A 55,912-nucleotide genomic window follows, 5' to 3' on the forward strand; every position below is an offset into this window, starting at 1 on the left:
TGGCATCGCATCGCCGATGTTAATAATTGTGTTAAACACCTTTTGAAAGTTTAAACTCCAAAGTTTTCATTCTGCACGCACAACACATAATATTATTATACACCATTAGCATTATAAGTTTAATGCATAGTTCTGGTACCTATTATAATTTACAATATTATACACATATAGATATAATAACATCAAAGGGTAATCCATCAACGCAACAACAACCAAAAAGTCTACCAATAGCCGCTAAGCGTAGGTCATTTTTAGAAAAATTCTAAGCATTATATCAGCTAAGTGTCTAACAACAATTAGTAAGAATGATTGCAAGTTTAATTTCATAGAACAACATTTTCATAGTTAAATGTTTAATTTAATGTCCACCTCCAACAACATAAATATTACATTACATGTACGTTGATCCTTTGATTTTAACATATTCAGAGAGTATAGTAGGTAGTACTTTTATTTTCAATTTTGTACACATTAAATTATAGAATAGAAGATTATAGTGGATAGAAACTTTGTGTGTTAATGTAGGTTTGTTATTTTAGACTTTTTAACACAGTGTGTTTATTTTTTTTTGTTTGACTTATAAGTGTAATCAATGAATTACAATAATATATCATCGATGTTGACAAATACTATATATATATACATATAAATATGTATATTTGTATGATGATGCGTCCTTACTATATTGTTAGGTCTCCTGAGCCCAGGGACAGTCTGACCTGTATTTGTTAATAAATTTAGTATATTATTATAAACAATGATTGATGTAGTGTAATAAAAAACAGTAAACTTTTAAGTTTTATAATTGAAAATGATTTGGGCCTTGATGTCCCTGAACTTCTAAAATAGAAAGTGATCCATTTACAATTTTTTTTTCAAACCAAATAGGAAATTAGTGATTACTTATGAAATAATTTTGCTGCACAGTGTTATTAGTTATACGTAAAAAATCTGGTAGGTAGCCTCTTTTTGTTTATGTAAAATAAACAAAATTGAATGTAAAATTCAAAATAATTATTTTTTTGATGTCGAGTCATCAATAAATAAATTGTTTTCGGCCGTTTGGGTTCTACACGATGTGCGATGTGTCAACAACTAAGCGACCCTTGGAAAGTACGGTCATTGTATCGGTCGAGTAAGTATACTATATGTTATCGGCGAGCTTGATTACTTATACTTAATGGAGGTAGGTTTTACCCCGAGGGGAAAAAAAATGTACGGAGTCCACCTGTTATTTGTGTTTTTCGCCTCCCTATCGTACCATAACAGTAATACTGTTATTATTATATCATACTGTCGACAATCCGAATTAATACTATCAGTAATAACAATAATAATAAAACATTACTATGGTAACCCGTTTTTCCTTCATTTTTTTTTCGTTCGCTTCCCTTCGTTTACCCTACTCACATTAAATAAACACACAATACATTAGCATACCCAATGGTAACAATAACAACGGGCAAGGTCCTATATACGTACATAATATTATAATATAAATATGTAAAATAAAAAAAAACGTCATTGCGGTGCTCGTGATTTTGTTTACACTTATTTAAATGGATTTTTCTACCGCAGTAGACTGGCGCACAGTGTACAATATGAATCCAATCTGCTTTCAAATTTTATAAAAAAAAAGGCGAATCCCGATTGGCTTACAACATGTCCCTATTCATACATATATGTATTGTATATGAGGTTTACTAATGACTTTTTACACGTCACAGTCGGCCACAGTGGGGTATTATTATTATTTTTTGTTGACAAATATCGCATAGCACGGCGAAGTTTCGACGATCAATCAATCCCGTTATATTGTTGTTTTCCTGGTATCCAGATTCAACCTGGATGTTTTTTATAGATCCGACAAGTTCTATCTACAGAGTGATCAATTTAACGTAACAAAATCATTTTTTCGGAAAGCAATAACTATTTTGTTTTGTAGTTTTATCTTTTTGAAAACATTTTTATTTTTGTCATTTTAAAATGTATGACAATATTTATAATTAAACATTTTTTTCCAGTGCTTACCGACTTTTAAAACTTGAATAGTAACATATATTATATGCTTAGTTTATTTTTTTAATTTTAAAGAATTTGTTGAAAATGTTGTCCCGTCGATAACAAATTTTGAGTTTTGAGAAGGTAATTCATTTTAAAGTTACTGTTAAGTTTAAAATTTAGGACGGGAGGTGGGGTGCGGTAGAGTATTGCTCGCAAATAAAAATATTATAATACTCAACCCTCTTCTATCCTAATTTTTTAAACTTTAATACCTACATTTAAAAGTAATATTCCAAAACTGGTTATCGACCAGTCAAAATGTTCAGAAAATCATTCTTAATTTAAAAAGTTATTTAATTATATAAGTTTTATAATTATCTTTTATTTTATTTGTAAGTATTAATTTGATTTATAATTATATTTTTTATCGACAGTTTATTCTAATATTGTTTTTTTATTAATTCATTTTCTTAAAAAATAGGTATCTATTTTTCTTGAATTTTTTCTGTGATTTCTTTTACTTTATGTTTTTGTGTGTGTGTTTATTTTACAGATTACTATTAAACACAGTTATTGGCTGTTCGGTGATATTTTTTTTATGGGTATTTTCCGATTGTTTTTGACAACTTCAGATTTGAGTCGAGGCGTCTTGTTAGTGATATTTTATCACTCTCGGTTATAACGAAGTATATATAGCGTTATAAATGTTCAAAGTCGTTTTTGTATAACGATGAGAAAAAAAAAACTAACACGTGTACGCTTGTCATCGTTATAGTGTTCTACATAGTATAGACGTGCACTATTTAAAAGAATAAAAAAACAGAATCTTTGTTTCCTCGGAAGTTGTTTTTTGTAATTTAATAAACCCTTATAGGACGCGGTCTATGTATATTTCTTAGTATATTATTTCAATGAAGACGGTTCGCCTGCAGTGTTTCTCACACAGTGCTCACTGCAGCGTTTTTTTAAAAATATATTAAGCAAAAACAATATTCGCAGTTTCCTCTACAACCTATGTTCGCCGGAGTCGGTTCGCGGAAACATCTATTCCCGATAAAGGGACTTTATAATAACATGTTGTTTTGAAGGCAAGAATATTATTTAATGTATTTTTTTTTGTTTCACGGGAAATGCAGTGGCGTCACTTCCGGCAAAGTGCGATTGCCAGGTACTATATACATACCGACATCAATTGGGATTACGTTTATTGCACAGTGGATTTATTCTTGCAGGTTATTTGTTACAAGGTTTTCAGACGAAATTGAATAACCGAGACACTGCAATATTATTATACAGTCGAATGTAATAAAACCATTGCTATCGGTTCCATCTATCTGTGCGTGGTGCGTACCCGAAACAACGTTATTAATTTGTATATACCTATACACAAACACGGGCTTTTGTTCTGAACCGAATAAACGGGGCTAAGTGTATTCCGAAACATAACCGTCTTACAGCGTTTCCCTGGTAATCCCATTGTCCGTTATTTGTCCGACCTTTTTGGCAGGCGCGAGATCAAGAAACGACATTATAATGGGCGCTGGGCTAATCCAGACCGAGTATACACCTAGGGATAAATAATTGCTCTCTCCGTCAGATCCGATGCCCTTTCTTTATTTTGCGTTATTTTAATAGAACTAATTAAATTACAACAACGTTGGAGAAAGACAGCGATGCAAAAGGAATCCCCGGATTCCTGGAACGAGCTATTATCAGGAAATGCGAATCTGCGAGCTGCTTCCTTTTGACGAGGAATGTATTTTAAAGTCAACGAGTTCCTCTTTTCGAGAAATACAAGTGAAATGTGTAGTATGTTTTTGATAATCAAAGCGGATATTCTTTTGATTGCGTATAACTTTATAAAACACTGAGAAACAATTAAAAAAACAAGGAGATCAAAGTGTTTTTTGTTTCAAGCGTAGTACTTTTATTTAGAATTAAAAACAATTTGTTTCCACTATTTATTTGGGGGGTTTTTATAATGAATACGAATTTTCAATGATTAGTAAAAATTGTTGACCCTAATCACCACCTTGATGGCGAACAACGATACAGCTAAACAATAGATAATAAATTAAAAAGGTACAAATGCCTAATTAATTATTTACATAAAAAAAACTTATGCAATTTTGTAATATTATCTTAATAGCTAAACTCTATTGAGTTATTAATCAATGTTTTTAGAACAAGTTTTTTTTTTTTCCAAAAATAATTGCATTATACGACTTTATTTGATTATTAAAAGCATTTAATTAAACAAATATATAAAAATATATATTTACAAAACAACGAATAGATTTTATGGTATGTAATAAAACCATAAAATTATTTTTCAAACATTTTTTATACGTTATTTGTTTCAACTGTGTCATATTATTTATTTGCTTCTGTAAAAAAAGTTATAGAATATTTAAAATGTTAAACTTTTAAATACTTGTTGGGAGGGAATAGCTAAGGTTTTTTTTTTACTAAACGTCATTTTTCCTGAACGTCATCTAAATAAAATGTTGTAAGAACTATTCAATACCTCCCTAAACTGAAATACCGTATTGTAATCAGTAATAATGAATAAACTAGTGTAAACCAGTCATCCAGTTAGACCCGTGTATAATTCTCAAAACCGCTTATTTATTAATAGTTCCCTTGCAATGTTAAAATAGTGTAATTTGAGTTTTAAAATTTGAATTGTGTTTTTTTTAATTTTTTAGCTAAGTAATTTCGATACTCTATCAAAGGGCGAGTTGTTTGTTTTTGGGTGTACACTGTACATATTATATTAGACAGATAAAACACCTTTGACAAGGTAAAACCGATTAACACCGTTATGTATATAAAGCCGCTTATATGTATACAATTTGGATTAGAGACAATAAATAACATTTCGGGAGAGCTGAGACGTATTCAGGGGGGGGGGCTGGAGGGGGCGATCGCCCTGGGCGGCATCAGATTTTTACATAACCCATCTTCTGTTAATGAACAATAATAAAAATTGGTTAATATTTTTTTTTTATCAATAATATTCTAAGATTATAACACCTGGCACCACAGCTATAGAGTATAGACAAGATTTATAGATAATAGAGCTATATATTATCTTTAGCATTGTCCGAACTCTGGAATCGTGCTCTTACCAGTTACCATACAAAGGAGCATGCTCTACAGGAAAATAATTCAGAAATCAGTTGTATTCACAGTATTATGGCGACACTGTTTATACAGTTATCACTTATGAGTGACAGTTATCAAAATATAGTAAACAATGAAGTTTGGTAAGATATATTGCAACGCTTTAATAAAGTAAACAAAGTACTTCAAAAGGTTACAATTGATTTAGAAACTATTATATCAATGTATAACTCTCTTATCCAATACATCAATGATCTAAGAGACTGTAAGAATTGTAAATATTTATTGCTTTGTATTTAGTGGATAATAACTAAACGTACTTTATATTAATTGTGACCAATTAATAAAGATAACATAATGTTTTAAGTTTTAAATCTGCTTTCTTTTTTCTCTAAATTTTGTCTCCTTGTGGTCACCGAAAAGTAAGCTCGGACACGAGTAAGTGGAAAAGGTCAAATAATTGTTTTTTTTTGGTGGGGGGAGGGTAGAAAAAATTAGCACCCGGACGCCAAATTTCTGAATACGTCTCTGCGGGAGAGTACAGATCAAGTTAGCTAATCGAAAAATATGCACAATGGTATAACATTGCAAAATGTTTTTACTGTTCAAACATGGTGTGATAAGTGATTGAACTTTTCTTTATACTCGTAAGACCTTTGTTTATGAGACAAAGTAAAGGTTATGAGGTTATACTATGCACGTTAATTTTTTAACTTGTTTACATTAAAATAAAATAAAACATTGCAAAATCGATATACCGTATCACACAGAGGTCTGGAGTGAATCTAGCAAAAAAAAAAAACGAATAAACGAAAAGTATTTTGTTGTACGGGCTGATCAATTTAATTTGTCACTCGTATTTTCTTAAAGCAATTGCAATTTTGTAGTTTTTCTTTTTTAAAACACTTTAGTTTATGGTATTTTACAATATTAAATAATATTAAATTTTTTTCCCCAAAATCGCATTAATTTTTTTCGAGAAACGTTTATCTTGCGTTAAATCGATCACTCTGTAATAAGCAAAGCCTAAAAAATGTTCATTTTTTGAAAAAAACCTCCCTTTCTCGATGTAATTACGACCCTAAAGTGGACCCCCTTGGAAGGCGTCGAGTGCGCAATAAGGGTCTTAAAGTATTTCGTATTCACTAAAGCTTTATTTCTGTCACCTTAATTACCTCGCAGTATACAGGGAAAGTTATGCTTTTAAGTCTTATCAAATGCTACATAAAGTCATTTTCGAAAGCCAGCAGTCTCCTCGGTCGATGGACTGTATTGTTTGCTTTAGTCTGACCGCGTTACCGTCAATTTAACGTAAACCGCTTTTGCAGCTAATGTTTCTTTTTTTATGTACTTTTGCGACACTCACGCTTTCTTCTCCCCACGAATGCATTGTCGCAGGTGCCGTCTTTAGGCGCTCTCTTCGTAATAATGCTGACTTCCCTGCAATGTAGTTTATTTATATTATTTATAACGCTTCACTTAAGGGCTCGATCGATGCTGGCGTACACGCCATCGTTTGAACAAACAACCATTCAGTCTTGTAGCCATTTCCATTTTACCTACTATATTCATAAATAAATATATTCATATTTACCACTGTACTAGTGCAGTTTAAGTACACGCCATGTATGGTACATTGTTATCGCTTTTGAATTTACCCGTTCAGGCGTTAATACAAAATATTTACCTACATACCTCCACGTTAATAGACGGGTACGGCTCAAAGTTGATTTCGATAAATAAATAACAAAACGTTTAACAATATAATATTTGATCAAATAGAATTCGTTAAAACAAATTATTAAAGAGTTATCAAAAATAATCAAAATTAACACTGATAGAAGCAGTTTGAGCTAATATATTCGAGATTAATATTATTTAAATGTCGAGGTATACATTTTTTAAGTAGAACAGTTTAAGTAGTGGCAAAGATTACTACTATAAGTACATCAGACATCGGTGAAGTCATTGGAAACAGCAGTAATAACTGGGCGACATTGACTTTTTTAATTAATATAAATCTAAAACGTGGAATAAAACCATGAAATGCCTTTTCAAACTATTATTCATCATAATATTATCTACGAAGATAGAAGTAACAAAGAACAAAGGTATTCAACGAAAATATAAAAATAAGTCACTCACGTACGTGCCCGCCAGTTCGGCAACACTATGGAAAGTTTTCTGTCTAGTTTAAATATGATCACTTACAAACAGATCCTTATCGATGGAGTTTGCACTAGAATATAGACAACAATATTCCCCAAACCATTTTATAATATTAAAAATAATAAAAATTAGATTATTTTGTATGACGCGTCCCGCGTCATACAAAATACTCGTAAGAGATTTTTCACGACAAAAATTACTCCTGAAAATTATTATTATTATTATTATTAATCCTGGCTGTACGTTAAAAATGATACCTAATTATTATTTATTAATATTTATAGCCTATAGGTACATTATAAAATTAAAGCCAAAAGTGCCCATGGTTTGTGTCTGTTATATTCAGCGCGGCAAGTTATACTACAAGACGCCCACGCCTATGTTTTTTTTAATAAATATTATCATTTTGCTTTTACCATCTTCAATATGCTAAAAAACCTACAAGTACACAATAAGGAATTACTGTATTTTAATGTTGTAGTTTTTTCTGTTGCCAAAACTTGTCATGTATGAATATTTTTTATTTGTTTGACTATAAAATATGCTGTTTTTTTTTTTGTATGTGCGATTGAAGTATGTCTTGTAAGTTTAGTACGCTGTTTAAATTATTTTTCCTCGTGCGGTTTAAAATTGTATTAAAAAATGTAATCAAGTTAATAATAATAATTTATTTATTCTTATAATAAAGTTCTAAAGAAACGTAAAAAAGAAATGTGAAAAATTATAAAATAGAACGTAGGATTTTATTTAAACTTGAAAATATAATTTACATTGAGTTTATTTTTACAATATTAAGTAAAAATAAGTTTTGTTACAAAATATTAACTTTTGGCTGACTTTTTAAGTTTTTGTCCGTTTGAAATAGTTGCTAAAATGGGACACTAAACGTACCTTACAAGACCAAGTATCCACTTTGATGCCATACTAGACCAACTTATGAAGTCTATAGAGACACACAAAAAACAAGGAGTACAATGCAGTCTGCCAAACAGCCATGTGTTATGGCAGTAATCTAGTCCTTTTTGTTAAAAATCACTAAAACTTAATTATAAAAATAAACGTGGCATGGGCCATGGCTCAGACATACTTTATGTATTTAGTGTTTTCGCAATTCTATGTCTACCAATCTAAAACCTTTATTTGTTCAGTTAATTAAATTACAACAAAATAAAAATATTTTTTCAAGCGAATTCGTTAATATAAAAGGAACATTGTTTCCTGCAAATCTTCTGTTTTAAATTTTTATCATTGTGCTTTGTCTCTTGTTATTCCGAAGGGTAGACCGCTTGATTAAATTAAATTGTATTTTTCCAACGATTACACAATTAAAAGGTTCTCTGTTGAACTCTTAATCTCGCATACAATTTTACATTCGTTAATAAATAATTGCTTTTATTTACGGGTGTTTAAAGTTAATTATAAGACTTTTGGCAACAATAATGTTATTTATGAATTAACGGGAAATTATTAGTTATTCTTTCCTGAGAGTTTTCAGTAATTTGATTTAAATTAATCTTTATTCTATGAGTTTTATAGTGGGTACTAGGTAGTTATTTTTGTATAGTTCTTGATTTTTTTTTTCATTGAACATATTTATATTAAAAATGTTTTTCTGGGCGGTTATCGGAAAAAGCACAGCTGCAATATTGTCATGACTATCGCGTGTTGATAATTCCCAGAATTTATAATATAATCCAATAAACTCCATTATCCGTACAAGCGTCAAAATTCAACCGAATATCAAATAAAGTATCGCCTATGGCGTAGGTATATATTTTACCTAACCGTATCCTTTTCGTTTTATTGATCATGGAATTTATTTATACACGACCAGCAGAACGATTTTCCATATTATTACAAATCCGATAATCCTACTAAATCAGACTCGGTGTCGAATATCGTTGAAAATTTCAGGTTTTTTTTTTTTGTTGCTTTTTCCACCCGTTTGACAACGCGTCCTGGCTTAACCGGCACCGACCAAAGCCCGGAGGTGTCCGACACACATATACCATATTTATATATTATATTAACATTCGATAGATTTAAAATTATATTTAATATAGATACATACAAACGACAGTATAATGATATTAAACTTGTCCTCGGACAGTGTTGCCTGTATATTAATACTCTTGGGGAATTCATTTTTCGTTGATTTACCCGGCTGGCGTGTGCCCCCTTTGCCGAATTCTACTTACCAGCATGTCTTATATTATAGTACCTACTTGCACAGCTTTTATCGCACTTGCCAACAATATCATACCGACAGCTATAGCGATTCCCGCGGGTTATTGTTATTATTACTATTATTATTATTACTATTTTTTTCTTCAGCTTACATTGGCTATGTTATTAGAAACAATCTAATTGAAAGCTCCCGGCGACTTTATAAATAAGAAATCCTTTACGTCAACCGGGGTCCGACCGTGCTGGCGGCAGGGGCGGCCTCAGAGACTTGGTTGGAAAGGGTGGGGGGCTAAGTCATAATTTTCAGAAAAGTTAATAACAAAAAAAAAACAACAAACAATTTTTACAACACAAATTCAAGCCGTCTATTTTTAGTTTTACCAAAAATATCAATAACATGATAAATATGATCTAAAATAAATATGATCTAAAACATCCACTTTATTATACACTTTGATTAAGACCAAATGCTGATAGTCATTAAGGCTTCAGTCATCCTTGAACGAAGCCAGGTTTTAACTCTCCCAAGTGTAGAGAAACTCCTTTCTAGCAGAGGCATGCTTATACTGGTAGAGTTGCTAATACATGTATTCTAATTATTTCTAATGGTCAAGAAACATTTCTTCATCACAGAGCATGTATAATTTCAAAGCTTTCGGAATTGTAATTTCACTTGAAAATAACAATATTAATAAACAGCATCTAATTCTCAAAGAAAACTTAAGACTTCTTTACGTTACCACTTACCTTATTATTTTCCATATCCCACAGTGTCGTGTATGTATATTGGGGGATATAATCAGGGTCGTGGTACGTGAGGGTTAGGGGGCAGAACATTGGCTAAGCCCAACAGTGAAAAAAAGGACGCAAAATTAAAAATTTTAAAAATTTACCTACCTACTAAAAAAACACGTTTTCTTTAGTTTTCCATTAAGCGCAAATCATTTATATCTAGCTCCTGGAAAAATAATTTGATATTTTTTTAAATAGTTGAAACAATATTCGAAACTGGAATCGTAATTAATAAATTATAACCACGGAAAATAAGAAATTAGAAAATAAGGAGTTGGGAGAGAATATAATATATTATGGAAATGGTTTAGCCATGTTAAAAGAATAGGGGAGTCGCGATAGTGAAATGGATAAGACTTAAAAAACCAAATATACGTGGGTAGATAAATAAGACATGATGGTGTAGAGATACCAGAGGAGAGAATTTCGCTGGCTTACTTCATCTCGATGGAATGAGGCGAGAAGGACAAAACAACTAATTAGAAATACTCTTTGTCGACGATAATAAAAAAAATCAAATTACAGCCCCATTACTGACTGCTGACTTATGTTGAATTTATTTTACTGACATTAGCGTACATTCCAAATTGTAGAATGTGTTCAAGTTGCTTAATATACTGCTGTATTTTTCAGTCACCTATACTTAAGCGCTAGTTTAAGGAGGGTAATAAAGGTTGTGGTTAAATATCGGGTTTAATGGCAATGACTGAAATAACAAAGCTCAAATGGACGCTTGGACGTGTGGCTAAATGTAATCTAGATAGAATCAATAAACGATCATATAAAAGGGCATTGTGAGTGGAGAAATGGTGAAGGATAATTTTGTCTGGCCGACGTCGTCGGCACAGAATAAGGTGAGCTATAACTCCTTTAACCGTTTTCATAAATCAAAAAAAGCAACAATTAATTCAAGTCAAATATCAACCAACCATCTATTTTGAGTAGTGAAAATGTACAATTTCCCATAAAAAACATAGTACCTAAACACGAGTGTACTCACACTAAAAATCAAACAGGTATACATATATACATATACATATACACCTATAAATATATATATTATAAATGTGTTAATATATGATTAAACTATTAACAATAATAATAATAATAAATATACCATAGTGTATTATTTACGCGACAAAACATTAATTATTATGAAAAAAAGTAGAGAAAGAGAAAAAACGATTTTATAAAACACTCTTTGGAACAATTAAATTTACAAAAACACTATAAGTACCTAGTTATTAAAATAATTAATAATATGACATTAATATATATATAGATATATATATAAATATAATGTAAAGAATACATTAGAAAAAAACAACGAACATATTTTCAATTAAAACGATAATAATAATTTACTGAATAATATAATTAATTATAAATATTTACTACGGGTGTGAAGCATAGCGTTATAGTATAATATTAAAAACTAAAAACAAATAAAAATATGAATTAAAAACTATTGACAAAAAAAAATGTAAATTATCCGTCTAACTAACCGTCTATATTCTCCTATAGAGCTATACATAAAAAATAAAGACTAAAACTTAAAACTAATTCATTCGTTTCTTTAGATCGGTTCACCTGCAAATAAAAAAGATAATAATTACTAATATATTGTCAACTATTAGCAGATTAAATAGACAAATACAAAAAAAATTCTACTAAGTTCTTAAAGTCGAGAATCGAGATAGTATTTGAATTTCAACGCAATTTTAAAATATCGGCAACGGTTCGTATCTTAACTAACACTGTAGTGGCATTGCTTGATTGAGTTGTTTAATAACCTGTACTTGGGTACAGGTTGTCCTATGAAAATTTACCCATTGCAATATCGTCATTATTAAATCAGGTACATTTTAAAGTTTTAAATATATATGTTTTGCAATTTTTTCAATTGATATTTTATATTTTTTTTACATTAGCTAATATCAAGTTTTTTAAAAAATACGAAAATGATCACCTAAAAAATAATTAATTTGTAAGTTGAGAACGAAATAACTCATCGATAGGCGGCGATAAATATAAATCTAATTTTAGAAAATAATCACTTGTTTTGGATTCACGGGAAAACATCAAATTTAAAACAGTTAAAACGTAGTTTTTGCTATAATTAGGATTAACCATAAAATTGACCGAAGAACTATTAAATAAAGCGTGTCCAGTTGACCATTCTCTAATAAATAAGTTTAGAAATTAACAACAAAAAAAAATTGATATTTTTTATAATTATTGTTATTTATTTATTAATTTTTTTTTTTTTTGAAAAAACTAAATCGAAAATTATTATTTAAAAGGTTAAGAGATATTGCAATGAGTAAGCCCCCGTGGTACACCTTGTACAACATATTTAATCTATAATAATATTATAAATGTACAATATGCTATAAAACCTGTTAAAAATTCACGAACACGAGCGTCGTATCATTAAAATCATGTATTAACATACGCTTGGGAAGTCTCAAAGGCACGGAATAGATAACCACGTTAAAACACGAAACAAGAGGGGAACCGAGGGTGGGGGGGGGGGGTGGGGGGGACCGACACGAGTACTGATAAAGCACTATAGGTGTACCCGTGTGCCTTATCTATCACCGGTAGTATCGTCGAGGGCCGAATAAAGGTCTCGACGACGGTCGCGCTTACAGATTTTATTCACACTTCGGTGGTTTCGGTTTTGCATGCAAAACTGCAGTTGATCATCGATCCTCCTCGGTCGTCGTTCAACGAGTTATACCTTGGTTGTGCGTTCCTCGGGTCGTTTAATGGACTCTTGTCCGAAATGGTCCGCGGACGTTTTTTTTTTTTCTTCAAAACCCCAAAAAAAGTTATCGTGATGACGGCCTGAAAAAAACCGACCGACCGTTAATATAGTTTGGCACCGAAATGTCGTCTGAGCAACAATTGAAAGTCCTTTTTATGTACTCACGACTACTAAGCACAACAGCCCCATCGTGGTCATGCAAACGGAGAAACCAAAATGTTGCAGCAAAACGCCTCCCAACGATGGACCGGTCATGTCGCTAAAATAAACCAACAGCAAAATATGACGTGTCAATTAAATTAAAACATGCACGCGATTCACGTGGGAATAACGCGATCAAACGATATAGGTATTATAAATGGTAGGTGTCTAACCCGAGCGAGTAAGCCGACGACCAAAACCCTGCGACCGTGCCGAACGTGGAAACGCTTTCTTGAAATCCGTTATCACTGTGAAAAAAAAGAAACGAGCAGTTTTAATATATTTTTAGATACTTGAAAACATTATGGCGCCGATTTTGTGACGGACTAACCGCACTTACATTGCACTGGACAAGATGAAATTAAACGCCGGCATCATCGTCAACGACGCGGACACACCTAGTATTCCAAGGCCAACCAAATTCAACCACAGAACGCTAGAAATATAATATAACACTGTTAGTTTAAACTGAATAACAAATTAAAGAGCACTGTTTGATTTATGGTGCAACTTTATGTGCACGATGCCCGGAAAATAGCTGCATAATAGGCACAATAGTAAAATATTACTGTCCAACTTTGGTCCATATGGTTTCACGCTTTTTGATTTGCTAATACCAACGTAAAAAGAGTTCAGTTTTATCAAGTGACGATAAGGTTCTTGATAGTTAAAGAAAATGCAGAGAAAGAAAAACTAATCGTGTATGATACAAAATTGCCAATTATTTTTAATGACGTGGAATGGACAGTGGATTAAACAGTCAACGTTCACAATAGTCATAAAAGCACGATAAACGTTTTACTAGTTTAGGGCACCTAATAGAAAATGTATGCAAGGAAATATACTATGAATGATACTTACTGAAAATATATTGACATAATGAACATTATTTATTAGGTACTATAATGGCCAGGTACTTACTCTTCGGTCACTCCCAACCAGGTGAAAGGAGCCAAGATGAATAGCCCGACAGCCGACGCTAACAGTCCGGCTGCCATCATTGACCAGTGGTTGTTGTATTTATCGGCCAAGTAACCCCAACACGGACTGGATACGCCGTACAGTATTGAACAGAATAGAAATACGAGTCCAACTTCGTCGGTGGACAGACCCATCTAGTACACGAAGTCATAAGCTATATATTAGAATAATTTCGCGTGGGTACATTCATGCGAGATATCAGATGTATCTCATACCGTCAAGTAGAGACATTTAAATATAATTATTAAGTTAATAGTTATAAGTCACAGCCGGACAGCCGTTTTGTAAGTATAAATTGTACGTATAATATCATTCATATCATTCGTTGTATAAAATAATTAGGTGTATCGACTTCGATGACAGTGTCCAAATCTATACTATGTATCACTTCACTGCATCGATCAAATTATTAGGCATGAAAATTGATTTTGTTTTTAAATTTATCTAAGATCGTTCAGTAGTATTAGCGATCTGGTTTTACATCAAACATGTACATAGGCAATTATCTGATTGCACAGACAACTGCAGTGTCCTTCTGTGCCAAATTGTTCATCCTTGTTAAATGCCAAAATTTAAAATTATGAAACTTCCTCCCCTCTTAAGATCCGCTAATGAACCATGATCTCTGTGTATCAAGAATCGAGATAGAGCTATCCCAAATTTACAAGTTGACGAGATTACCTTCACTGCCCAACGTTTTAACATGTCTGCGTTTTGGTTGTACAAAACGATACATTTCTCACGTGTATGTATAAAACCATTTACCACAGTACGTCATAGCAATTCGCTACTGTTTACCGACATTTCCTAATAAAAAAACCAATAACTATAGCAATATAAATGGTCAGACTGATCGTAGTTTTTCACTGCTTATAGATGGCCGTATAAGTTAGGTTTGGAGTTTAGAATCGTTCGCGGTTAGCACTAATCGCTATCACGACAGCGGCAAGCTCGAATCGTATGGCCCGACGACTCGGCAACAGAACAGATAAACACATGTTGTCAATTACAACTCAGCAGAAGTTAGGTATTAATCGTTGGCATAATATTTAATGATGCGGTAATTAACGAAAGTAGCCTAAGAGGTTTACAAAGGCACTCACCTCTCTTAAATGTGGCTCTAGCGTCGGGTCGAGAGACGCCCAAAAGTTGGATGTGACCGTTATAATGGCGCCGACTACAAAAGCTGACGGGATGATCAGCAGCTTGACAATACCTTTTGATCGGCTGCCGACAGCTTGAGATGCTTTTGTGCCGTCTGTAAATCATATATAACATTAATAAATTACCAGATAGACACATGGTTAACGTCGCGGTTTTTTTTGTCATTACCTTTAATGGGAGGCATCAAGTAAATATGCAGAGGAACTGTGGCGATCATCAAAAAACCTACGACGAAAAATGGCATAGCGTATCCGCCCACCTACAACATAAAAATACACACCGGAAGAACAGCCGGTTGATAAAAATGATAAAATAAAACACAACAATTTTTGTATTTCAGTAAACTTACCGACGACAACAAACCTCCTATGGCTGGTCCGACGCTCATTCCTAATCCCACGAAAGTTTCTAATATACCCTAGACAAAATGAGCAAATAAATTCGTTATTATTACATTTATTTTATTGCCTGTTAAAACGGCGATAGTGGCAGTGACACAAAACATATTTGATAGGTGTAGCTCAAAAGGTGTTTGAAAAGCCTAAATTCTACAAAATTCTTTTAGACTATTCCTATGAAATGACTTAATAATATGCGGATTACTCATCACTTACTAAAACGCTACTGACGTTATCCGGAAATAGTTGTATAACGTAGACGAAACTCGACGTAGAAAAAGCACTGGCTCCAATTGCTTCCAATCCTCGTACCAAGAAACACAGTACTTTAAATTGGAAATTGTCTTCGACCATTGGCAACAGACTAAAACGTGTAACAATAATATTATTATTTTATATATTTTTAAACGTTATTCGACTGCGAACCTAATCACGCGATGGTTATTTTTTATGACATTGAAATGGAATACATACCCGAAGAGCGTATTGCACACACCCGATATAAATACTCCTGATATAAACAAACACTTGGTACCGAAAATTGGCATCTATAGAAAAAAAAGAAAAGAAACACGTATGTTAGTAGTCAACTCGACGATATAGATAAACGCTAGTTACACAATATAAATTACCAGGGATCCCATGGCAGGCGACAGAAGGAACATGATCAGAGCGAAGAAACTGAACACGAAACCGGCTTCTGCTAACGTCATGTCTTTCTTTTCAGCCTGCAAACAAAAAGAATCGATCAATCTATATACGATAACGGACCATTGCAATCCGATGTCAATCACGTAAAATGTTTATGAATCTTAAGCGTCAGCACAGTAGGGCTTTGGTTAAGTCGGGTCAGGTCAAGCTAGGATTAACAATAATAATCACCTCTTTCGGGAAGGTCGGGGCCATGACGGACATGGAGCAGAATCCAAGAAAGTCGACCAAGGCGAGAGAAGCGAGCGCCATGTATTGTTTGATGGTGAATCCAAAATACCGGCGAACGTTCTTGTCGTCTTCGTTGAGGCCGATCCCGTCACTGATACCGGATCCGCCACTTCCGCATTCGAATGGCACCGGACTCCGGCCAGAGATGCGACACAGTTCGCAGTACGCATTCCTCTCCATCGACAAGGACATGCTGCGGGCATTGCGGAACTTGGGCGGATACTCGATCCGGAGTTTGTTGTCGCCCCCGGCACCTCCGCTGCTCCCATAGTTGCCACCGGTGCCTCCATTGATGACTTTTGAATAGGCGTCATCAGACGCGGCAGTCGACGTTTTCTCGTACACCAAAAAGTCTCGTATGTGTTCATCGTCGTCTGCACTGGCGTCCTCCTCGTCCATGCACGAGCTGGGGGCCACGTTGTTGTTGGATTCCAAACCACATGGCAAGTTCGTTAAGCTCTGAAACTGTAAGGCCAAAAATATAATTACGGATGTGTAAGTACGACGGTATGATACCCTATTGTAACTCGTGTCGCTGGCTTAAAACTATCTATAAGTGATCTAAGACAGAAACACAAGACTTGGTGATTGTAGACTAGGTGCCAAAAGTTGTGACATAGAAGTTTCGCATATCCGCAAATCGGGTTAGGTGACCACCTAATGTGGTTAACTTAACTTAACCTGGCACGAAAGTGAAAATCATCAAGCCATCACGTAGGTCTAGTATCAGTAGCGAATTTTTAAACAATTTAAAGTTAGGCTATTCAACGGAGGTGGAATGAACGATGTTCGGATAAACTGGATGCTAATGTCCCTGTGTATCGCCACCCGTGTCTGGTTTTTCGTTATCGTTGTATAGTGGCTTATGCAGCAAAATGGATAGTCAGATGTGTATATATAAAACTTTGTTCACACTTGCAACGGTAGATAAATTATGTTCTGCGCCCGACGACGCAATTTCCCTAATGGAATGTCTGCATGGAAAATATTTGAATGACAACGAGAAAAATACCGATCTACTTAAAAAATAACAAAAAGTACCTTTTTATAGTGCATACGCTGTAAAATAAATTCATTAGTTTCACCAAAGTGCTAAATACACTTGTTTACAGAAACAAGGATATTATTATATTATGCAAATATTTGCATAATATGTGTTAACTGTGTAATATCCAATATGTAAATACATAAGGTACGTCTCTACCATCTATCATACACGTACCTACATAGAGTGTTCAATAATATAAGTATACCCTCTTTGGACTCAAAATGAAATAAATTAGCCCCAAGTCAACTGAATTTTGCGGTTCCAAGCAGCAATATTCAATAGGTTGAGATACTGTGTGATGGATAATCTAATGATTTCAAAGTACACTCACAATAGAAAGCGAAAAAACGCCAGTTGAACAACTGCAACTCCGTTCACGGATTTTATAATTCGTTTATTAAATTATGTAATATGTGAGTATAAAATATTTTGTCGTTAAACTAATAAAAACAAATTTAACGAAAAAATCGGTATTTAATCGGTGAGTACTTTGAATTCCGATTAAAAGCAGTGATGGTCGGTAATGCATTTTATTATGGCTCACGCAAGTGTGCGTGTGTGATATTTACATATCGAAAACACAGATAATAGCATTAGTAGCTGGCCTGTACAGTATTGCCTGTACTGGTAATACAATATTAACCAGTATTTATACATATTTTAGGATTTAAATCAAATGTACACTGTTAAAATTTGTTTAATGACAATAGCGATTTGGAGGATTACAGTCAATTTATGCTACGGTTGTTTAAATTAAGCGGTTAGTATTCGGATTGTTAAAAACTGGTCATATTCTGTTTGTACTAGCATTACGGCAAATCGATTTAGTACGCCCCTATTACTTTAATAAAAAATAAATTATAAATTATGGTCGACTTTGATCATTGCTATGAAGTATAGATTTTTTTTAAAATTATAGGTAATCAAATATATATTAAAAACGGTGCGTGAAATTGAATATGCCCAGCCAGTGATCATATTGTATTTTCATATGAAAACAAAACGGTTTAATGAGTAATAAATTATAATATTTGCAAGCTTATCGGAAGTGTATTGATTTAGTTTGGTTTATATTATTATACCGAGTATATGTCGTCAACATCAAGGTAGGTACTATACTAATCGTATGAGTTAATAGTTTTGTGTAAACACAAAACGGACAAAACAAAATGACAAAGGCGTGAGGGTTGGCGTGTAGGGATTAACCATTCTGATAAACCGCATATTATTATTATTATTACACACACCATATTATCGTATCACACTATTGTTGTCATAAAAAAATAACTTAAATAACCAAACATAGGAACACTGCGGATTAATCATTTTGATTGGAGTACTACCGCGGGTCACGTGCACTTATGTAATACTGACGTACAGTGATCATTGCTATGAAATATAGATTTTTTTTTGAAAATTATAGGTAATCAAATAAATTAAAAACGATGCGCGAAATTCACCAACACAATAATATAATATTCTCTATAAGCTCGCTGGGTAGATAACCACATCATATAATATTATAAATGTACCTATGCTTACTGCATTCGTCATTGTCACATGGCCTTAAAAAACCTCCCGAAAAATACGTCTGAGTGTTATGTTTACAATCAATAGATGGAAACTGATAAATTACAGCGACGCAAACAATAATTACAGACTAGACAAATAATGAAATTGAATATTTTCTGATTTTTCTTAAATCCACGTAATATCCACTCGATGATTCCCATTCCCGCTATTGTCGCCTTCAAATGTGAGTTAATCTCGTAATATTATTACTATTCCAAAATAGAGTCAATAAGTAGTTTTAATATCTTAAGTTTTAATATCATAATATAATGTTTAAAAATTGCTTGTGACTTGTAATTGATTATTCAATTACTATAACAGAAAAAATTTATTTTTAGGGACTATTGAAAATTTATGTTTAACATTGTTCCGACAACCGGCAGCCACGGAATTATTATAATCCTAAATTTGCCACTAAGTTAACATGAAAAATGTTCCAAGAAAATTATCCTCGCAAAACAAAGAAATAAAACCTATTTTCACGTAGGGAAGAGGCGTTGAAAAAAGGGTTTGTTGCTCAGGGAAGTGCCAGTTTTAATAAGATTATGAACCACTGTTCTAAGGTTACGATTTTCTGGAGATCAATATTCCCAGAATATGTTTCCTAATAAATATTATGCAATATAGCGATTTAAGTAAGTGCAATTTTAAGAAAATAATTTATCAAACATTCTATTATTTGATCGAATTTTAAATTTAAAAAGAGTACCTAATTATTTTTCGATGGTCAAATTCAGAGTTCCTTCCTTTTAATGCTTGCGCTGATGCCACATAGGCTACTGTTATGAATACTTTTTTTTAGATCAGCCAATTTTATTTTATTTTCGTTGGTTAACACAAATACCCAGTCTTGGTGACGTGATAATGATTTGTTATAACGTTACCATTTAAGTTTCAAAAGTTGTTGTCAAAAAAACTAAGTTAGGAGGGGGTAAAAACAAAAAAAGTAGTGAAAAATTGAGTTTATCACATTGTGTAAAAACAATATGAAAAAAATGTCTTCTTAAACTTTATGAAATATCAAGTGGCTCATTATAAAAGAATCACTCTGTATATGCTAAATTGGAACGCCTACAAATATCATAGATACATACATACACTGAACTACATATGTACCTAGATTTATATACATTATTATTGTGACCCATCGTGCTGGAACTGTTACACTACAGGAATAGAACATTATACATCTATTGTTTGATTTAAAAAATAGAAAAAAATGTAAATAAGCAACATGATTAATTTACTCAAAGGTAATTAAAGCTATACTTGGCATACATATGTTATATTATCGAACAGCATGCGGTATTAGATCGTCCTTGTACCGGTACTTATTGTACAACGGATTATCCAGAATATAATTGCCTTATAATCATCTGTCTTATAATATCATACAGCACACAGACAAAACTAGTTAAGTAATTGATAATAATTTTCATTACATTTAATTTTTATTAGTAAACAACGGTGAATATAGCACACAAAAAAAATTATACCCTCATGTGCCTGATGCAAAATAATCAGATTATAGTAATTTACCTGCTGTCATATGCTTAGTAAGCTTTATCACTTAACGGCTAGAAAAATTAATCGCGCTTGTTCCCTAGAGTTTTTTTTTCGCACAACAAAACAATTTTACATTGGCCACACACAAATATCAAACAATACGTTTGTTATAATTAATCTTATTTGCATAATAATAATTAAATGATCATACAACTTGTCGGTGTATAAAATTAAATAAAATTAATGAGGTAATAATAAGGTGGTTGGAAACTCTTAGTAGTCGTTCTTTATGAGTTGTGTTTATAAACGCTTATCTTTATTGCCCAACAACTGTCAATACTATTGAGTCTATAATATCATAATAATAATCTTATATTCATAAAATAAAAATATAAGATTAAAAACCTCTCAGATAGACAAAATCTGTTTTTACGATTATAGTTTCATTTAAAAATCAGTATTACACAAAATCAGTGTCATTATATGTATTAGTGTTTTAGTTTATTATGTAAAATGGATAACTAGTAGTTATTTATTGTTATAATGTCTGCACTTTATTTGCGTATTGCAATTGTACGAGTGTTTGAGTTTTCTGAGGCTCAAATTGAAGAGCTGCTATTCGGAGCACTTTACCCTAGCCCAGATGTCCTCAAAAAAACATTCTAAGACTATCAAACTATAAAAAATAAAATAAAACCAACCTATGTTATTAGTAGGTATGTTATTTGTAGAATATCGATTAAAAGTGTTAATTTATTTTTATCTATAGTTTTTATTACAGTATACTGTAACACTTAAATAACTAGTTATATGTTGGTTTTCTTTAAATAATATTGCACCGATAGTTGATTAATATATAATTGAACGGAATGCTATATTACTATTGTTACTTAGGCGTTTAAACTGGTTAGTGTATACTAGAAGAAAACATGAAATAATTTTGTCTAATGACATTCTCCACATTTTTGTAAGGAACGCATTCCCTAAATAATGATTTACTAATAGGTCATAATTAGATGGCTAACTATGACCTGTCTTTTTTCCTCTAACAGTTCTATTGATTTTAAATTTGTTTTTTTCTAGACTTTCTGACATAAAGAAATCGAAATTTTCCAAAACCTTGCATTAAAAACTCTTTCTAATTTTCAACTTAATATTTCATCAGTACTACTACATTTGAGAAGTAAAGGACAATATGTTATTATTCCCATCATTGCACTTGAATAGATTAAACGCAATTCATATTAAACATTAAAAATTAATCATAATAATATATTGAACGATATTTCAAAATGACAAAATAAGCGATTAACAGGGTTTTAACAGCGAATATATATATACTGCGGGTATTGAATTCAAGATGTTTGTGTACGACGAATGATTGGAAAATAAATTGATTTATATAATTTAACCTTTCAAAGAGCGTCATATTTTATTAAGACCGTGGCGGCGCGGCAGGCCTATTGAAATGTTGGCCATACGAATAAATAAATATTTAAATGTTCAATTGAACCTTCTAAGTTTTAACGCAAAAATAATTATTATGCACGGAAAAAATACATAGTAGGGCCAACAAAAATTATGGTTTAAGCTACTATACATTTAGCAGGGTTAACTATGACCCAGTTAATATCTTAGAAGTTATTGGACTTTTTAAAATCATTCTTTTTTATGTATTTATAGCTTATAAATCGTCAAATATGTTAAAACCTTATGAACTTAAGATTTTTAAATGGTAACATATATATTTTTATAATTTTGTAAATTAAGAATAATTTGCAGAAAAATTTGACCGGTCGATATACTGTTTTGATGAATTACTATTAAAATTAATAAAGTTAAAAATTTAGGACAGCTAACTGTACTCCATCTTCCGTCCTAAATTTTTAAATTTAAATAACTTTAAAATTATTTATTGAAAACTGGTTATGGACCAGTCAACATTTTCAACAAATTATTCTTAATTTAAAAAGTTTAAAAAAATGTATACGGCACCATTTAAAAATATTAAGCTTACTGTTTATAGGATACATAAAAAAGGGGTTATAATTTTGAAATATTTATCAAATTTGGGCTTACTATTAATAAAAGTAATATCCTTTAAGGAGTTAACTAATCACCCTGTATATAATAATATATTATTTTATAAATATAATATTATATAATAAATAATAATATATATATATATATATATATATATATACATATAGTTTAATCTGAAGTAGTTTAACGATTGTTAACAACACGTGCTAAACAAGAAAATAGAACGATTTGTGGTAATAAATTATGAACATGCAATATTAATACTTGACGATAATATGGTTAATAAGTCATTTAGATTAACCATCGCTCCATCCTATCATTCATTATTAAACTATAAAAAAATATATACCTACTTACACCTATGTAACATAGGTGACAATTATTTTTTAAATATTATTTGTAATGATTTGTAAATGAGTTACCGCGCTATCAGTTTTATTAACACGTGTATGCCCAGTGGTGTACATACGAGTGAGTATTTAGGTGGTTAAAAGTTATAACTTATCACCCACAGAAAATAATAATTAGTGAATACTAAAAGAACCGCTCAATTATACTTATGAAATGTATTTTTTCTAGATCATATAGTGGCTATAACTACTTTTCTACTATCGTTTATGAATGTTTTAAAACAAAATTCTATCTGAAAGATTGTTAAATACAGATTCGCATAGAACCGTTTTCTCTACAGTGATTTCATCACTCGAATGTCAGTTAATAACTCCTATTGACCCGTGACCATGCAGAATACGCTATTTTAAATATTTTATTTTTCTTTACACAAGAGATTAAAGGAAAACCTGGGCTTCGGACCATCACATTCTCAAAACCGGGCGTGATCATATTACTGGCCTGTTGGAAAATTAATTTCATCGTTATTAAGATGGAAAATCTGAATTTAGAAGTATTATGTTTCAACTAATCCACCAACTACCAAGAGTTATAATATCTGCCCACAGGATCTGTTCGAGAATAAATAATATAAGGTAAGACAAAGAAAATATCTAACCGAGAGTATGGACGGTATACATTATAAGTAAACAGTTGCCTTTTCCTTTTGACGGGACGTAGGTAGAGAGAGGCAATCGTTGGAAGATGACTTGTTCGAGTAGTATAAATGGGAAGACGAGAGTGTCAGAACTTTCAGACGCACAATCCGAAAAAGAAACGATGACTTTCCCGTTAAAGTTTGCCGTGGAGTGGGGTTTAAGCCGATTGGTATGTAACAGGTACAGTGAAGAAATCAGAATAACTAATGGAAAGTCTGTTTCAGTATGAATTCCAAGATTTACTGCAGCTAGTTATATACATATTGATCAAACGATAAACTGTCTAAACTTCAGGGTACAGAAAATATCATACCGCGGTTTGACGAAGAATACATTTAATGAAAATATTAAATGGTTGAACTGATATTATTAAGAAACAAAAACTTATCCGAGTATCACACGGTCAATTTGTTTTGTGCTTCAGGGAAATTCAACAAGAAGGTGCCTCTATCTCATGTGTGTAGACACATCTCCTACCTCTTTCCAGTCCGGGCCGGCGAAATACTTAAAATATTATAATATTAACGAGGGAAGGTTTAACTTTCGAGGGCGAATGCGGACCTGGAAATAATCACATTTATCCGGATTCAGAAAATAAATGTCATAACACCGAAGGGCTCAACATACCAAAGTTTTAAGGCTTCACACAAACTATTACTTTGATATTGGTAGTACTGTAGTAGATATAAATACATATATACACATTGTATTAGATTGTTTTTATGAGGAAGAATATTTCTAATGAAAGACCAAGTGGGTGAATAGGAGTTTCTAGGGAAAATGAATTAAAATAATGATCAAAGAGTGTGTTAACCGGTGCATATCTACTGTAAAAAGGACTTATATTTGTGTATTCAACCCATTAAAATATGATGAAAACAAAAATGTTAATTAAAATGAACAAATGTTAAATTAAAGTATAACAATAATTTAAGATTTTGATCATACGGTATTCGACAATAGAATCTTTTTATGTATCCGTTTTGCGATTTTAAACAAAATTATTTGAACCATAAAAACACGTTGAAGTAAACTCTTGTTTAAAATGTATAAAACAAATTTATGTTATTTTTAATGAAATCAGGGCATTATCGGGCATCAAATATTATAATAATAAATTCGGGGTTGCCTTTTAGCTCTCGGCAATAAAGTAGGGGTAAATAATTATTATGAGACGCAAAACCTACGCTATCAAAAGTTTTCACAAGCTCAGAAAAAACCCTTTCTATGCATTCAAAACGAAAAAACAAAAATATTATGCTGCTCAAAACACCTTCTCAAAATTAGACTTTCAAGATAAAACCAATATTTTATATACCTGCAATAAAAAAATAATTCATCGATTATAAAAATTAATATACAAAATAAGAGAGTACAAAAATTGTACCAAGTTCAATACCTATAAATTATTAGTGAATCAAAACGGGTTCAAATTTGTTCTTTTTTTTATTTTTAAGTAGAGAAAAGGGGTTCGGAATTTGTTTAGGATCTAAAAACGTGTTCATTATTTATCTAGGTTCGGTTTAAGAGATGAATTTGAAAACTGTTCCAATTTTTTCCGGGTTATCCGATTTTTTTTCCGATTCTGAAATTTTTTACATAATTTGACTCTGTGTATTTTATTTTATAGTCTACTATTATTTAAATTTATCTTATACAGCGATTACCAAAATATTAAAAACAACGTTTAAAAACGTAATGGGAAGGTGCTAAAGTACATTTAAAACTGCGGCAGTAAACACACGGCAACTAAAATAATAATATGCAAATTAATTGTATTCAAACATCTCTACATCAAGGTTTATCACACTATCGAGTAATGAAAATGAATTTTGTGAGTTAATATTTACATATATATAGTGCCAAACTAAGCTTACTAACAGTAATTTCTACCAGTATAATCAAAACCAAATGTATACTTGTCGAACATTCAATATTAGATTTATGTGTGAATTCTATAAATATTCGACAAGAATGCTAATCGCTTTGCTAAGAATTATTCTAGTAGTATACTCAATCAAAAACTTATGCTAATTCGTTTATTTTCCTATCATGAATAAAAACTAAATGTTTAAACAGGGAGACTCAGTGGATGAAATAATTAGGAAAATATTTTTTGAACATTTGGAGCCTAATGATTAATGATGGCCATCCAACGCCATGATTCATTTAAGGACCACACTAAAATATATATTAAAATTTACCAAAGCATAAAACCAGCCCCGGGCCACCCCCCTAATACGGCACCTAAAAGTTATGCAAGTATGAATATGCGTAGATACGTACTATAAACAGATAACGTTTGATGAAATTGCTCAGCACCAACACTATGGCCTTGTACATATATACGGATCGAAAACCAATTATACTTGGTCGTCCCAAACGCAGCTTTACGCGATTAAAAGAGATTTACAATTCGCAGAACACACGAATTTACAGTATATTGTATTATCTTTGGCTCCGAGTGTTGTAGACGCGATCCCTTGAAGAAAAAAAACTACCCGGCGACACGGCGACTAAAAAGTTCTTTTGGTTCATTATCTCCGAATGAGTATTGCATAACGGTCTCGGTAATATAGACCAGTGTTGGAATAGGAAAGATAAAACACAGAACGCGTCCATATAAATATGTAATCTATACATAGTAATAATATACAACTGCTGGTCTCCGTGTAAGCATATAAGCTATATTGAATTTCTGTAGAATTAGTGCGGCTTCTCCCCACGATGCGGCGCATGCCAGTCATAAGGGTGACGTCGGAATTAATTAATGATATGGTATAGATTGTATATATATATATATAGTAAATTTAATTAAATATTAAACAACTAGAAATGTTTTCAAAAAAAATATTTTATCTTATGAAACTAAAATATTATTTGATTCAAACTGGATTTATCTAAAAACTAGAAGCTGAGACATAAATGTCATTTGGCTTATTGTGCTATGAGATTTTTCGGATATATCTACATATATAGGAACACGTATTTACTTACTTCGTTTTTTTCCTATAAAATGAATTTTGTTAAGATATTACTAAACTACTCGTTATTTAAATTGCGGCCCCAGTATGCATTATGGTGTACAAAGAACACATGGTATGACAAAGTCTATATAGAGTCTTGAGTTTTGTATAAATGCAATTTTACGCTAAAGAAGTTTGCTGAGAAATGGCACCGAATTTTCAGACGTATTCACACCGTCATACCGTTTAATTTAGGCTTATGTGCTTTCTCGAGAAACTGTATAAATCGAGCAGTAGTTTCAGAGAATAGTATAAAACCATCCTTTGCACGATCCATTTCTACGCCCCAGGCGTCCCAGCAGCGTAATTCCGACAAATTACATTTGAGACCTCGAACTGATTTATCGGATGACACTACAACGTTTTGTCTTGATCGACTGTGCGCTGTGTTACATTCCATACATGAAAACGATGTTGAAAATTCAAGTTTTCGTACCGAATTTACATTCACCTCAAAAATGGTGTAACGCCCTCTTGTCGTATCCCGTACTCTGTTGTGTAGTAAGAAAAAAAAGTCGACGCATTGTAGTTTTGCCTAGGTTTTATTATTTTTCCCCAGAAAAAAATCCGATATTTTATCCCGAAAACTGCACTTTGAGATAGTTTTAAGCTATTTAAAGGCTTCCATGCCGCGATCCATTAGGTAAAAGATAAAAATCTTCTTTGCGCTATTATTGTTATTATTATTATACCACATTAAGCGCCGTTTGGACAGCCCGTAGAAACTTGATTCTGCTCGCGATTCTCGCATCCCAGTTACCTACTTCCCCTTTTCCTTGCCAATTTTTTACTCGCTTTCAATCCCTCTCTCCTCTTCCCTCTCCTTATTCCATGTCTGCCGTATCTACGCTATTATTCGATACGAGTGTTGGCTGACAACAATAATAAGGTCGGAACGGTTTACGGATCATGCACAAGGGAGAATGTACAGTAAACAGCCTACAGGTCCCACTCGCACTTTTATGCACAACAGGCAATAGCTGTAAAAGACACTTTTGTTTGACTGCTCTACTACTGAAGTATAAGATATCACGGTATAGATTTTTGTACAGCAATATTATTATAAGATTTGTTGAGATGGTTTTTCCCTGAACACTCATACCCAAATATGGCGATTGTTTTCTTTAACATTAAGAGAAATTTTTGTTTTCAAGGCATTTTTTTTGTGCATAAACACACATGTTGACATACTCAAACTATAACTCTTAGCTAGAAAAGTATACACGACTATATTATACGATACAACATAATTCGCAATTATTATTCTCTTCTGAACAGCCGAAACGGAATCCGATTTTCTCCGAAAGGGCTCATGGCCGTGAGAAAACATAAATTCCCCCTACTTGAAATTCATCTGTTGACTATAAAGAAAATATACAATACATTATTACAATGTTGCAATAAAGGTGTGTAAGTGAATCAAAGACATAGTATATGACGCAATGACAGGCAACAGAGATAAATAACGTGGAATCTCTATTGTACGTTTGAAGTGTCCCTCATATTCGAGCTTGTATGAATAATAGTCTTGAGTATAAACAGTAAAGTTACTCATTGTATAACATCATATTATAGAGCTTAAAGTTTAAGCCTTAAATGTACGCCAGTGTTGTGTAACGATCGGAGCCAATAACGCACAAAATATGTGTACTTGTGTATAATATGTATGTACACTGTACACCGTACATGTATAAAGAGCTACATTGAGAGGTATCTCCATTGTGAACATCTGTTATTGAAAAATATTTTGAAATATTATGAATTCGGTATGTAATTCGCCGCCCCCCCCCCTCCAACGCTCTAGGATAAAAGCAACCCACTGTATAATTAAATACAGGTTTGTGCGTTTGTAAGCTTCAGGCGGGCTGCGATAAAAAAACATGTTCAAGTCCATTAATAAAAAACTTTTTTATAGGTAGTATATTATCTCTCCTCGAGAACGTTGAACGACGGTGGTTTTATAGCCGAGACTATCGGAAAACCATTTAACGCTGAGATTTTAGCAAAACCCGCAAATCTATTCGCAGTATAACCTAATCCACTGCAGAAGTCTCTGCAATATTAATTAAAATTATTATTGTAATTTCAATGTTTACATGACACTCAAAATATGCGCGCTGCATTAGAACCATTGGCTAGGGCCGAACGACGAGGGTGTTTCCTATGTATACATACGTGGATCAAATTTTGAATCATAATAATATGCAGCTTGCAGGGACTGTATTTCCATTCTGTGGTACACTAATGTTGATTTATACTAATGTCAATATTATTGTTTCATAACACGGTATTGGATTGTACCTACGCGACATAACCCAGACAGAAAAATAAGAAAATTATTATTTCGAAAATTCCGTGAAAATGTTGTATGATAATATTTTTCTATTACAAACATTTTATACAAGATATACATTTTTTTGTGCCGCATGGAAAAATTCTACTTATTAGGATATGTTCTGTGTAAGCAGTAAGATTAAAAAGAGTGCATTGAAAGTCACGCAAATCGCAATCGTATAAGTAAACGTTTACACTGTAAAACGCATTTTTTTTATTTTACTTTTCATTGCGTTAACTATACATGGGTATTAATTTTTATTTTACTGCACCGTTATATAAGTAGATCTCTATAATATACCTAGTTGTTATTTCTGTAGATACTGTGTGTACACATAAAAAAATATATATCCTAAATCAATAATACACAAACGTGCATAGACGCCGTGTATTTATAACTGAAAACTCACTAAAACAATTCCGTTAAACCTTGAAGTTAATTTAAAAAAAAAATGTCTTATACCGTTAAAAGAAAATTCCAGCGAAATTAGGATACAATATTATACCAACAATTATTGTTAGTTCAAAGACGGACTAACTATTGTCGTTTATCTTGGGCCAAGGTAAAAACACAAACGGGCTGGTTAGGTCATTGTTTTTTTAAAGGGTCTGTACAAGAATAGTGTTTCGATAACGAGTTTTTAAAAAGCCTATATTTATCGTAAGACGTAAATGTCATTGTACAATAACAGTAATAATTTTTTTTTACGATAAAATATAATATGCACTATAGTATGCACTAAGACGTTCAGGTTGGCCGAACATACATTGGAGTGCGGTCAAAGGTTAATAGTAAACAAAATATGTAATACAAATAGTAGCGACCGTACGCGTTTTTTAATGTCACCAGACGGCAGACAAAGCGTTTAAGTCAGATAACATCAATACACCGTAGATACTAGATGTATAATATACGATAATTTCGCATACAATAGCAATAGGCATTAGGCTACTTTGAACATCCGTATAGACCGTATACACTATACTTACTGAACAAACATTCAGCGTTCTACAGTAAAAAAAAAAAAATCGTTTTTTTACGAATTCATATTTTATACAATATTATAGTCTTACCGTCAACACGTTTACGAGATTTTTTTACATTACTTAAGGCCATTTGCACTAACCAATATGTGTGACATTTAGGTAGTGTTTAATTTCAGTATTTTGTTTAAACTACTGTACTTACATTTTAGTGTATAATTGGTGCAAACTGAAAAATTTGATTAAGCGTGTTAATCTAAGTTAGGTTAATATTGACCCAAGAGAATTGTCTATTATCGGATAGTCAGTAGAAGTACATTTTAATGTATTAACATATTATTACAGTACTAGGTGATTCTCTTATCATGGACCATCTCAATATCTCATAGGGTTTAATAAGAAATTTAATTTTTTGTTTCATGTTGTTTTTATACAATGTGATCTCGATTTTTCACATTTTTTTTTGTTTTCACCCCCCTTTCAACTTAGTTTTTTTGACAGTGACTTGAATTTTGAATCGTTACGTATATATTTTATTACATTTTTAAATTTAGAATAATGCACTAAAAATTTTGACTGGTTGATAACCAGATTTTGACAACTATTACATAAGTTATAAGAGTTTAAAAGTTATGATGGGAGGGGAAGTGCGGTTGAGAATTAGTAGTTGAGAGTAGTGTGCGGAAATGGAAATAATATTACACTGTATATCTCTCCCCGCTAGGTGCTAATTACTAATACACAGTGCTTGACTTGAGAAAAAAGTAGTAGAGGTACTCTACATACTTTTAAAAAAGTAGCGTCCCTAGCATTTTAATATCCCTCACATTACCGTGGGGGGCTTCGCCCTCCACACCCCCTTTAACGGTGCCCTAAGAAACATTAATAAAAAACCATTAAACAAAAAAGAATAATATAAAAATTATCTAAGTATAACTTGTCTTATTACAAACGGTTACAAACTTAACCGTAACTTAACATAATTTTTCATTTTTAAAAATCTTCAATCTTCATTTAAAAAATTTCACGGTACCATTGATGAAATGTAAATATAAAAATCTGTATTTTCTAAACGGTACAAGCTATAGAGCTACTAGACCTCTTAAAATGGCCACTGTAATCTCAAGTTAGAGTAGGTAACCGCTAAGATAATTTGGGGTGAACAAAATCCACACACAACCCTGGAACACTTAAGAGACTCGCCAAAAGATAACGTGTTTTGCGCGATGTCTCATGAGAAAGTGTATAGACCATTTTTTTTTTAATGAAGCCACTGGTACAGGCAACTCGTACCTTTAAATGTTGAAAGATTGGCCATGTGATTTTTTTGTGGGGATACGTCAAGAGAAAAGTCTTTATGTTGCCATCGCTTGTGAACATTAAAGATTTAAAGGCACGCATAACTTTGGCTGTGCACACAGTAACTACTGACATGCTCCACAGTGTGGGAGGAATTTGAATACCGACTTGACATTGTTCGGGTTACTCAAGGCGGACACATTGAACATTTATGATTTTTTTTATTTTAAAAAAAAACTTGAGGTTATAGTGGTCATTTTAAGAGGTCGCGCAGCTCTGTAGCTTGTACCGTTTAAAAATACAGATATTTAAAACCGACTTATTCTTTTGTAATCACCCGGTATTAAATCAATGACAGTACTTTTCTAGACAGCGTATTTAAAGTTTAAACGGGCAAACGGGGCGATTAGTTCCATCAAACCGCGGTAACGTTTCGCAACGAGACCAACAACATGACGATTGACGGGCACGAACGGGAAACGTTTTGCCGCCGCGTAGTCACTGATAAGTTATAATGAAATATTGATAGTAAAATAAAATATACGTATCAGATATGATATCAATACATTTTGTAAATATTATAACATTTTGTAAGATTTATATATTTAATACAAACATTGAAGTTGAGCAACTTTATAAATATAGGTAAGACTAAATAACAACCCGTCCCATGCATTCCCCTTTAAAAAAGTAGTAGGGGTACGCTAGAATATCTAAAAAATTAGTTGAGGTACTCAGTCCCCCTGCGTCCCCCCCCCCAAGTCAAGCACTGCTAATACAGTATAGGGAAATTGAAGTATCTAACGTCAGGGTCGAGCTTATAGACCTATAGAACCTTAAGGTATAACCAGTGCCGTGGCCAGAGGAGGGAGGGGGTACCTGAGACACGTGTTCCCCTCCCGCCCCTTGAAATATTTTTACTGATTCATACGTCTAATGAATCTTTATATCAATAAAGTCAATTATAAGTTGTCTGGAATACAATTGTTTTGTGAGAAATGTCATCTCTAGTGATTTTAGTTCCTGCCCCCCCCCCTCTCCTTGGAAACCAATTTGGTTATAGGTACAATTATTATTTTTACACACAAATGAAAATATACAATTTAAAGAATCAAAATCTATTAGAACGAGTCTAAAAATATTATTTTTTTAACGTTTTGAACTAGCTTATAAAATTATACAAAAAAAAGTACACGGTATCTTAAAAGAAAGATCCACGACAATGCTGCCAATTTAACTGATACTTGTATTGCTGAACACCACCGCTCTGTGTTTAGAATTAATTGCATTGAGTCGTTACGGTGCCAGTCAATCATAGAGTACTATTTATTACTCTATGCAGTCAATATAATATTTATAGTAATACTAATTATATTAGGAAAACGACACACGATTATAGTAAATATAGACGCTGCAGCTAGTCGTGGGCACATTCTTAAGTATACAATCTATCTCTGTAGTTTAGGCTTATGTGACACACACGTGATTGCAATCGGTGGTCTAAAGTTCAGTTTCACTATGTACAGTATAGGTCATAAGGAATGAACACGGATTTACATTGGAAGTATATGTGCATTTTTCAAATCCTTGTGACTAGCACTAGAATAATATAATAAAATATTATTAAATTAATTATTATTATAAATTTAATGTTATACACATTTTATTATTCTCTTAGTAATTTAAAACACTTTCGGTGCACGAAAAATATAAAAAGCCAAATAATAGTTTGCTCCGGGCCTATTAACACAAACATATTTTATTTGAAAACAACAAATAGAAGCTGGTATAATAGACGTATAACAGTACTTATGTAATATTATTTATTTATAAAACTATAGTGGACTTTTGATTGTAATATTATATGAGAACCTCGAGTGTAAATCATTTTAGAATGATATTCTAAAATGATATTTTCGTTTAGTCAAGACGACGTATATTCATAATGTGCCCGACCTAACTGATTTAGCTTGTCCTATTTTTCAGATTTTTATATTTTTTCCCGACATTTTGTTGTGTACGGTTTAAGGAGATATGTATTGTATATACAGTCTATGGTTTGAAGGAATGATAAATGGCCAGGACTCAGGAGCGCTTAAGAGAAATCCGTAGCAGAGGAAATATTTTAATTTTGGTGCGATAGTTTTGGTGTTAACGCCTATCTACGGCGTTTTGACTTTTGCTATATATATATATATTGAAATTATTTTAGTTATGGTATGAGAACGATGGAAGGGCTCCTTTTGGAGACCAAAAAGGAACGTTACCTAGTACTTGACATATATTATAGGTACTAATAGCCAAACTGAATCAGCTTAACGGTAATAATTAATCAACGTTTATATTCACCTTAATATGATTGGTATAGTGTTGGTGTCTGGATTCGTCGAAGAGCATATCCCGTGGTCTTGGCGAGTACTCGGCGTGTGGAAAAACTGATGAAAGCGTAAGCGGAGGGACGAAGTGGTCGAAGGGAGGGTAAAAAACGTCTGGAAGTGATTTGTACTCGAACAAATAAATCACTGCGATTGTAGTAGTTTGTCGCGGTCAAAGTATATGTTTTTTGCTGGTGTTGTTGCTGGTTTTGCTGACTATGGCCAAAACGATTGCCGGAAGAGGGAATATCGACGATCGTCGAGAACGTGTCGTCGAATGATTAATCTCGCCCAGTTTGATGGTGTCAATAAGACGTTTTGGTTATCTTCAAGAACTCGTCGTCCAATGAAAACACCAAAGATAACAACGCGTTATAACCGTGCACACTTGGCGCAATGGTGACAAAGTACGATTCAACACGACCACTGTTATTATAATATATACCAATTCAGTATGCCACTGCTGTATATATGTATATAATTAATAATCATATAACCAACAAAAATGTATTAAATATCTACTTGTACATAACAATATATCGGGATGTGCATCCGGAAAATTCTATATTATAACTATCCTATTCAGAAGAGATAGACCAGAATGGAGGACCTACATGACGTTTTATAGCAAAATGCTGGGGGAAAAAGATAACCACGTATTTAGAGCTGAAAGACGAGGACCGTAATTAGTGATATTGTTAATTTGATTATCGCGATAGCAGCGATGCAGAATTTGAACTGCGCATGGTCGATATGGTTTTGAAATCAAAAAAAGATCCAACGAAAAATCGGACAACATTAGCGTAAAAGGTCAATAATGAACACTGCAGATGACTTGATATTCCATCGTTACATAACACAGTGGTGTACATATAGCATTGGACGCTGACCGATATAATTATTGTTTCAAAATTATGATAAAAAATATTTCTAAAGATCCGATGGCCAATACTGGTTTAGTCAAAAAATCGATTGCCCAAACACGGGAGAAAAATATAAGCTAAATAGGCTTGATCTAGACAGATGTCGAATAGACCTCAGTAGTTACAAACGACTAGAAAATAATGAACCCTTTTTCACCGCTTCCTTAGCCCTTTGCTTATGATTAATGTAAAATAAAAAAAAAATGGAATTTAATACTGAAATTTAAATAAACAAGGAGGATTCACTATACTGTCCGTGAATATAGTATTAAAAGAAACATAGTTAGTAGTTATAAGAATATCAAAAAAAAAATCCACTATACTATTGAAATTCGGACCAGGATTTTTAGTATTTTTAACTATGTCCCTTTTAATTGTATCGGTATTGGCTAAACTTGCCTCCGGATGTTGATTTAATACGAGTGTATTATACCTACTAAAACAATAGTGAGTACAAAATTAGTATGAAAAGTTAAAATTTATTTTTTTCATTTCATCAATAGTTAACCTCAGAAATAGTTCAGACAAATTTACAGAGATGACGGTACCGTCTTAAGAAAAAAAGTAGGTATATACTAGAATTAGCATAAGTATAGCACAGAAATTACAATAAGAAAAGTAAGTTTTCGTTAGGGATGTATAATGCAAACTGTTGTTTTTTTATTTGTTTGATTACTTAAACGCGCCAGTTGTCCATTAATAATAGCTATAAGAACATCTAAATGCTGATTTTTATAACGCGCAGTATTTTTAGTAGGTACTTACGCCCAAAGCATTAATTATCCGTCAATAACTATTGTTGTCGTGCATAGGATCTTGTGTAGTATTAAGTGCAACGATTATAATACCAACATATTATTATTATTATTATATAAAAAAAAAAATTACATTCGAATAATATCATAGGTTTAAAGTAGGATCAAACGCCGTCAATCATCCAATATTTGTGCAAGATTAGATACCGCCCCAGCAGTCTGGGTACGCGACTGTGCAAGTGTGTGTATGTGCAGAGTAGGTATTACTAGATATTTCACAATAGTTACCATTGTTATTATATTATATTTATATACTGTAAATATAAGTTGAACATAAAGCATGCATACATGCATGCATGTAAATACACGATATTATTTACCCGAAGTATTAAACTACCACACACACATATAATAATATAAATATATACCTATGTGTACAACATAAATTATCTCATCCCGTCCGAGTGTTGACTTGTGATTGTAATAATATTATATTATAAACATAATATTACATTGTAAGCTACTATCATTACTTACATCCATTTCCATTCGTTAAAAGACGCATTTTTAATCTTAAACAAGATCGTCGTACTTACGTCTAAGATCCGTTCATTAACAATAAGATCTAATTCGCTCGCGGCTTAATAAATGATTGTACTTATGTGCATACTCGACCTAGATAGGCGAACGACGGATGTGGCCGACCCAAGTACGGTAAACGTGCGACCTTTTGGATTATTGTAGTAATAACAGCACAGACAATAGAGCTAATGTTTTACAGAACTTGCGCTTCAATTTTTGCGGAATCACAGATAAATAAATTGTTGACTGTATAGCTCACTGCAATAACCCCATTATTGCAGTTGGATCGATTCCCTCTCGACATGACGTCATTACAATTCTGACAAGTAACAGAATTCGAAGAATTCTTGTTTTTTTTCAAAATAGTCATAAACGTTGAAAAGCACAGTTTAAAACAAAAAATCCAATCTTTTCCATCTAAACGCCAACGTTGCTTTGTAAATCCCAACGATAAACATAAGTTTTACATAACATATAATACCCGTGGTCCAAAAGTCAAATTTTATAGATTTTTTTTTAGAGTATATGCTAGGCTAAAAACACAATGTTATAATAGTATAGCTTATCAAAAGCTATAAAAAACGGCATTACTCGCAAATGTGACGATAAAAGTATCGTTTTCTTAGTGTTTCGTTGTTTCGAGTTCAAGATTTTGACAAATTATTACTGGGATTATTACTGGGATAAACTAATAAATAATACTTATAAATTGAAATCATAAATTATTTTCCCAAACCGTCTTTATTATAAAGCCTAAATAGGATCTCTGTCTGATTAAAGGATCAGAGTGAGGTCAATAAATAATTAGAAAAAAAGTGGGAACCAATTAGAGCGCTTTAGATGCGGATTGGCCGCACTTTAAGACGTTCACAGGTATTATATCGTTTTACAATAATTACAGAAAACTATTTCTGATAAAATAGGTTTAACGCGGTTCAAGTGATAAAAACATAACACTTGTGCCGGGCAAACAGAATTTAAGATCTCTATAGATTTACATAACATCTAGTTTGAGTTTCGTTATTATACTTAAATTGTTTTACTGTTTATTCGATTCTCAAAAATAAATATTAAATAAGTATAATAATAAAAATAAACATCATAATATAAGAACTATTCACCTGAACCGAAAATACGACAGTAATATTATTACTAATTCGATAAAAAATGGCCCTTCGAGTTCAAACCGAGAAAGCACTAAAAAGAAATTATTAAAACATACGTCCTCGGGGCTTAACATTAATTACGCCACTTTTGTAAAACAAAAAGTCGACTTTTTTATTGCCTCAAGAAGCCGAGTACAATTATTATATTAAATTAGTCCGTATAATATGGCCTTAGATTTTTTGCAGCACGACCTGTAATAGTGGTTTTTGGGCAAGCTTAAGTTTATCAGTATATTTAATTTTCATTATTACTAGTCGACGTTTATTAAAAAATATAATTGTCCGCAAATTAAGTAAATGTCAAAACTATTTTTGTATTTAAACGTACAAGTATATTTTATTTTATTTATTTATGAAATTTAAATAAATTACTCGTAGTACTTAACAACGATAACTTTGAATAACGTATAGGTAGTATTTATTTCATTTCAATCCAAATACCTATTGTACACGTCATAGTTGATTAATGTATTTTTGGTATGGGTAATCTGCTACAGGCAATATATAGTAATTTGTATTTTGTTTCCAAAAAATACTATTATACTTGTATTTAAATTACTGAATTTTGCACATGCCTGGATTTAATGGCGTAATTTGAATATATTTACTTTGAAGTAGGTAGATACACTGTTAAATTGTTTTTATTGATCGACTGGTGGTTATAAAACGAATCTGGCGTTTTCCGGGCTAAATTTATGTAGTCTGAGGAAAGTTTAGTGACGATTTTCCAAACAGAAATAAAAAAAACAATTTACAAAATAATAATTGAAAAAAAAATACTTGACGAAATATAACACCAGCTGTTCTGAGACTCTTTAAAAATTCACTGAAGATATTGGGTTTCAATGAAAAAAACGAAAGCAATAAAATGAAGTACTATTTAGTTTTGTTCTTGACGCCAAATCTGGCTGTTATTTTGTAAATAACGCTGTTATTTTCATACGTGTACCTAAGTATATTATTTATTATATTTGTGGTTTAGGTACCTCGGTATTAGACCTCACAAACGATAAAACGATTGTAAATAACTCGATATTATTAACAGTAATCGGACAATCCGCACTCGAGCGCAAAAATATATGATTGAAAAAGTGTAGGTAACCTATAAGCACTGTGCAGTTTAACGAACCGTACATTTTTAGTAATCAACAATGTTCTTCATTCCATTATTTTCCAATCGGTTTTCATTACATCACTGTTCGAAAAGCAGTAGCTGTTGTTTGCCGTGTCAACAAGTCTTAAAACGCTACTGAGTTATTATAACCGATCGTTTGACACTTCATTATTAAAGCGCTTTCAAGTTTTATTAAAAATTATCTATCGTTGTAGGCTGTAACTTAACAACATTAATTTAATTATTATAATGCGCTGTTTACGCAAAACTAACATCCGCTGAAAGTAGATCGAGTTAAATAAACGCTTTGAAGACGAACAGAGTGAAAAACGTATAAAGTATGATAGGATGTATAAATATTATTTACTAGTGCAATTTGGAGAAATTAAAACGCACATTATTTATCCACGACAATTCTGTACTGCATACTTGATTCCAATAGAAATAATATAATTTTAGAGAAAAAAACTTTGACTTTAAATGTTTTTGAAATTGGTCATTTGTTGCATGATAAATTTGTCGTGTATATTAAATATAAAGCGCAACGCGATCCCCGGGTATTATATTTCAATGTACATGTAACTTGTAAGAATTAATAAAGTACAAACATAAGTAGATGCGGAGTAGAATTATTCTACGCTGGTTTAAACCTAATTTATTGGTATCAATGTACACCTTGGGGAAATAATGCGTATGTAACAAATTGTCTATTGATTGGCCTAATGTACAAAGTCGACATCGACTTTATTCCTGTAACATGATAATGTTATAGTAATTATAGTAAGTAATAGGTGACACTCCACCAAAAATAATAGGTATAGCTATATTTAGTTGGTATACACTAGTGAAATAACAAACATTACTATACCTTAATGGAATCATTTAATGTATTTATTTTTTTAAATGAAAACAAATTTGAACTCTCGTTATCGCAAAACCAACATGACAGGACGCCGTTGGATGTATTTTTTACTTGCACTTTTATTGTTTCGTACCTGTTGGAAAACTGAAAACTGTAGTAATAACATAATATTATTAACATGCTTTCATAGACTATTTGACGATAAAAAGAAGAAGCCGCGTAGCTCTATCTCGGTGGACCATTACAATAAAAATAATAATAATTAATAATAAACACCCATGATAATGTTTGCTACAGAAGTACGCATGAATTTAAACTGGAAAATCAATCACTTTTGTGGTAAATACAGATGTATCATTTCATTATAATTTTCTATTATAAGGAAAATATTCTTTAAATTATCTTTTCTATTCATATTCTTATCTTACTTTGTAATACCTTAAAATTACTATAAATTGTACGATATAAAGGCTATATATATATATAAATATATATACTCGTATATATCCGAGAGTTTCATTTATGTTTTCTTTAGATTAATATTGTCTATACAATGAAAAATTATCTTTCCAGTACGATGGGTAAAATATGATAAAATATTAGATTCAACCAAAAAGATTAAAAAAAAATGATACTGTTTATTATATGATTTTCATAATTATACATTAATGTATTTATGCAACAACGTTAATATTATTAGAAGGCCTTTTAAAAGTTAATACTGTAAAGTGGTAAACATTTGCGAACGTTTCTTCTATCGATAATAAAATTTGAGAAACACTACAAAAATTTCACAAATATTACTTTAGCTGGTCGAAACTTCAAAATATATCGAGTAATTACTTATTATTATTAAACATCGCAGTTTTATTTGAATTTTGAACTTTTTATATTCTAAAACGCAATAAGATCCGCCGCTCCCCAGTCGTCGAGTTTGAGTTTCCGAATTTTAATTGAAAACTTTAATAATACCTTAAAACCCGGATAGCAGTAGCGTAAATATGAATTAGGGATGAAACGTGAATAATGAAATTTTCAACTGGAGTAGGATTATTTTTAAGGGAGGGGGCTATCATTAACCAAATCGGTTTAACAGTTTACCAAATCGGGAAAACTACCAACTATAAAAAAATGTTTAGTTGTGTGTCTTCAATCTTAATATTATATTTGAAATTCTCTATGCAATTTTCAAAACCAGCTACGTTTTTTTTTTTTTAGCGAGGATCGAGATTTAAACAGTTTTTACAGTTAAAAACGTTAATTTTGATGGAAACGACGTTATACCATATGATTGCCAACCGAATAATGAATATTTCCTAAAATTTCATTACATTATATTGTAATACATAATTTTTACTTACCACATTTGATGAGTCATCGGTAATATTATTGTCATCTTCGGTGAAATACTAGGCATTGTTTTTTAAAGGAGATTTTTGGCAATTTGGCCGAGAAAATATTTAGTGATTTTTCTTGACACGATAAGAACATCTGCAAAGTGCCATGATAAAAATTGTTATATAATCGCATTAGGCGTGAGTAGGCTAGGTTATCATTATTAACATGTTATAGGTAGACCTTCCAAGCAGGACCTGGTCAAGCAACACTCTCGCAGCTCTTGACAAATGAAATGTAATTACTATGTCAGACTTTGCGTTACCTTTATTTGTTCAATATTTTGCGATCTTGGTCGGCGCCAGATTGTTATCTGCTCGGTTCAGCCCAGCTTTCATGACCGTGTAACACTTTTTAAGGCATAATCGGCGTTGATAAATGATACCATATAATAGCATAGTGATTGTGTGATAACAATTTTTCAGAAATAAACAAAGGATATTTAAATATTAGCATAAAACCTCCCACAAAAAATGTAATGCGAAGATATCAATTTCCCTAATCTCCCTCTCCACTACGCAGCGCTACTTAAATACTTCTATAAAAACAATAGACATACAAACAATATCGTGAAAAAAATCTTAATTCTATTTCTTTCTTCATCTGAGGCTTTATAATTATTATATTCTATTTATTATTATTAGGTATTAGGTATGATGTCATTACTCATTTAGGACATCACGTTTCTATACTAATCTATTAAGTATCATTGGTTGACTATATTTTCTAATACGCATTAACTTTATATAAACACAAGTTATCCTTGTGCTGTACCTATTTTTCTGTTGTTTGTTACATTTACTTAATTTTTATATTAGTATATAAGCTAAGCTTTTATTATGTATAATTGTCAGTCAGTTAGTTTGTGTTTATCTATGATACAGTCAGTCAACCATTAAATATTAAAGTGCTTATTTTATTATTATTAAACAGTTTAACTTATCTTTATAAAGTGTTTATTATATCTGAGTCTATTTTCATTCTTATTATATATGACCAGGGCCCACAAGTACGCTACTAAACGAATATTATCAATTATCATACAGTTTCTTGGTGAATTTAGTGTACATACTAACGAGAATTTTTAATTACATACTTGTAAAATCGCTTATTTATTAATAAAAACCTCTATCTACAATAAAAACCTATGTTTTTATTATGCATAAGGTTTCTTAATAATTAAGTATTATTCCACAAGTAACTTAATTGAATCTTATAATTTATTATTTTTTCCAAATAAATTTTCCTAACAATAATTATTTATAAAACATTTAATTAAAAAATAAAAAAATTGTATTTTTAAAAAAAATTTAAGCAAACTCTTCTGAGATATTTTGAATATACTCGGGAAAACTTTCCACTCTAACAGGGAGACGAATGGTAGTCCATGAAAATGTTTTTTTTTTACTCATTTGGATCCGATATGAAAGGCTTCAACATAAATTTAAAAATAACGATCGCTTTAATTAATACACACATAATATATACAACAAATGCCTCGATAATGTTTCCAATAACGATTTTATGAATTCCGTAAAAAACAAGTTTTTGTTCGTTTAAATATACCTACATGAAAAAACATAATTTAAATAATATTTTAATTGAATTGTCGTTTATCAAACACTTTTATTCCCTATTCCAATTATAATTTGTAGTATATTTAAAGAACTTTGCTGGTAGTGTTTTAATTCAGTATCTTATATCACTATTGGCAGTACCACCTACAAGTTGCAGGGTATAATGCGAATGACTGCACGCAAATAACCAATCGCAAAACTATATTATAAATTATTATTTTACAGTGACATAGGTTCGGGTACAATAGTAAACAACAAAGTTGTCGAAAACCCAGTTTTTTTTTTTAAACTCCTCAGTTATCAGGCTGCTTTCTGGGCAACCGATGAGGACATTATCTCAATGTCCCGTATTTCGGGTTTATTGTATTCGAAATAACTATATTATACAGATGCTCACATCCCTTTCTCTTACAAAGACTGAATAATAATGTGTCGAATGCACCTTACACACAGCCCCGGTCGTATCATACGGCCCGAATAACATAACATAATAATATATTCATATTGTTACAACCACATTCCCTATTGAAACAAGTGCCTGGTCACCGCTACCCCTTAAGCTTAATAGGATTTGGGTCGGCGCCGCTGGAACAACCTCGACTAATATTATTATTGTCCGCCCGCACGTGTATGCGCCCGTATCATCGACCTATATATAGGTGCGCGTGGACCACGCATTCCGCCCGCCCCTTGTCCGGAATTAATTTGAATCAATATATATATATAGGATTCTGACTGTTAGCGCAATCTGTGACCTCAACGACCACCGCGCAACTAAACGGTTACATTTTCTGTTCGCGGCTTTAGACAGAACATAATAATATAGTAGAACTACTACTGTAGAAGATGCCTAGATCCTACAAACAAAATCGCCGAATAAGACAAAATGCACTGCCGAACCCCTCGAGGGAGGCGAAAGGGTCTGCCGCTCTCCATATTTTGCAAGTAATCTAAATTCCAATACACGCAAAATACGAGTAGCTATCAAAGATTCTTCTATACAGATCACTTCCAACGGAAAATGCATTACACGCGATTTTCTTTTGGGTGGATTTCCGAATCACCCAGCCTTATATGAGTGCACTTTTTGGAAATTTGACTATAGTAAAGCAATAGATACATATTAGTACCCTACACATCGTTTATAATTACTGAAAGCCAGTGGTTCATTGTTTTACTGTTGGTAGACTTGGAAGTGGATTATTTAACCAACAGTACATTTAATAATATGCAGGCCCGTCCACAGAGGGATGGGGGTCAACGGGACCATTTCGCTCCAGGCGGCTCCCAGCTTAAAGGGCCCCTGGGACCCGACCCTTAGTCATAAAAATATAAAATACTTAAGACGTGTATAAAATAAACATGTATAGTGTCTATAGGTCTTAGTTTCTATTCCCGTCGATCGTCACCAGGGTAGCAGGATTATCCTACGTTTTGATTTTGATATTCACAGAGACAAAACAAAAAACAACTGGCTAGCAGGTAATATATTTAGGTAATATCACGAGTCAGGACCCGACCCTTTGTCATAAATATAAAGTATAAAAGACTTGTATAGTATAAACATGTCGTATAGCCTACAGGTGAATAGGTCTTAGTTTCTATTCCCGTCGACCGTCACAGGGCAGCGGGATTATCCTACGTTTTGATTTTGATATTCACAGAGACAAAACAAAAAAAACTGGCTAGCAGGTAATATATTTAGGTAATATCACGAGTCAGGACCCGACCCTTTGTCATAAATATAAAGTATAAAAGACTTGTATAGTATAAACATGTCGTATAGCCTACAGGTGAATAGGTCTTAGTTTCTATTCCCGTCGACCGTCACAGGACAGCGGGATTACCCTACGTTTTGGTTTCGATATTTACAAAGAAAGAAAAAAAACAACTGGCTAGCAGGTAATATATTTAGGCTAAACCGGGGCTCGACCCTAAGTCATTAATATAAAATACAAAAGACGTGTATAATACAAATTGTATATTGTATATTGTATATCCTATAGGTCTTAGTTTCTATTCCCGTTGACTGTAACAACTAACAGGGCAGCGGGATTACACTAGCCATTAGGTACATTTTGATTTCGATATTCACAAAGAAAGAACAAAAACAACTGTCTAACAGGTAATATATGTAGGTCATACCATTGAGCATAGATAATATAGTAAATATAGTGTAAACAGCTTGCCAAATTATGGATGTGTTAGAAATTAATTTCCGCTACTACGCTTAATCGATACTTTAATCCATTTAAAACCAACAGGCAACTGTAGCGATAATGCAAACCGTGACAAAATACATATTAAACAGTGTAATATTCGTCAAGTGTAACAACCTTGTCGGAGTAGAGACAAAACACGTTTTTACTATAAGTATCATTTACTCACACCTGTCAAAAATTGAAATATCATACAATATACACACAGCATTCCGATTATAAATTACAGCCAACATAGATACATTACATATTTAGTAGGTATATAATCTTCACTTAATATTTCGACGAAATTATAAGTTTTTAAAAATACTAAAAATCTTGACAAGTTATTAAAAATCTAAAACTACTGGTTAAGAAAATTTCAAATTCTTTATAGTACTTAAATTTCCAAAGAATAGGTACCTGCTTAAAAATTTGTTCAAATAGTAGAAACACAGAATAGAAATTGTATAGCTAATCACGGTAAAACGGTTAACGATATTAGGTATAATATCACTGAATACCGAATAGATTATCAAAGACAGAATGCCTTATCAGTATCTAATTGCCGGTGTTGAAATAATAAAGCAGCGGAAATTTTCCCGCCAATGGACAATGTGTTATCACGTATTGTCACAAAATCAAAAACTTAAAAATCAAATTACATTTTCTACTTTCGGCAACATTTTTATACTTATTTCAAACGCCAATGGCCATTTACAATTCAGATTACTACGATTAATTAATTACTATTAAGACTATTAATACTCCAACGCGACGTGCCGATTGTGTTCATCAAGTCATGCCGCTGTTTTTGATTCTGCCCGTCGCGTATTCCAGCTGTGAATATTATACTGTTTTTTGTACATAATACCAATTATTTATTGTTATACTTAATTGTGGACAAACATGTTGGACGACAGCACCGACGAATTACTTCTGGACGATTTCAGTTGTGAGCAACTTAATAAGGTACTTAATTTTAACATACAATCTTTCGACAGTCTGTTTGACAGCTTTTTTAAATACAGTTAAAATTTGTTTTGTTTCACTAGAAATTGGACGAAATTTGTTGTATTGTCAAAGATTCTAATTATCAGGGCAACAAAGAATTAATTATCAAGAAATTTATGACGGTAAGGCTGCTGTTAATATTATACCTTACCTATTTGTACATTAAGTTGAACATTTTATAATTATTTCATCTAGAGTTGTATTGAAATGTTAAATGTCGGCAAACAGTCTTTGGCGTATATTGATCGAGGATCTAATTTATCGACCAGTATTTTATCTGACGTGATGGCTTACGTACAGGCCTCAATCATGACGTTTAAACACTGTTCACAAAGCAATAGCGTGTACGGACCTGATCTCTTCGAAAGTATACGTCAGCCGCTCACTGAATTTTTTCAAAAATCCTCCGACCTACAGACCTGTTGCTTTAGAGTCGTAGAAAATATCAAATTTGATCCAAGTAAAAAACAAGATGTAGAATCTATAACAAACAGTAAGTACTAAAGCAGCACTTGTTTAATAATTGTTACAAATAATGTTTAATTATTATTCAATTGAACAAAAAAAAAAACAACAATTAAATTCTATTGGAGATCAAATTGAACTTTCTTTTTATTAAACATAGGCATTAGGCACGATTACGATAACTGTCATATACAGCTTGTGTAATAACGTCATTGTATCGTTTTACAGTTTTACAACTTATCTGGCATGGCGCCGAAGCTGTGTTTAGTTTGAGCACCAAAGTGATGAGCGCCAACTGGAAAATGTACGTCACCCTGTTGCAAAAGTACTCGTCTCAGTTGAAAGATTACGTCAACACTGATGAACCAATCGAGTTTCTGTGTACAAAAATCAAGTGTAATGTCATATCTTTTCGGTGTGGCGATGAAATGCCACTAAAGTTATCCACATACATGATACGTGTTTTGGTGAAATTGTGCACGCATGGTCGTATGTTGACGTCGCAAAATAAACTGTTGGAGCTGTTATTGTTTTTAAACAGGTAGGTCAACCAGCAGCAGCGGCTTGAGCATGAATAAAAAGTATGTTGTTGCTAAAGTTTACTTTTATTTTTTATACCGTATGCCTAAGGTAAAAATGATATCACTAGGATTTTTTGTACTATTGTCTTATTGATATTCTATCATTATAGTTGAATGGTTTTCACAAGATATAACTTGAGAGTAATAATTGTTTTTATTTCTGTTTAGTCATTGGTTGTCAGATAAGCAAGAGGTCGTCACTCTTAAAGATAAACTGTCAATTTTCGTTGACCAGCTACTATTAATATCCGATGAGTCTTTTTACCAGGTAACAGATAAACATAATTTTCAATTTAATTATATTTTTATTAGCATTTTAATTCTGAGTGGCTTTATTGCCGATAATATTGATGATAAAGAAATTATGTTTATCGGCTGTTCAGTTAGGTTTACCGGTTAATTTCAAGGAGATTTTAAACCACTAAAATTAGACAATTTTATCTCAGGGTCCTTTTTGTGCACGCATATTAAGTTTTCATAACTAACAGGAATTTTATTGTATTTTAACTTTTCTAATACTTTACCTTCTTATAATGTCATAGTCTAATATTGTATTGTGTCCTTGTATAGGTGTTTCATTCAAGCTGTCAGAGTATTTTGAATGCCAACTGCGCCAGTAGAAAGATATCAGCTCTATACTTTGCCTCAGTGTTGTTGAAACGTTTTGTAGAAAACCAGTATCAACAAGAACAGTTATTTTCACTGATTTGCACCATTTTTCAACTACTCGATAGTGTCGAATGGGCCATATTTTGTATCAGCGATATTTACGAACAGACCTTGACTAATATGGCCGCGGCTGTTTTGGTTTCAGACGACGTCAATTTGTTTGAGAAAATCGAAAAAATAATTTTCTCCAACATACTTCAAACCCGGTTTGTGACGGCCATGTTGGCCAGCGACTTATGGATTATTATTGTAAGGTGTGCAAGTATGTCTTTAGTAAGCGTTTTGTACAATATTTCAGTAAAATAACACTTAAATATCTCTTTAAAAACACTTTAGTATGATGAGTTCACAATTTAATTTCAGCTGAAGCCCAGTGCTCAAAATTTATGAAGGGGGGACCCAAAAAAAATGTTAATATTACCTAATTTCAGTTTAATGAGGATGCCTTCATAATACAGACCTGCCAAATGTTAGTTTTATTAAAATCTTTTGAAAAAAAACACATTTTTATTTTCATATCCCCATAAAGCTAAAATTACCTCTAATAAAGCGAAAAAAAGAAAAAGTTAACTTTTTTCAAGAGAAAGAATTATGTTGTCGATTGTTTTTTTTTAATGCAAAGCGGTAGGGTTAACTCTATAAAAAAAACCTCATACAAATTTTGGATGTAGTATATTATTTTTCGCTAAATTAAAGCGTTTGGTTCTAAACTTATATTTGATATAGTTGGTCCAAACACATTATTACTGTATTTATTATAATAATTCCTTTGAAAATAAAAAAAATTGTTAATTATTTTATTCGCTCCACTGAAAAACATTAAATCATAGGGACGCTATCAAATTATCACTTATCTCTTATCATTTATCACGTGAAAATGGCGACGCGACAATGGCCAATACTATAATACCCATGTTAAAAGTAATTTTAAACCAAGATTATGTAAATAACTTTAAGTTTTACTATATTTTATCATCTGACTTTTAACGAAACGTTTTGCTGAAAAAAAGTTGTATAATTCTGTTTCGGCTCATATTAACTTTATTTATTTATGACAAACTTCTTGCTCAAACACCAAAGGGATTGAAATAAAAGCCTTCAAAAATTAGATCCTCCTGCCTTCATTAAATAAACGTCACTGATTTATATATCCTATGCTTTTATATGTATTCACATTTTTGTTTCCTCTCTTGCCAGATACCTTTCGCCAGAGGCATCCGAAATTCAATTTAGCAAACTGGCCAAACTCTTTGATGCACTCGTTGTCATGCCGGCGTTTGGTCAAAGCCCACAATTCATTTTTCTGGACGCACTGCTCCGTAGACATTTTGCATTCATAACCGACAAACGACACTTGGCCAACACTTGTCCGCAGTTCAACAACGCCCACTTGAAAGCGTCCATAGGAATACTGCACATCTCCACGCTGTCCAAGAAACAACGTTTGTCCGATTTGGTACGAAGCACAATTAGGAATTATATAGGATAATAACTATACTACCGATATATACTGATGATGTTGAAAAGTTAATGCATAAATGCTTATAAAAATTTCCTAAAAATCGCGCATTATAAATTAAAAATAACGAATTCAAAAAATTGTTTTCATTGACATAAAAAAAAATTACCTTTATTGAAAAACAACAAACAAATATTTTTAAATAACATCAAGTATAAATATATGTTGATCGATAAAACTTTGTTATAGGGGAACAAACAATTTTCTTATTAGACAAATTAAATTAAATTGTAAAAAATTAAAACATTTTAATTCTTTTAAAAAAAAAAATATAAAAAAAATTATACTAAGTTTTACTGTGGGTTTTCGCAGTAAAAGTCATGGTAAAATTACACAAAATTATTATAATATTATCTAATTAAAAATTGAGTATATAGGCTTAGAAATTTTAGATGCTTACTAGTTAATTATATAAAAACGCTACAAAAAAATAAAAATTTAGAGTTCAATTTTTTCACTCCTCAAGAATTACATTTTGATCTAGATATCCAGTTCGTGCTATAACATTAGTTAAAAAGAGAGTAAAATCTGTTAGGTTAGGTTTTTCTGAACTGAACATCATAGAGACCGTACGTATCAAATATGTTCAAAATTATTGCATTTGGTCTAACCTTTTAATTAACCCTTGTGTTGTTTTTGTCAGGTAAAAACGTTGACGTACATTCCGTATCAAAAAAATACAGACCATTTAACGGAGGACGTAGCGAATGTGTGGAAATTAATCAAGGACGACCATCCTGTTGGTTTCATTAGCGCTTTGGTCGAAGTCAGTACAAGCTCGGACGCGCTAGTGAAAAAAATCATTCCTAATGTATGCAACATATAACTTTTCTAATTCATTTTGAATCCGTTACTGCTAAACATGACGCCTATTACATTTTCAATTTTCATGTTACAATAATGTGCAAATAGGCTCCCAGTTAACAAGGGATTCGAGGGCACTTGCCCAATTTTCCCTGGCGTGACCCCTTGAATTAATTTGTTGCCCTTTTAGCCTTCCCCTCTTCCCTTTACACGGATGAAATTTAATTACAAATGTACAATAAATAGTTTGCAACAATTGGGATAAAGGGTCTAGGCCTCCGTCACTGTCGGAAGCCCAGGGTAAGGTCTATAAAATAGTAAATACTCGAGTTAGGGTGAGAAGTTTAAAAACAACCTACCCTTCCCTTGACTGTGCTGGAATGCACTTATGCAATAGACGTGTGGAATGTATGCGATTTTATTGCGTTTTTTTTTTAGGCATCTAAATTGTTAAACGACCGAAGAGCAGATGATACGACCGAGATGAAACGTTGTCGATTGCGGTTGCTGAGATCAATGTTGCCTCACGTGTCGTCGTCAGTTCATGAAAAAACTGTTGTAGATGTCTTCCATGAATACCTGTTTGACCAGCATCCTTTAGTGCGACAATGGACCGTCGAGACAGTCGTTTACTTTGTGAGCGTGACTGGCAAACAAAATCACCTGATAACCATGTTGTTCAAGCAACCCCAAGTCCGGGCCATGGTTACGGATTATTTGCAAATGAAAACCGACGAGAGTTACATAAAAAGTTTCGACAATGTCGCCGATCATTTTCGACGGTTGTCAGAATCGGGTAAGTTCAAACACTCGTGCTGGCATACTGGCCGTTTAGAAAAAGCTCTGGACAAATTGAAAACGAATATAGACAGTTTGAACAGCGTACTACTTGGAGATACAAACATTTCGGCTGATGACCATAACAGGCTAAAACAGTACTGCGCCCTGTTGAACAGTCTATGTGAAAAAACTCAAGATGGTATCGTTGGATAGATTTGATCGTTTTACTACATTTACCATGTTTTTAGTCGTTTATAAAAAATGCAATGGCCTTAAAAAAAACCTAAATTAATGGGTGGGGGAGACTATTTGTACTGAATTCAAAAATAACGTAAGATCCCATTGTATTATCAGTAATTTATATATAAACAAATACAAATTAAAATTTTCACTATTATACCTCAATATTATTATTATTTAAAATAATCTAAATGTTATATATTTTGTATGATGTCTATTGTTTATTATGTAAATAATATTCCATAAGAATGCTAAATAAGTTGTTAGACGTTATCTATTGTGTGTAATTGTTTACCAGATAAAACACCGTTATTGCAGTATTCTGAGATTGTTATTTGGGTGGATTACAGCAGATTTATAATAATATATTATATGTATAATATGTATTATATTACAACAGTACTAGAGCAGTGAAATATTACCCACTCAACTAAACCTATTCAATTTTAATAATGTACATGACTGGTGACCATGTAGGAAATAATAATAATAATAAAAAAACAATTTACTACAAATAGAAAGGAATCAAGTAGTTATGAAAAAATATTGTTGTAGACTTTCAGTCTGTATAACACAATTCAATTGTTTTTCTAAAGAACAAGACACATATTATAAAGTGTAAAAAGTTACAATTGCAAGTCTCTGATAAATGTGTTAAAAACAAATTTAAATGATACTTGTCTTTTAGTTGTATAAAATATTTTACTAGTAAATGTGTAATTATTAAAAAATATCAACTTAATTAAGCGATAGCGAGCACATCGTAAATTTCTTTTGCCAGCATGTAATTTTCAAAAATTGATAACTTCAGATATTTTATATCTTCTGTATCCTCAGATCTTTTCATTTGAAGTATTACGTTTTCCTGAAAATGTTGTAAACAAAATGTTAAGCAATATTTAATAGTTTTTAGTCGATGGTTTTATATATTATAGTTATCACTACACACTACATCACAAGTTAACCGGAAAATCAGTAGGCCAATTTCTATAAAAGATTTAATATGTTATTCTCTTTTAAAGTATAATTAAATATTAAAGAATTTCTATATGCATTTATCCGTTTCGGTCGACTGTTAATCAAATGATATCAGGTTAACGCTTTTTAAAAATAAACCTGAATCGACAACTCAAAGTTTATTGCTTTTTAAAATCCGATCACAACATATACACAGAACTGTTGAATTGAACATGACACAATTAAATATTTCTACAAAATAAATACTATAAAATGTGTCGGTAGCGAGGACATTAAATTATATTGCCTATTTCAGTAATTATTATTCAAACCAATTGTACCATGTACACACATAAATATATTTATTACTATACAGAAAAATACTGCTACCATAACAAAAACAATTAGACACTTACGTAGTCTTTAAATAGCGTGTACAAAATTCCGGTTCCATTTTTTGATAAAGTAAGAGACTTTAATAGTTTAAGAGCGGAAAATTTAATGTCTTTTTGTTCCGGATAACTTGGTTTTTGTATATCTTTGAAAATTACGGCTAGCAAGTCTGAATTTTCGAAGACTCCAATTCTTCCGATGTTAAGGTACTTGCTTAAATTGTAAAGTATTGCATAAGAGATCCTAAAGGAACATTTTTTTTTTTTTAATGTTATATTTAAATATTATAATACGCATTTAAATTATAATAATGTATAGGACTTGCAAGTTGATGTGAAAAAAAATGTATGTATAGATACACATCCTAGAGATGTCAAGTCCTAGAAATGTCAGAAAAAATTAAATTTCTTTAATTTGTCAAAAAGAAATTATTTTATATTATAATATTATAGCCTATACAAGTAAGAAATCCCTAGCATAACTCAATTAAATAAAGTCAAATTAAAATTTCCCATGATAATTAAATTTAATAAAAAAAATACTTAGTTGAGATTAAAAATTATGCTGAATTTTTCAAAACGGGGATATAAATTCATTAAAATAGTTCAAAAATTGTTCTTTTTTTTTTTACCTTTTAACATCATATTCGGGGATTGCTATTATCGACACTATAGCTGATATAATACTCAAACGGCTATAGAACAAATCACATCCTTCTGTAGTAGTACAAGTATTGGCCACAATAGCCAATACATATAGAATTAGTTGACGTTCGTTTTGTTGAAGTGAAACTCGGTTTTTATGTTTTTTGAAATAAGAAGACAGTATATTTTCCATGTAGTCTAAACATTTTTTTTCTCTCTTGAAAAAAAAAAAATTACTTATATTAAATTTACTATAATAATATTGACCGCGTGTCTATATTGATCATCGTTTTGGTACGCTTACTATTTCTTCTAATAATATATCTATAAATGGCGTTTGGGAACATATGAAAATCATTTTAATCAACAAACAATTATCAGAATAACTGGTCGTCTCCTTTTCTCGAAGGCGATCACTTAATTCTACCACTTTATTTTCAAGCATAATAATTTTGTTTTCGGTCTTAGAGTCTTTAGAAGTTTCTGCAATCAATTTCTTATATCAGCAAGTAGTAGGTATTAAATCAATTTCCAAACAACATTCAATAAAATTGAATGTGTACATTTAATGTACACATTCCATGGATGGTAGAGAATATGAAATTATCTCTATCACATTATCTCTATAGCACTTAAACAGTTTTACAGACCCTCCATATTTTTTGGCTTTTTCGACCGATAGTAAATAGCTAGTAAAAAAGACAGCCAAAAATATCTAAAATACCATTAAATAAATAATTCCTAGGTGCTCACATCAATATGGGGGTTTATCATGTAGTTTACTTCCTGATGTATAGATTTAAACAATTTCTACCTACTTTACATGTCTTAGAATTTTTAAAAAAATAATTGAATGGTTAATTCACCCAGCTATTTACTTATAAAAATTCCAACTTAGTAAGACATTACTAAACTCCAACATTACTTAAAAAACAAATATTTCCTAAGTTAAGTTTTCAGTTAAAAGTTAGTTATAAAGTTTTAATTATAAACAAAACTCTAATTCGTGTAAAAACGATAAAATGTTTAATTATTTTTGTGATATTATAATAGATAAATAATAGATTTTAGTAAAAGCTAATATCATTTTTTATATCTTGGTCCACCACACATAGAGGATCTAGGAAACTCCAGAAAAAACAATTTTTGTTTTGCGATGAAAACCCTATATTCTACAATTTTTTTAGAGACATTTTAGTTATATTTTATTAATAACGGTATGTTTGGTAAGGTTAAATGCAATTATTACTTAACGTTTGTAAGGTTTTACTTTTGTTTAGCAATTGAAGACAATTTTCTTCCAATTCATTTGTTATATTTGCGACTTGCGACAAAGGTATTTCTTGGGCGTTTCCGTATATTTCGTTAAATGCATCATTATAAAGAGACTGTAATTTTAATTTAATAATAAGTAGTTAACCGTGAAACTTGTTATTTTATATTATTAAGTAGTTGATGGGTACTATAATATATAGGTTAAAAAAAACACACACCATTAGTTGATGTACGGATTCGTTCTTCTCCGAGCCACTAGACCGAGTCGAACTCATTATCAGAGTGGAATTGGTGGACAGATCGTTATCCGAGGAGTGGTCGGTGCTTATGTCTAGTTCGTGATCAAAATATCTATCTCCGTTCATAGTTTAGTCCCCGGGTATTGCTAAAAAAAAAAAATTAATTAAGATCAAATTAAGGTATCTAACAATAGGTATTAACGGTAAAATGTAAATACTATAACGACACGATACCTAGTATATGATTAGACTTGTGTCGCAGTAACAGATCAACTAAAAATGTAATTAAACGTGCTAAAAATTAAAACCGATTGTGTGAAATCTTGTCATAATGAATATATACTATAACGCCCATCTTTTGTTTTTGTGAACAACAGGTTATTGTGCAAGTTGTAACCACTAACCGTGTTACAATTCGAATACCGCGGTTGGGTGGGTTTGTCGTTTGGTGTTTTTTTTATTAACAACTTTGAACTTACTATCATTGAACTATTAACTAGTAAGACGTGTTACACTGTTATCTAGTCTTAAGAATGAAGAGTAAAAAGAGTTATTGGTCAACTAATTTGCTGGGTTGTTATTTTCCGAATAAGACTGTCAATTATATTTGATTTAAAAATTTAGCTAGCCGTCGCTTGTACCAGTCTTTTTTAAGTGCCAAACTATGGCACACATGTGCGATACTAAATTCACAAGCGAGCAATGTAGAAGTCATAAAAAACATCTAGCGTGAAAATTAAAATGTTTTTCCCATACTGACACTAATCACTATATATTAAGGAGTGATGAGAACCAAAAGGGTATGAGTACCTCTTAAAAAGAAACACGAAACATTATAAAACAAACGCGAATAGAAAAAGGTCTCATTTCCGAATATAATAAACTTTTTTTTGAAGTATTACGAAAAGGAGCTAAGGTTTGGGTTGTGATCGTCGATTTGCACTATCACTAAAAATTACAAATATATAATTAATAGCTAGTACAGTGAGGTCGGAGCATAATGGGGATGGAGAGGTTACATGTTTACAGAAATTATTATAACTAAAAGTGATAAAATCACTATTAAATAAACGCTTCGAGTCGATGAGTAATAAGTATAAACCACACATAGCAACCTAAAAGCTGACTACGGTCGAATTGTAATTTTATCTTTTTGGTTTTTCCTTAAAAAAAAAAAATGTTTGATATAACCCCATTCTATATCTGCATTTGGTCTAATTTTCATACATACACCACTAAAACTTTGCAAGAAAAAGCAAAAGAAAGGAAAAATAAGTTAATTAACGGTTTTTTTTTCGTTGACCCACAGCGCCCAGGCGTCCCATAAGAAGCTAGCTTCAAAAATTCCACCTTTTAGAAAAAAGGATGTACGATAATTGTTTAGGTTGTCAAAGTTATAAGTTGAAAAAAGTTATTAAATACCTTCAAAATTGGAATATTACCCAATTTGATGGCAGCTTTTTGATATTTATGTAATAGTGTGTGCCGCTACATACCAAAATACATGTCAAAATAACGATTATGATAAACATAATACATTTTTGGAATTTTATTCTATTATACCACTAAAAAAAGATAGAAAAATAAAATTAATATAAATTTCGTATTAAAAGTTCTAAAATCAACCATGACTAAATAAACTTATTATTATAAATAAATATTATTAAAAAAAAAATAATAATAAAAAAAAATTGTGTTTAATGAAACTATTCATGGCTTAAAACTGTTTTACTGTGAACCAAACATCACAGGTCAAGTATGTGACAGTATATAAAAAAATATACAATTTT

At 31.8% G+C, this 55,912-nt stretch overlaps 3 protein-coding genes across 5 annotated transcripts; 1 reads left to right on the forward strand and 2 right to left on the reverse strand.

Annotated features, from left to right (window-relative positions):
• Positions 1-11,185: 11,185 nt before the first annotated feature.
• LOC126836886 (MFS-type transporter SLC18B1-like) lies at positions 11,186-34,284 on the reverse strand. Its single transcript, XM_050570568.1, has 14 exons — positions 33,945-34,284; positions 16,675-17,199; positions 16,425-16,520; positions 16,267-16,340; positions 16,009-16,156; positions 15,744-15,812; positions 15,563-15,653; positions 15,334-15,488; positions 14,171-14,364; positions 13,590-13,685; positions 13,423-13,497; positions 13,214-13,307; positions 12,931-13,128; positions 11,186-11,868 (listed from the first exon to the last, which is right to left on the reverse strand). Exons 1-13 carry the CDS (start codon positions 33,990-33,992, stop codon positions 12,940-12,942), a joined length of 1,854 nt encoding a protein of 617 aa, XP_050426525.1. The 5' UTR covers positions 33,993-34,284; the 3' UTR covers positions 11,186-11,868; positions 12,931-12,939.
• A 10,911-nt stretch (positions 34,285-45,195) lies between these two features.
• On the forward strand, positions 45,196-50,771 carry LOC126836554 (uncharacterized). The gene is made up of 9 exons (XM_050570078.1): positions 45,196-45,514; positions 45,598-45,678; positions 45,752-46,049; positions 46,250-46,562; positions 46,771-46,870; positions 47,173-47,525; positions 48,469-48,727; positions 49,434-49,601; positions 50,033-50,771. The coding sequence occupies exons 1-9, from the start codon at positions 45,452-45,454 to the stop codon at positions 50,585-50,587; spliced, it is 2,190 nt and encodes a 729-aa protein (XP_050426035.1). The 5' UTR covers positions 45,196-45,451; the 3' UTR covers positions 50,588-50,771.
• Positions 50,772-51,296: 525 nt separating this feature from the next.
• LOC126836771 (uncharacterized) lies at positions 51,297-55,652 on the reverse strand. 3 transcript variants are annotated; one of them, XM_050570401.1, is made up of 7 exons: positions 55,545-55,652; positions 54,102-54,268; positions 53,858-53,996; positions 52,913-53,091; positions 52,596-52,825; positions 51,988-52,207; positions 51,297-51,479 (listed from the first exon to the last, which is right to left on the reverse strand). In XM_050570401.1, the coding sequence occupies exons 2-7, from the start codon at positions 54,246-54,248 to the stop codon at positions 51,357-51,359; spliced, it is 1,038 nt and encodes a 345-aa protein (XP_050426358.1). In that variant the 5' UTR covers positions 54,249-54,268; positions 55,545-55,652; the 3' UTR covers positions 51,297-51,356. The 3 variants fall into 3 exon arrangements, with proteins under 3 accessions (XP_050426358.1, XP_050426359.1, XP_050426357.1); XM_050570402.1 differs by lacking the exon at positions 55,545-55,652 and adding an exon at positions 54,357-54,719 and having other exon boundaries at positions 53,879-53,996; XM_050570400.1 differs by lacking the exon at positions 55,545-55,652 and adding an exon at positions 54,357-54,719.
• Positions 55,653-55,912: the final 260 nt, after the last annotated feature.

Source organism: Adelges cooleyi, unplaced genomic scaffold, assembly GCF_023614345.1.
Source record: "Adelges cooleyi isolate 19-005CV unplaced genomic scaffold, UGA_ACOO_1.1 ACOO_flye_CR_arks_rails_tigmint_CR_PRNA_247, whole genome shotgun sequence".
Classification (NCBI taxonomy): Eukaryota; Metazoa; Arthropoda; class Insecta; order Hemiptera; family Adelgidae; genus Adelges; species Adelges cooleyi.

Bases quoted from the DNA above. Each gene is read 5' to 3' on its own strand.
- LOC126836554 (XM_050570078.1), top strand. From the start codon at position 45,452: ATGTTGGACGACAGCACCGACGAATTACTTCTGGACGATTTCAGTTGT. The intron at 46,563-46,770 runs GTAGGTCAACCA...ATTTCTGTTTAG, and splicing joins CTGTTATTGTTTTTAAACAG to TCATTGGTTGTCAGATAAGC. The intron at 48,728-49,433 runs GTACGAAGCACA...TGTTTTTGTCAG, and splicing joins AACAACGTTTGTCCGATTTG to GTAAAAACGTTGACGTACAT.
- LOC126836886 (XM_050570568.1), bottom strand. From the start codon at position 33,992: ATGCTCTTCGACGAATCCAGACACCAACACTATACCAATCATATTAAG. The intron at 15,813-16,008 runs GTAAGTGATGAG...CATTTTGTCTAG, and splicing joins ATAACGTCAGTAGCGTTTTA to GGTATATTAGAAACTTTCGT. The intron at 13,308-13,422 runs GTTAGACACCTA...GGTTTATTTTAG, and splicing joins TCGTCGGCTTACTCGCTCGG to CGACATGACCGGTCCATCGT.
- LOC126836771 (XM_050570401.1), bottom strand. From the start codon at position 54,248: ATGAACGGAGATAGATATTTTGATCACGAACTAGACATAAGCACCGAC. The intron at 52,826-52,912 runs GTAAGCGTACCA...TTTTTTTTCAAG, and splicing joins ATATATTATTAGAAGAAATA to AGAGAAAAAAAATGTTTAGA. The intron at 51,480-51,987 runs GTAAGTGTCTAA...CAACATTTTCAG, and splicing joins ACACGCTATTTAAAGACTAC to GAAAACGTAATACTTCAAAT.